Source organism: Scyliorhinus torazame, chromosome 22 (assembly GCF_047496885.1).
Source record: "Scyliorhinus torazame isolate Kashiwa2021f chromosome 22, sScyTor2.1, whole genome shotgun sequence".
In the NCBI taxonomy this organism is placed as follows: Eukaryota; Metazoa; Chordata; class Chondrichthyes; order Carcharhiniformes; family Scyliorhinidae; genus Scyliorhinus; species Scyliorhinus torazame.
Window position 1 is genome coordinate 10758003 of NC_092728.1, and position 70934 is coordinate 10828936.

Genomic DNA, 70934 nt, shown 5'->3' on the forward strand with positions numbered 1-70934 from the left:
ATCACCGAGTGTGCCAGGATGAAATTGTCATGCACAGTGCCCGGGTATTGGCCACAGACGTGCATGATGGGCACATATCAGCTGCATGCCCATCAAGTGGAACCCCTTTCAGTTGGTGTAGAGCGGCCTATCACCTGCACGTGTTTGTAAGGGGATATGCATCCCATCGATCACCCCCTGGACCCAGGCATCCCGTCGATGGCGGCAAACCCTGCTGCCCAGGCATCCTGGTCAGCTCAGTCCACATTGAAGTGGATGTATTGAGCCGCCTGGGCATATATGGCTTCCTTGACAGTGCGTATTCACCTGTGCGCCATGGTCTGTGAGATCCCGGACAGATACCCACGTTGGTGTCTGGAAGGACACTACCGCGTAAACATTCAGAGCGACAGTCACCTTGACAACCACTGGGAGTGGGTGTCCTTCCCCATTTCCCCACTTTGCCCGGTGTGCCATGATCTGGCAGATGTGTCGCACTATCTTCCTGCTGAGCTGAAGTCTTCGATTGATAGGTGGTGCAGGTACCCATCCTTGGTACCACCTCCTCCTTGGTCTGTTGGGCAACTGGCTCTCCATCCTGGCCGGTTGCCTCCTGTTCCTCTGGGGCACCCTCCGCTGCTGCAGCTTCCTCCTCCTCGAGCAGCGCCAGCTCGTACAGCTGCAGGGCATCCCCAAGGTCTGCGGCGACCAGCAGGAAGGCCACCATTGCTGGTTGAATTCCAAGATCCCTTGTCTGCAGGGGGTGAAAGCCAACATGTTAGCATGGGCTACATGGTGGCCCCTGTTGGAACTGCGGGCTCTGCCATCGCATGTCCCCCCTCCCATCCCTGCACCCCTGGCCCGTCGATGGCCGGCACTCTGGGGGCCTCTGGAACTGGCGCCTGTCCCTGATGCCAGGGATAACACCAGCTGGCTTTTTCCTTGACAGCGGTATGCTCCGCGGCCCCGCTCGACATCCCCGTAGTGGCTGCAGTGGCCCTTGCCCTTGGCGGGCTGCCTGATGCCTAGCCAGCGGGTGGCAACCGGTTGGGGGGGTCAGGGGTTATAGCGGAGGGTGGGGGGAGTTGGAGCACCAATACGGCCGGTGCCAACCGGTGTCATTCTTCAGATCCATGGGGGAAGGTGGGTGGTCAGCGGTGTGCACAACAAGGTGGCTGCCTTGAAGGCCGCAGCAATCGCGGTCCATGCCTGGATACCGCCCCATCCCATGGGGGGTCCCACCGGCCACTTGGCCTAGTTCCCCCATCACCCCCCAGTCCCGTCCGCCCACCCCAGCCAGCCCCCGGCCAGTGTCGGCCCGGCTGCCTACAATCGTGCCTCTCTGTGTCCTACCTCCTCTCTCTTCCTCATCAAGGACAGCGCTGCTTTCACGATTTTTAAAAGCGCAAGTGAACCGCGCTGTCGGGAACCCGGCTCATTGAAGAATCACGGAGACCCCGGAGAATTCTGGGGGGCTCGCTAATGACATGCAAACATATGTGAGTTCCGGATCGCATTGTCGCCGCTATCGAGGTGACGGAGAATTGCGATTTGGCGTCAAATCGGCGTGATTTTGGTGTCAGAACCTATACCCTGCCCAATTGCGTTTTGCGATTTTGGCATCAGCCAACAGAGAATCCCGCCCTCTGACCATCCACTCTGTCCATGCCCCTCATAATTTTGTAGACCTCTACCAGGTCGCCCCTCAACCTCTATCGTTCCAGTGAGAACAAACCGAGTATACCCAAGTTCTCCTCAGGGCTAATGCCCTCCGTACCAGGCAACATCCCGGTAAACCTCTTCTGTACCCTCTCCAAAGCCTCCACATCCTTCAGGTAGTGTGGTGATCAGAATTGAACACTATACTCCAAGTGTGGAGTTTGGAGGCTCTCATCACTGTTGCCTCCACGTTGCTGGAATCCGCTTGGGGTTGGGGTCGGGGGGACGCCAGAAGGGCCCACCTCATCGGCAGGTGATCCTGCAAGACGCAAGCCATGATGCATGATTGGATCGTGGGTTGGGGAGGTGGGTGGTGGTGAGGGGTGGTGTGGGGGGTTGCTTGGAGGTCGGGGTACGCATGGGAAAGCGCAACACAGCGGGTCTTACTTGGTTGCCGAATGCCGATCTCTGCCTCGGCAACTGCCTTCTCTCCAGGCCCTCTGACAGGTCAGTACCCACCAATCTGCTGTGGTGAAGGGCCGCTGGTCTGGTGGTCCCCTCCGGTTTTCTCTCGCTCCCCTGGTGGTTATGTGCTGCCTTCTCCTGGGGTGGGGGTTGGGAGAGACAGAAAGTGCACAGTGTTAGGCAGTTGGACGTGGGCAGCACAGGGAGTGGGCGGCTTGAGGCCTTCGTGGCCCAGGCACCCGGCCATGGCAGGAGGTATGGGTGTTGGCATGTGGTTCAGGGTGGGGAGTGCGCACACTGCCAGCGGGTGGGGTCCGATCACCCTCTGGGCGTGTTGGACAGGGGTTGGCGCAATGTGCACAGTGCTGCCCACTCACCCTGGCCACCCTGAGGAGGCCTTTCATCTTTTGGCACTGCTGACCGTTCCTGGCGTTCCATGGCACTCACGGCCTCTGCCACCTGCACACAGGCCAGTTGTATGGCGGGAAGTGGCAGCCTCCTTTCTACCCTGGGGAACATAGTGGCCCACCTATCCTCCACGGCGTCCAGCAGCGTCTCCAGCCCGGTGTTCGCAAACCAGGGTGCTGCTCTCTGTGCTGCCATCTTGTTGGCTGGGATGAGTGTGTGTGTGTGTGCGTGTGTGTGTGGGGGGGGGGGGGGGGGGGGGGGGGGGGAGTGCTAATATGCAGCTGTTTCAATCTGGACCCTCCCAGGTGAATCGGACCCTGTATTTCATTGGAATCAATTGTGTTCCATGTGGTGCCGGTGCTAGATCATTGATGGATGATGAACTTCTCCGGAAATTCTGAGGAAAGCTGCGCTGAGGGTGCACTTACATTCATTTCTCCTCAGTGCATGAAGGGAATGGGGCGCCATTTTTAAATTATGTCTCCATTCCCCACCACGGCCTCTGGACGACCCCCAAACATCGCATATTACATGTTATTATTATTACATTGAGTATCTTGGGTTACAGGAAGATATAAACGGGATGGTCAAATGGGCAGAAAGGTGGCAGGTGGTTTTTAACCTGAATCGTGCGAGGTGGTACACTTTGGAAGGGGTTATGTGACAAGAAAGTATTCGATAAATGGCCTGTCACTGGGAAGTTCAAAGAAGCAAAGGGACCTTGGCGTGTTCATCCATAGACCTCTGAAGGCAGAAGGCTAGGTTAATAGGGACACTTGGGTTACTGTCTTTGCGGAGACTGCATGGACATTCTGAATTCTCCCTCAGTGTATCCGAATAGCCGCCGGAATATGGCGACTGGGTGATTTCCACAGTAACTTCATTACAGTGTTAATGTAAGCCTACTTGTGACACGAATAAAGATTATTATTATATTATTATTTAATATAATATAATAGGGGCAGCGCAGTAGCATTGTGGATAGCACAATTGCTTCACAGCTCCAGGGTCCCATCAAACACAGCATGGTAGCACAAGTGGCCTAGCACTGTGGTTTCACAGCGCCAGGGTCCCAGGTTCGATTCCCCGCAGGGTCACTATCTGTGTCGGAGTCTGCACGTTCTCCCCGTGTCTGCGTGGGTTTCCTCCGGGTGCTCCGGTTTCCTCCCACAGTCCAAAGATGTGCAGGTTAGGTGGATTGGCCATGATAAATTGCCCTTAGTGTCCAAAATTGCCCTTAGTGTTGGGTGGGGTTACTGGGTTATGGGGATAGGGTTGAGGTGTTGACCTTGAGTAGGGTGCTCTTTCCAAGAGCTGGTGCAGACTCGATGGGCCGAATGGCCTCCTTCTGCACTGTAAATTCTATGTAAATTCTGTGATTTAAGTGAAGCATGTATGTGCTTTTCCTTTGTCCTTTTCACTGAGCCAGTAATTTCACTTGCAGCCTGTGTGTGCTTTTATTTTGTCCTTTTTGGCAGTAGCTTTTTTGCAGATTTGTACTTTCTGTGTGCCGTGAGCTGTGTTTCACTGGTAGCCTTTCAGTCATCATCTGTTTCCCTTTACCTTTTCCTGTAGCCTTGTTGTTGTTGCAGTTTGCTGTGTTCCTGGGTCCTCAATGTCTTCTCTGAACCAATTCCTGTGTTCTATTTTTCTTCACTTCCATACTCCATGTTTCATATATATGGATAGCAGTCTTCTTGCTGGCAGGACCTTCTGGTCCCGCATTGGGTTCGCCGGTGAGGGGACGAGCAAGACACCGAAAACACGGTAGATATCGACTGGACTGGGAGAGCTCGCCGCAGCCAATGGCAAGCTGCCTCCACCATCAGAAAACATGTTGCGATGCAGGGCTGGAAAAATCCCAGCCACAGAATGGAAACAGCACCTGGAAAGATGTCTTCCTATCCATCATGGTGTCCCTCACTCCTGATCATAGAATCTACGACACGGAGACAGGCCCTTCGGTCCAAACTGGTCCATGCCAACCAAAAAGCCCATCTAAGCTAACCCCATTTTCCTGCGTTTTGCCCATACCCTCCCTCTAAATATTTCCTATCCATGTATCTGTCCAAAAGCTTTTTAAATGTTGTCAATGTCCCTGTCTCAACCACTTCCTCCGGCAGCTCATTCCACATACGTACCACCCTATGTGTAAAAAAGTTGCTCCTCAGGTTCCCATTCATTTTTTCCCCTTTTATTGATAAGAAACAAATTCACTAAAGGAAGTCATGCTACAGGGGAATGAAACAATGAACCATTATGAGCAGGAAGGTTTACCGTAACTAAGTGGACCAAGTCAAGCAACACTAACTTGTTTGATATAAGTGATATCCACCTGCGTTGTTCTGATTTTCACAGGAATTTTCCACAGCTTGCAAAGCTATTTGGCTTCCAAAGCCTGTTCATCAAACCAACAAAGCATGTCTGTCATCGCAGCGAAACTAAAGTGATATAACAATGCTCGTTTTGAAAACAGAGCGTGCTGGAAATACTCAGCAGGTCAGCTCTGATGAAAGGTCTTCAAACTGAAACATTGGGCAGAATCTTGTGTCCTTCCCTGTGGTACGTTTGGTGGCAGGAGTGGGGCAATGGTTCCTCAGGTGGGAACCCTGATTAATTAATGGCCACATAAAGGCATCATGCCACCATTGCTGGTACTAACCAAGCGATGGACGGGGAGCACAAGTCTCAAAGGCCCCTGTCACCTTCATGATTCTGTCCATTTCCTCTGTGTCCCTCCACAGATATTGGACTGGATTCGCCACTGTCGGGATTCTCCGTTGCACCGGCAGTCCGGAGATTTCCCAACGGCGTAGGGATGCCCACAATAGGAAACCCCATTGGCCGGCTGGCGAGGCGGAGAATCCTGGGGGGCTCACCGCCGCAGAATTCTGGTGCTGAGGGATGGAGAATCCCTCCCATTACCTGACTTTGCTGAATAGTTCCAGTATTTTCTGATCTTGGGCGAAATTCTCCGTAATCGGTGCGATGACCGCCGACCGGCGCCAAAAACGGCGCAAATCAGTCCGGCATCGCGCCGCCCCAAAGGTGCGGAATCCTCCTCATCTTGACCGGCCGAGCCCTAACCTTGAGGGGCTAGTCCCGCGCCGGACTGATTTCCGCCCCGCCAGCTGGCGGGAAAGGCCTTTGGTGCCCCGCCAGCTGGCGCGGAAATTACATTGCCGGGTGGCGCATGCGCGCGAGCGTCAGCGGCTGCTTACGGCATCCCCGCGCATGCGCTGTGGAGGGAGTCTCTTCCGCCTCCGCCATGGTGGAGACGGTTGCGAAGGCGAAAGGAAAAGAGTGCCCCCACGGCACAGGCCCGCCCGCGGATCGGTGGGCCCCGATCGCAGGCCAGGCCACCGTGGGGGCACCCCCCGGGGCCAGATCGCCCCGCACCCCCTCCAGGACCCCGGAGCCCGCCCGCACCGCCTTGTCCCGCCGGTAAGAGAGGTGGTTTAATCCACGTCGGCGGGACAGGCATTCTAGCAGCGGGACTTTGGCCCATCCGGGCTGGAGAATCACCGGGGGGGGCCCGCCAACCGGCGCGGCGCGATTCCCGCCCCGCCGAACCTCTGGTGCCGGAGAATCCGGCAACCGGCGGGGGCGGGATTCACACCAGCCCCCGGCGATTCACCGACCCGGCGGGGGGGTCGGAGAATCTCACCGGTTTACAATTTCTGGCACAATATTGTTTTTGTAGCAAATCTTGTTGTGACTGGATGGAGGTTTTGGGATAAGGGGGTTAGGGGATTGGTGTTCATAAACAGGCAATGCCAAATGCCTCAATAGGCCATGCTGAGGATGCCAAGGGAGGCATATTGGGAAGCTGTAGGCTTATCTCAGAGGACATCAACCCTGTGACAGTGAGGAGGGAGATTGAGGAGTGCTAGAGAAATTTGGGGTTGGGATTTGGAAAGGCCTAGTACCCGAGATGGGAGAAATGATGACAGGAGAGCAGGGTCTGGGAGGGGATAAAGCGAAAAGAAAATGAATGGCTGTTACTCCCTGCATTCCCTCTCCCTTATTCCTTGAATACAGGTGCTAGGTTCACTGGCACCCTTCCAGAATCAAGTGATGTGTAAAGAATCGATAAAGCCTAACCCTCCCTCCGAAGGAATACATTCCATGATAATTTTATGCCAATTCTGAATTGAGGGATACTTATTATTAATCCACAATCAAAGAATGTTCTTCCGTGCCGCAAGGGTTAACCTATTACACACCCTTTTTATTAACGTCAATGATTCTCCTTCCTGGGAGCTGCAGACGTAAGAATAAAGGATCAAATTCTAAGACTGTGCCAAATATCTTCTCAAGCTCTTTCAGTATACCAGACCAGTAGGATTGAATTTTGACACAGGACCACACATTGTGTAGGTAGTCACTCTCAACTATCTGGCACTTTCGGTATATTGGGCAGCACGGTAGCATAGTGGTTGGCACAATTGTTTCACAGCTCCAGAGTCCCAGGTTCGATTCCCGGCTTGGGTCACTGTCTGTGCGGAGTCTGCACATCCTCCCCGTGTCTGCGTGGGTTTCCTCCGGGTGCTCCGGTTTCCCCCCACAGTCCAAAGATGTGCCGGTTAGGTGGATTGGCCATGATAAATTGCCCTCAGTGTCCAAAATTGCCCTTAGTGTTGGGTGGGGTTACTGGCTTATGGGGATAGGGTGGAGGTGTGGGCTTGGGTAGGATGCTTTTTCCAAGAGCCGGTGCAGACTCTGTGTCTGAACCTTTCTGTTATATGCAGATGGTGCAATATTTTGAACTGAGTCTCCTTCATTCTATTGCAGCCTGAAATTTTATTTTCTTATCCCCATATATTACCCCAGGCCTCCTCATCAGTATTGTCTGCAAGGTCTCTTTTCCAAGGCTGCAGTGTTTCAATTATACTCACAAAATCTCCAGAATACAAAGTATCATGAACCGTGCCAATTAACTGCGTAGGCTCTTCAGAAATGAAGTTTTTCCCACAGGGGGACTGAAACGTCAAATGCACAATTGTCTTATGAAGGATCTTGGGCGTCATTCTCCGCCGGCGGGAGTCTCCGTTTTGCCGGCGCCCGGGGGTTTCCCGACGGCGTGGGGCTGCCCCACAATGGGAAACCCCATTGACCGGCCGGTGTTACGGAGACTCCCGCCGGCCGGTCGGAGCAGAAATGTGGCGGGGCGGGTAGGAGAATTTCGCCCAATGTCTCCAAGTTGAAGATTTTTTTTAAAAAGTGTCTGTCTTGGGATGTCAAATTGTTTGCAAGCTTCTGAAAAATGCCAAGGGAGGTTAATTGATGCATCTCAATTTTTGACATCCCTAACCCGTGCCTTGAACTGGGAAGTTGCAGTTTGGCTAAATTGAAACAAGGGTCGCGATTCTCCGCTCCGGCGACTAAGTGCCCTCGCCGTCGTGAACGCCGTCGTGACGGCCCCAATCTCGACCGATTCAGGGTCCGAAAATGGTCTAGGATTGGGGCCGCGAGAAACTCGGGGGGCGTGTCGCGAAAGCAGCGTCGTCAGCGCGCGCCGGGCGGCGCCGCTTAAATGACGCGGCCGGCGCTGCGTAACTGGCGTCACCCGCGCATGCGTGGTTGCCGTCCTCCCCGAGGCCGCCCCGCAAGAAGATGTTGGATGGATCTTGCGGGGCGCGGAGGAAAGGAGATCCTCCTTCGGAGAGGCCGGCCCACCGATCGGTGGGCACCGACCGCGGGCCAGACCCCATTTGAGTGCAGCCCCGGTGAAAGAACCCCCTTCGCCCCCCATAGGCCGCCCCCCCCCCCCAGTGTTCCCACGCTGTTCCTGCCGGCAGCGACCAGGTGTGGATGGCGCCGGCGGGAAGCCGTCGTTTTGGGCAGGCCGCTCAGCCCATCTGGGCCGGAGAATAGCGGGTGTAGTGGAGAATCGCTATTTTGGGTGTCCCGGGCGATTCTTCAGCCTGCGCCGCGCAGAACCCAACGGGGCCGTTCTCGCCGCTTGGGTGCATCATAGAACATAGAAAATACAGCACAGAACAGGCCCTTCGGCCCACGATGTTGTGCCGAACCTTTGTCCTAGATTAATCATAGATTATCATTGAATTTACAGTGCAGAAGGAGGCCATTCTGCCCTTTGAGTCTGCACCGGCTCTTGGAAAGAGCACCCTACCCAAAGCCAACACCTCCACCCAACACCAAGGGCAATTTGGACATTAAGGGCAATTTATCATTGGCCAATTCACCTAACCCGCACATCTTTGGACTGTGGGAGGAAACCGGAGCACCCGGAGGAAACCCACGCAGACACGGGGAGGACGTGCAGACTCCGCACAGACAGTGACCCAAGCCGGAATCGAACCTGGGACCCTGGAGCTGTGAAGCAATTGTGCTATCCACAATGCTACCGTGCTGCCCTTAAGAACAAATAAATCTACACTATATCATTTTACCGTAATCCATGTACCTATCCAATAGCTGCTTGAAGGTCCCTAATGTTTCCGACTCAACTACTTCCACAGGCAGTGCATTCCATGCCCCCACTACTCTCTGGGTAAAGAACCTACCTCTGATATCCCTCCTATATCTTCCACCTTTCACCTTAAATTTATGTCCCCTTGTAATGGTTTGTTCCACCCGGGGAAAAAGTCTCTGACTGTCTACTCTATCTATTCCCCTGATCATCTTATAAACCTCTATCAAGTCGCCCCTCATCCTTCTCCGTTCTAATGAGAAAAGGCCTAGCACCCTCAACCTTTCCTCGTAAGACGTACTCTCCATTCCAGGTAACATCCTGGTAAATCTTCTTTGCACCTTTTCCAAAGCTTCCACATCCTTCCTAAAATGAGGTGACCAGAACTGTACACAGTACTCCAAATGTGGCCTTACCAAAGTTTTGTACAGCTGCATCATCACCTCACGGCTCTTAAATTCAATCCCTCTGTTAATGAACGCGAGCACACCATAGGCCTTCTTCACAGCTCTATCCACTTGAGTGGCAACTTTCAAAGATGTATGAACATAGACCCCAAGATCTCTCTGCTCCTCCACATTGCCAAGAACTCTACCGTTAACCCTGTATTCCGCATTCATATTTGTCTTTCCAAAATGGACAACCTCACACTTTTCAGGGTTAAACTCCATCTGCCAATTCTCAGCCCAGCTCTGCATCCTATCTATGTCTCTTTGCAGCCGACAACAGCCCTCCTTACTATCCACAACTCCACCAATCTTCGTATCGTCTGCAAATTTACTGACCCACCCTTCAACTCCCTCATCCAAGTCATTAATGAAAATCACAAACAGCAGAGGACCCAGAACTGATCCCCGCGGTACGCCACTGGTAACTGGGATCCAGGCTGAATATTTGCCATCCACCACCACTCTCCGACTTCTATCGGTTAGCCAGTTCGTTATCCAACTGGCCAAATTTCCCACTATCCCATGCCTCCTTACTTTCTGCATAAGCCTACCATCGCGGGAGGGCGTCGGACCGGCGTCGCGGGGAAAAATGGCACGACAGGCGATTCTCCAAACCGGCACGGGAGCGGAGAATCGCACCCAAGGTTTTTTCTTGTTCCAGTATCATAGGTTTCCTTTTTAATCTAAGGCAAACTCTCCTCAATATCCCCAAATAGACCTCCTTTGCCTTGACTACCTGTGGATTTCTCATTTTCCCAACTTGTAATGTAGTTCATTCAGTTGGGCTTGCAGTTCATTTATACTTGCTCGAAGTGACAAACATTCATACACAGGGACCCAACTGCAAACAAAAGGAATATATTCAAGTCTTGCAGCTTTTTGAATTACCTGGGAGCTCAAAGAGCCAATGGTACAGCTTGACCAATCAGAGTCTACTGGCCAAACAATAAGCACCTTTTTCTCTTGGGATATAAATTGTTGTGATGGTTTGAAATTTGGCAATCTAGTGTTTGGCCTGGTGAGTGATAGATGAAAAGCTTCAACAACTCTCTTTTCAGCAATATGCAAATGTTGGGTGGTGTTTGAGGGAAGAATGTTGGCCAGGATATTCGGAGAGTTCCCTTTCCCAAAGCTCTTCTACAAAGAGTGACACAGGCTCCTGACTGTCCACCTCAATCTAGCATTGAAGCAATCCTTAGCACTGAAAGATATTGTCTGCCCAGATTACTTATTTAAGTCGTGGTGTTTGGATATAATGATGACCCCTCTGATCTGCGCGCGAGACTGTGACCACTGGACTAACAGCCTGGCTCTCTGCTAGTCGCTGCTGAGAGACACTGCAGGAGCTGTGCATAGTTTCCCCTTCCGGGCCGTACTGAGGGGGTGAACTGCTGTTTGCCCAATGAGACATCAACTTGTTCAGGCGAATGTTAAAGATGGTGTGACACTGTCGGAGGAAGAGGAGGGACTTCTCTCCAGAACCTCGTCCAACACCAAAAGAAACAGATGATTTAATTCATGCTGAAACTTCCCCTTGTGTGACAATCAGTGTAACACAGAGAGTAGAGGGGTGGAATGAGTTGGCTAGAGAGGTAGAGCATTGTGTAATTGACATATTTCACCATTAGTTATCTCAACAGGTATCTCACATTGGCCAACAAATCACAAGCATGATACAATTCAGTATATTGATCATTTTTAATAGATTTCCACAGTTCCTTTACATTGACTGCAATATACAAACACTCCTTGAACAATTAATGAAACTTGATTAATATTTGATATGACATTCTGATAAACAAAATAAACCAAAAACATCCTGCAGGTGAAGACGGCTGCTCTCCCTCCTCCCAATATCGTCTAATCTAGAGTAAAAGACAGGAAAAGTATTCATTATATCAAATATCAAAATTGCTTGAAAAATATTACAAAGAAGATCAGTGTTTGATGTTACTGTTATTTCTTGGAATGGAACACTTTCAAGGTCAGATATAGAATAAAACTCCCTCTATGCTGTCCCCATAAAACACTCCCAGGGCAGGTACAGCACGGGGTTAGATACAGAGTAAAGCTCCCTCTACACTGTCCCCATCAAACACTCCCAGGACAGGTACAGCACGGGGTTAGATACAGAGTAAAGCTCCCTCTACACTGTCGCCATCAAACACTCCCAGGACAGGTACAACACGGGGTTAGATACAGAGTAAAGCTCCCTCTACACTGTCCCCATCAAACACTCCCAGGACAGGTACAGCACGGGGTTAGATACAGAGTAAAGCTCCCTCTACACTGTCCCCATCAAACACTCCCAGGACAGGTACAGCACGGGGTTAGATACAGAGTAAAGCTCCCTCTACACTGTCGCCATCAAACACTCCCAGGACAGGTACAGCACGGGGTTAGATACAGAGTAATGCTCCCTCTACACTGTCCCCATCAAACACTCCCAGGACAGGTACAGCACAGGGTTAGATACAGAGTAAAGCTCCCTCTACACTGTCCCCATCAAACACTCCCAGGACAGGTACAGCACGGGGTTAGATACAGAGTAAAGCTCCCCCCGACACTGTCTGCATCAAACACTCCCAGGACAGGTACAGCACAGGGTTAGATACAGAGTAAAGCTCCCTCTACACTGTCCCCATCAAACACTCCCAGGACAGGTACAGCACGGGGTTAGATACAGAGTAAAGCTCCCTCTACACTGTCCACATCAAACACTCCCAGGACAGGTACAGCACGGGGTTAGATACAGAGTAAAGCTCCCTCTACACTGTCCCGATCAAGCACTCCCAGGACAGGTACAGAATGGGGTTAGATACAGAGTAAAGCTCCCTCTACACTGTCCCCATCAAACGCTCCCAGGACAGGTACAGCACGGGGTTAGATACAGAGTAAAGCTCCCTCTACACTGTCCCCATCAAACACTATCAGGACAGGTACAGCACGGGGTTAGATACAGAGTAAAGCTCCCTCTACACTGCCCCCATCAAACACTACCAGGACAGGTACAGCACGGGGTTAGATACAGAGTAAAGCTCCCGCTACACTGTCCCCATCAAACACTCCCAGGACAGGTACAGCACAGGGTTAGTTACAGAGTAAAACTTCCTCTATACTCTCCTGATCACTGATTTTTGGCCATCTTGATCAGCTCCTGGTGCCATTGTTCAATTTTGAATTCCCGAACCAAAATATTTTATGGGCTATTTCCGTGCGAGTGACAATTCAATACCAATTTGTGTTGGGGTTTCGACAGTATGTTGCTCTGGACTTGTCTCTATCAGGCACTGTATTTTTGTGTCATATTATTGGGCTGCTTGGGAACACCACTACCTGGAGGTTCCCCTCCGAGCCACACACCATCTTGACATGGAAATATATCGGCTGTTCTTTCACTGTCACTCGGTCAAAATCCTGGAACTCCTTCCTTAACAGCCCTGTGCGTGTACCTGTACCAGGTATTTTGTTTTTTAAAATAAATTTAGAGTACTCAATTATTTTTTCCAATTAAGGGCAATTTAGCGTGGCCAATCCACCAATCCTGCACATCTTTGGATTGTGGGACTGAAACCCACGCAGACACGGTAGAGAATGTGCAAACTCCACACGGACACTGACCCAGAGCCGGGATTCGAACCCGGGTCCTCAGCGCCGTGAGGCAGCAATGCTAACCACTGCACCACCGTGCTGCCTTATGGGCTGCAGTGTTTTATGGAGGCAGCCCACTACTACCTACTTGAGAGGCAGTTAGGGATGGACAATAAATACTGGCTCACATCCCAGGAAAGGCCTAAGGAAAATCTGCAACACATTAATTACTGGAATGAGGATAGTTGAACATGGTCTTACACTGCTTGAGGGACCAATATCTGGGGCGTCATTCTCCGCCGGCGGGAGTCTCCGTTTTGCCGGCGCCCGGGGGTTTCCCGACGGCGTGGGGCTGCCCCACAATGGGAAACCCCATTGACCGGCCGGTGTTACGGAGACTCCCGCCGGCCGGTCGGGGCAGAAATGTGGCGGGGCGGGTAGGAGAATTTCGCCCATGATCCCACTTGACTCTGACTGACAGTAATACGTTGGCTAAAATGAAGAGAGTATCAGTGGGATTAATGATACAAACCTTAATCAGAGATATTTCCATCCTTGATCACAAAGTTATTGTTTGCAGACCTGCCTGGAACAAGGTTTTCCCTGTCTGTAAATGAATTTATAAACATGTTGAAGCTGTCACTTTATAAATCCCAACAGAAACTAAAGCATTTGGTGAATGTGGGAACGGAAACAGCCACAATAAAGAGAAGAGACTCACCTGCTGCATAGCTTTGTAACCAGGTACAGACCTACCATCAACCCAAGAGCACCAGCAATAACTCCAACAGCACAGACAATGGTCCCAGTGTGGGGCTGTGGAGGAGACTGATCTGTTTAAAATATCGAAAAACAGCAGGTTAAATCTTTGTTTATGTTCACTGATCATCAGAATTAGGGGTGTCAGTATTTACTGATGATCTCCGGGGAGTGTGTCAGTATTTATAGGGTGTCCCGGGGGAATGTGCCAGTATTTACAGGGGGGTCCTCAGAAAGTGGGTCCGTATTTACAGGGGGTCCCAAAGGAGCATGTCAGTATTGACAGGGGGTCCCGGGGAGTGTCAGTATTTACAGAGAGTCTCCAATGAGTGTGTCAGTATTGACAGTGGGTCCCCGGGGAGTGTGTCAGTATTTACAGTGTCCCCGGGGAGTGTGTCAGTATTTACAGGGGGTCCCCGGGGAGTGTGTCAGTATTTACAGGGGGTCCCCGGGGAGTGTGTCAGTATTTACAGGGGGTTCCCCGGGGAGTGTGTCAGTATTTACAGGGGGTCACCGGGGAGTGTGTCAGTATTTACAGGGGGTCCCCGGGGAGTGTGTCAGTATTTACAGGGGGACCCCGGGGAGTGTGTCAGTATTTACAGGGGGTCCCCGGGGGAGTGTGTCAGTATTTACAGGGAGTGCCCAGGGAGTGTGTCAGTATTTACAGGGGGTCCCCGGGGAGTGTGTCAGTATTTACAGGGGGTCCCCGGGGAGTGTGTCAGTATTTACAGGGGGTCCCCGGGTTGTGTGTCAGTATTTACAGGGGGGACTTCCAGGGAGTGTGTCAGTAATTACAGGGGGTTCCCCGGGGAGTGTGTCAGTATTTATAGGGGGTCCCCGGGGAGTGTGTCAGTATTTACAGGGGGGACCCGGGGAGTGTGTCATTATTTACCGGGGGTCCCCGGGGAGTGTGTCAGTATTTACAGGGAGTCCCCGAGGGAGTGTGTCAGTATTTACAGGGAGTCCCCGGGGAGTGTGTCAGTGTTTACAGGGGGTCCTGGGGAGTGTGTCAGTATTTACAGGGGGTCTCCGGGGAGTGTGTCAGTATTTACAGGGAGTCCCCGGGGAGTGTGTCAGTATTTACAGGGGGTCCCCGGGGAGTGTGTCAGTATTTACAGGGGGGTTCCCGGGTGAGTGTGTCAGTATTTATAGGGGGTCCCCGGGGAGTGTGTCAGTATTTACAGGGGGTCCCCGGGGGAGTGTGTCAGTATTTACAGGGGGTCACCGGGGGAGTGTGTCAGTATTTACAGGGAGTCCCCGGGCAGTGTGTCAGTATTTACAGGGGGTCCCGGGGAGTGTGTCAGTATTTACAGGGAGTCCCCGAAGGAGTGTGTCAGTATTTACAGGGGGTCACCGGGGAGTGTGTCAGTATTTACAGGGGGTCCCCGGGGGAGTGTGTCAGTATTTACAGGGGGGTCCCCGGGGAGTGTGTCAGTATTTACAGGGGGTCCCGGGGAGTGTGTCAGTATTTACAGGGGGGTTCTCGGGGGAGTGTGTCAGTATTTATAGGGGGTCCCCGGGGAGTGTGTCAGTATTTACAGGGGGTCCCCGGGGGAGTGTGTCAGTATTTACAGGGGGTCACCGGGGGAGTGTGTCAGTATTTACAGGGAGTCCCCGGGGGAGTGTGTCAGTATTTACAGGGGGTCCCCGGGGGAGTGTGTCAGTATTTACAGGGGGTCACCGGGGGAGTGTGTCAGTATTTACAGGGAGTCCCCGGGGGAGTGTGTCAGTATTTACAGTGGGTCCCCGGGGAGTGTGTCAGTATTTACAGGGGGTTCCCCGGGGAGTGTGTCAGTATTTACAGGGGGTCCCCGGGGGAGTGTGTCAGTATTTACAGGGGGTCCCCGGGGAGTGTGTCAGTATTTACAGGGGGTCCCCGGGGAGTGTGTCAGTATTTACAGGGGGTCACCGGGGGAGTGTGTCAGTATTTACAGGGAGTCCCCGGGGAGCGTGTCAGTATTTACAGGAGGTCCCCGGGGAGTGTGTCAGTATTTACAGGGAGTCCCCGGGGAGCGTGTCAGTATTTACAGGAGGTCCCCGGGGAGTGTGTCAGTATTTACAGGGAGTCCCCGGGGAGCGTGTCAGTATTTACAGGAGGTCCCCGGGGGAGTGTGTCAGTATCTACAGGAAGTCTCCGGGGAGTGTGTCAGCATTTACAGGGGGTCCCCGGGGAGTGTGTCAGTATTTACAAGGGGGTCCCCGGGGAGTGTGTCAGTATTTACAGGGGGTCACCGGGGGAGTGTGTCAGTATTTACAGGGAGTCCCCGGGGAGTGTGTCAGTATTTACAGAGGCTCCCCGGGGAGTGTGTCAGTATTTACAGGGGGTCCCCGGGGAGTTTGTCAGTATTTGAAGGGGACTTCCAGGGAGTGTGTCAGTATTTACAGGGGGTCCCCGGGGAGTTTGTCAGTATTTGAAGGGGACTTCCAGGGAGTGTGTCAGTATTTACAGGGGGTCCCCGGGGAGTGTGTCAGTATTTACAGGGGGTCCCCGGGGAGTGTGTCAGTATTTACAGGGGGTTCCCGGGGAGTGTGCCAGTATTTCCAGGGCGTCCCCGGGGAGTGTGTCAGTATTTACAGGGGGTTCCCGGGGAGTGTGTCAGTATTTACAGGGGGTCCCCGGGGAGTGTGTCAGTATTTACAGGGGGTCCCCGGGGAGTGTGTCAGTATTTACAGGGGGTCCCCGGGGAGTGTGTCAGTATTTACAGGGGGTTCCCGGGGAGTGTGCCAGTATTTCCAGGGCGTCTCCGGGGGAGTGTGTCAGTATTTACAGGGAGTCCCCGGGGAGTGTGTCAGTATTTACAGGGAGTCCCCGGGGAGTGTGTCAGTATTTACAGGGAGTCCCTGGGGAGTGTGTCAGTATTTACAGGGGGTTCCCGGGGAGTGTGTCAGTATTTACAGGGGGTTCCCGGGGAGTGTGCCAGTATTTCCAGGGCGTCCCCGGGGAGTGTGTCAGTATTTACAGGGGGTTCCCCGGGGGAGTGTGTCAGTATTTACAGGGGGTCACCGGGGGAGTGTGTCAGTATTTACAGGGAGTCCCCGGGGAGTGTGTCAGTATTTACAGGGAGTCCCCGGGGAGTGTGTCAGTATTTACAGGGGGTTTCCAGGAAGTGTGTCAGTATTTACAGGGAGTGTGTCAGTATTTACAGGGAGTCCCGGGGAGTGTGTCAGTATTTACAGGGAGTCCCCGGGGAGTGTGTCAGTATTTACAGGGAGTGTGTCAGTATTTACAGGATGTCCCGGAGAAGCAGGTCTGTATTTACAGTGGGGGCTCTGGGGAGTGTTTCAGTAATTACTTGGGTTCCCGGGGAGTGTGTCAGTATTTACAGGGGGTCTCCAGTGAGTATGAATTTAGGAAATATTCAGAGGAGTTTCCACACAGTGAAGTTTGCAAACCTCTAGTGTAAACAGGTGACTCTGGGTCTGAATGGGAGCGTGACCCGGTCGGTTAGATGCCGTGATCTACCCAGATCTCGCAATCGGGATTTTGCCCACAATGGACAGCACCAAGCTGTTTGCAGGTAAGTAGGTTTTTAGACCCCCTTTGACGTGCTGACCCAGGATCTTTTTTTTTTTTTTTTTTTTTTGCTAGAAATTTAGAATGCCCAATTCATTTTTTCCAATTAAGGGGCAATTTAGCGTGGCCAATCCACCTACCCTGCACATCTTTGGGTTGTGGGGGCAAAAAACCAACACGGTGAGAATGTGCAAACTCCACACGGACAGTGACCCAGAGCCGGGATCGAAACTGGGACCTCGGCGCAATGAGGCACTGCACTACCATGCTGCCCCTTCTGACCCAGGATCTATGGGGCCCCGTCATCTACCCAGGGACTCCCGTTCAGCACTGGTCCACACATGTGGACCTGACGGAACGGCACCTGGGATGTGTCTCCCGGGCCATCGGAGGCCCCTGGGTAGTCAGCGACAGGGCAGCACGGTAGCATTGTGGGCAGCACGGTAGCATTGTGGATAGCACAAATGCTTCACAGCTCCAGGGTCCCAGGTTCGATTCCGGCTTGGGTCACTGTCTGTGCGGAGTCTGCACATCCTCCCCGTGTGTGCGTGGGTTTCCTCCGGGTGCTCCGGTTTCCTCCCACAGTCCAAAGATGTGCGGGTTAGGTGGATTGGCTATGCTAAATTGCCCATAGTGTCCAAAATTGCCCTTAGTCTTGGGTGGGGTTACTGGGTTGTGGGGATAGGGTGGAGGTATGGACCTTGGGTGGGGTGCTCTTTCCAAGAGCCGGTGCAGACTCGATGGGCCGAATGGCCTCCTTCTGCACTGTAAATTCTATGATTCTATGATTCTATGAGGGCATGGTGGCCCCCTGGCCTTTTTCCTTGGACCTTGGCACCTTGGCATTGTATCCCTGGCACTTCCAGTGCCAGGGTGAGTCTGCCAAGAGTCAGGGCCTGTGGGGGACATGGCCATAAAAGGAGGGTGGAGGGGGGCATGAAGGGGTTTCTGGGAGGTGAGGGGGGGTTGATGGGTGGGCACTCTGGATGGGGGTTGAAAGGGGGCATGGGAAGGCCTGAAAAGGGTGGCTCCTCAGCGACCCAATATCGGGGTGTCATCACTTGGGGGGTATGGGGTAATGCCCATATGTGTGAGGGGTAATATTGCCCATGGGTGGGGGGGCCCCACAAACTGACTTAGAAAGCGGTGCACGCTTTCAAAATGGTGGCCTGATTTCTGAGGAACCTGTCTGACCAGTGAGTTCAACTCCCCAATGATGAAAATAATTCTATGTGGGGTGGGCTCTAAACCAGTGAGAAACTCCCCAGGCCAAAAAAAGTGACTAAGCATGGTTAGATAGCAATGGGGAAGTCGCTGACAGAGCGGGGGTGAAACTTCAGGCAAACCCCACCTCCAATGACACTTAGAAACATTTCCATTTGATCACGCACTCTGTATAGTTCAGGGCATTCTTGAAATGCAATCACAGTAAGAATATCTAACGTACCCATGAAAACAGTCAGCGGACTTTTGAGACTCATATGATTTACTTGACAGCTGTAGGTGTCTCTATCCTGTGGATCAAGGCTGATGTATTTTAAGATGTTAAATGTCCAGTCCGCCTCAACCACCAATTGTGACGAATTAACCAGCCCAGTGAATGGCCTCCCATTGATCAGGAAGGTGATGTCAATTTCGAAAGGGTAGAATTTCTCTGCGTAACAGTACAGGGTGTTCGGCTGACTTGTGGTGTAGGTTTCTTCGGTGTACATGTGCACAACGGGCTTTTCTGTAACAGAAATAAGATTAAAAAACTGTAACAACAAGTTATACCCTCTTCCTCAACACTCTCTTCCTCTTGTTTTACCGAGTCCCAACACCTGAATAGGAAAGGGGAGAGTAGTTAGGAAGAGCGAGTAGTATATTTACAATGGACATTTGAAAATGGAGAGTGAGAGGGTTTTGGGATTAGAATATGCTAGTACGGGGTTTGGATGGGGACTACACTTCCACGGAGATCGTTTGAGGGAGATGGTGACAATCCCACTGGACTAGCAATCCTTCAGGAGCACAGGTTCAAATCCCACCGCGTCAGCTCGTGGAATTTGAATTCAATTAATAAAATCTGGAATTGAAAGCTAATCTCAGTAATGGTTACCCTGAAACTATCATCGATTGTCACAAAAAAACATCTTATTCACTAATGGCCTTTATGGAGGAAAATCTGCCATCCCTACCTCTTCTGACCCTCAGCACTGACCCTCTGACAGTGCAGCACTCCCTCAGTACTGACCCTCTGACAGTGCGGCACTCCCTCAATACTGACCCTCTGACAGTGCAGCACTCCCTCAGTACTGACCCTCTGACAGTGCGGCACTCCCTCAGTACTGACCCTCTGACAGTGCAGCACTCCCTCAGTACTGACCCTCTGACAGTGCGGCACTCCCTCAATACTGACCCTCTGACAGTGCAGCACTCCCTCAATACTGACCCTCTGACAGTGCGGCACTCCCTCAGTACTGACCCTCTGACAGTGCAGCACTCCCTCAGTACTGACCCTCTGACAGTGCAGCACTCCCTCAATACTGACCCTCTGACAGTGCGGCACTCCCTCAGTACTGACCCTTTGACAGTGCGGCACTCCCTCAGTACTGACTCTCTGACAGTGCGGCGCTCCCTCAGTACTGACCCTCTGAGAGTGCGGCACTCCCTCAGTACTGACCCTCTGATAGTGCTGCACTCTCTCAGTACTGACCCTCTGACAGTGGGGCACTCCCTCAGTGCTGACCCTCTGACAGTGCAGTGCTCCCTCAGTACTGACCCTCTGACAGTGTGGCACTCCCTCAGTACTGACCCTCTGACAGTGCGGCGCTCCCTCAGTACTGACCCTCTGAGAGTGCGGCGCTCCATTAGTACTGACCCTCTGACAGTGCGGCACTCCCTCAGTACTGACCCTCTGACAGTGCGGCGCTCCCTCAGTACTGACCCTCTGAGAGTGCGGCATTCCCTCAGTACTGACCCTATGACAGTGCGGCACTCCTTCAGTACTGACCCTCTGACAGTGCGGCGCTCTCTCAGTACTGACCGTCTGAGAGTGCAGTGCTCCCTCAGTACTGACCCTCTGACAGTGCGGCACTCCCTCAGTACTGACCCTCTGACTGTGCGGTGCTCCCTCAATACTGACCCTCTGACAGTGCAGCACCCCCTCAGTACTGACCCTCTGACAGTGTGGCACTCCCTCAGTACTGACCCTTTGACTGTGCGGCACTCCCTCAGTACTGACCATCTGACAGTGTAGTACTCCCTCAGCACTGACCCTCTGACAGTGCGTTGCTCCCTCAGCACTGACCCTCTGACAGTGCAGCACTCCCCCAGCACTGACCCTCTGACGGTGCGGCACTCCCTCAGTACCGACCCTCTGACAGTGCAGCACTCCCTCAGTACTGACCCTCCAACAGTATGGTACTCCCTCAGTACTGACCCTCTGATAGTGTGGCACTCCCTCAGCACTGACCCTCTGACAGTGCGGCACTCCCTCAGTACTGACCCTCTGACAGTGCGGCACTCCCTCAGTATTGACCCTCTGACAATGCGGCACTCCCTCAGTACTGACCCTCCGACAGTGCAGCACTCCCTCTGTACTGACCCTCTGACAGTGCGACGCTCCCTCAGTACTGACCCTCTGAGAGTGCGGCACTCCCTCAGTACTGATCCTCTGACAGTGCGACGCTCCCTCAGTACTGACCCTCTGACAGTGCGGCATCCCTCAGTACTGAACCTCTGACAGTGCGGCACTCCCTCAGCACTGACCCTCTGACAGTGCGACGCTCCCTCAGTACTGACCCTCTGACAGTGCGGCCCTCCCTCAGTACTGACCCTCTGACAGTGCGGCACTCCCTCAGTACTGACCCTCTGACAGTGCGGCACTCCCTCAGTATTGACCCTCTGACAGTGCAGCACTCCCTCAGTACCGACCCTCTGACAGTGCGACACTACCTCAGTACTGACCCTCTGACAGTGCGACACTCCCTCAGTACTGACCCTCTGACAGTGCGGCACTCCCTCAGTACTGACCCTCTGACAGTGCGGCACTCCCTCAGTATTGACCCTCTGACAGTGCAGCACTCCCTCAGTACCGACCCTCTGACAGTGCGACACTCCCTCAGTACTGACCCTCTGACAGTGCGGCACTCCCTCAGTACTGATCCTCTGACAGTGCAGCACTCCCTCAGTACTGACCCTCTGACAGTGCGACGCTCCTTCAATGCTCCCAGGGAGTGTGGGCATATAAGGGCCTACTTGTCTAGAGTGCATATTTGAACCCGTGACCTTCTGCCAGAGAGACGTGAGCCTTATCCCCTGGGACAACAGCTTCAAACCAGGAGCAGTTTCCACATATTTAAAATGGAGGACTCACTTTTGAGGACACTTGAACCATTTGTCAATTTTGTCATTTCTTTGGCGATGCCTTGCAGCCCAGCTTCGATCCCACTTGCCCTCTCTTTAAAATGAGTGACCTCTTCCTGCCCCAGTTCCTTGATGCCGTTTGTCTCTTGTCCATGTATTACAAATGACTGCTTCTTATAGTCGTAGAAGAGGAAGGGAAAGGCATTTGTCGCGAAGATGTGACCATTGGTTTCTGCATCCTTGGTGTAACTGTAGTACAGCCTCTCTGATACACTTTTATATTCTACAGAGGGAAAAACAGCAGAGGAATTAAGGAATCAAATAGTTCCATTTACATTGCATCGTACTGCCTTGCTGTTGGCCTTAACACCGTAGGAATTACTCTCTCCCTTGCAGCAGAGCCACAGAATCTCATGAATTAAAAATGAAAATCGCTTATTGTCACGAGTAGGCTTCAATGGAGCTACTGTGAAAAGCCCCTAGTCGCCACATTCCGCCGTCTGTTCAGGGGGGCTGGTACGGGGATCGAACCGTGCTGCTGGCCTGCCTTGGTCTGCTTTAAAAGCCAGCGATTTAGCCCAGTGTGCTAAACCAGCCCCTGAACAAGTCAGTGGGACCTTGGTTTAACTGGCGACACTGACACGGCAGCAGGCTCCCGTCAGGCAGCGAGGTTCAAACCCAAAGGGCAGGGTTTACCGACCAACCTGCTGCGTGTTTCCATGCGCTGGAGGTGGCCTGCCAGCAGGATTTACCAACCCTGCCATTGTCAACAAGAATTCCCGGTGACTGGCAACCCTCGTCGCCGGAAACAGCCGGAAGATTGCGCCCAAAATCTCTGACTGAGGTGAATGGAGCTGAAAACATGGCATTAAATAATCCCACCTCACAGGAGGTCATTCAACACATTGGGTCTATGCTGATCAATCTAATTAATCCCAGTCTCCCCGCCCTTTGCTCTTTCCCCCATAGCCAGAATAATTTGTTTCCCTTTCAAGTATTTATCCAATTCCTCCTTTTGAGCATTCCGATTGAATCCGCTTCGATATCCCATCAGACAGGCAGCACCTTCCAGATCACAGCAATTCACTGTGTAAAAACAAATTCCAATCATCTCTCCCACCTTTAGTTCTTTCACCGATTCTCTTCAATCTGTATCCCCTCTGGTTACTGATGCTCCTGCTGCTGGAAATGTTTTCTCCTTATTTATTTGATCAAAAACCCCCTTGTGATTGGGAAGGCCTCAATGAAATCTCCCTTCAACCTTCCCCGCTCTAAGTGAACAAATCCAGCTTCTCCCAGTCTCCCTGTGAAGATGGGGTAAAGCTGGGCCACAGATCAACTAGACAGGCTTGAGATGGGCTGAATGGGCCTCCCCCTGTCTCTGTGTAACAGGCTGGAGAGGGGCTGAATGGCCTCCTGTTCCTGTGTAACAGGTTGGAGAGGGGCTGAATGGGCCTCCTCCTGTTCCTGTGTAAGAGGCTGGGGAGGGGCTGAATGGGCCTCCTCCTGTTTCTGTGTAACAGGCTGAAGAGGGGCTGAATGGGCCTCCTCCTGTTCCTGTGTAACAGTCTCGAGATGCGCTGTATAGCCTCCTCCTGTTCCTGTGTAACAGGCTGGAGAGGGGCTGAATGGGCCTCCTCCTGTTCCTGTGTAACAGGCTGGACAGGGGCTGAATGGGCCTCCTCCTGTCCCTGTGTAACAGACTCAAGCAGGGGCTGAATGGGCCTCCTCCTGTCCCTGTGTAACAGGCTCGAGGGGGGCTGAATGGCCTCCTCCTGTCCCTGTGTAACAGACTCGAGGAGGGGCTGAATGGCCTCCTCCTGTCCCTGTGTAACAGACTCAAGCAGGGGCTGAATGGGCCTCCTCCTGTTCCTGTGTAACAGGCTCGAGAGGGGCTGAATGGCCTCCTGTTCCTGTGTTCCTGCAAATTGTAACATTTACCCTCTAGAGCTGGGACGTAATTTACTGAATGACAGCAAGACTGACGGTGAGCAGAGAACAATTATTAAGAAGTTAAATCAGTTCAAATTTTCTAAAGCTCCTGATATTAATATCTACTCTTTAGTTTTAATAAACGATACATTACGCTTGACTTTAACCTTGTGTAAGTGAATGAGTAACTTTAAGGTCTCACCCTTGGAGGCTGAATTCAGCAGCTGCCTCACTCAGTGAGATAAAAATAGACACTGGGTTAAGGACACAAAACCTGAGTTTTCATTCCTAGCTCTCACACCCACACAAATTTCCCAATACAAAACAATTCGGAGGATCTCCGAGTGTCAGCTTCCATCCCAGGCAGAGCAGCTCAGGGACTAGAAAACTACAAGACCAATTCCACAGCCAGAGCTCAGGTCCCAAACTCCCCTCCTCCGCAGTGTGTCCCCAAAATACACTCACCAATCTCTGCCCTCGTTACTGCTGTCAGTGAGGAGATGAGTATTAGGAAGCTCCAGAATTCCATGTTGAGAAATGACCGTCTGTTTCTCCAGGCTCTCGATGTGAATGGAGACTGAGTGTAACTCGGCACATTGATCGATGTAACTGCGCTGTGATTCAATGAGGTCACTCAATCTCACCACCCAGTCTCATTATTGGAGTCTCATTTTTCTGTTGCTTGGCATCAGTTCAACTATTTGAACCAGTCGTTTCGGAGCAATAAATTAAACATGCTGTTGACGTTTTACAGAGTATAAGAGTCCCGAAAAACGTGTTGTTAGGTGAATTGGACATTCAAAAATTCTCCCTCAGTGTACCCGAACAGGCAAAGTGGCGACTAGGGGATTCTCACAGTAAATTCATTGCAGTGGTTTTTAAAATAAATTTTGTGTACCCAATTCTTTTTCTTTCAATTAGAGGGCAATTTAGCGTGGCCAATCCCCCTAACCTGCACATCTTTGGGTTGTGGGGTGAGACCCACGCAGACACGGGAAAAATGTGCAAACTCCACAGGGACAATGACCCAAGGCCGGGATCAAACCGGGGTCCTTGATGTTGTGAGGCAGCAGTGCTAACCACTGCACCAGTGTGCCGCCCCCAACTTTATTGCAGTGTTAATGTAAGCCTACTTGTGACAATAATAAAGATTAGATTAGATTAGATTAGCAGAAAAATAGACCATTTGACCCAATTGGCCTGTGATGCGGTCTGTGCCTTGCACCAGCCTCCTCATAACCTTTTTCATTGAACGAAGTGTTCCTCAGAAGAAGCTCTTTGAAATGTACAGGATTCTGAGGGGGTTTTATAAGATGGATGCTGAGGGATTGTCTCCGCTGGGTGGGGAATCTGAAAGACGGGGGAGTGGTCGGGACACAGTCTTAGACAAGGAGGAGGCCGATCGTCTAGCACTGAGAGCGGGAGAAATTCCTTCACTCAAATGGTTGTGAATTCTTGGCATTCTCAACCCGAGGGTTGTGGATGCTACATCGTTAAAGGCATTTAAGACTGTGATAGAGAGAATCGAGGGGTATGGGGAGTGGGTGGGAAAGTGGAGTTGAAGCCAATATCAGCCATGTTGGTGTTGAATGGTGGAGTTGGCTCGAAGGACCAAATGGAGACTCCTGCTCCAATTTCTTATGCTCTTACTAACCCTCAAAAGCATACACACCAATCACCTCAACCACTCCCTGTGGGAGCGAGTTCTACATTCTCGCCACTCTCTGGGTAAAGAAGTTTCTCCTGAATTTCCCCTATTAGATTTGACAGTGACAGTGGATGCACCCCTCCCCTGCCCAGTTCTGGTGTCCCTTGCAAGTTCCTGAAGCTTTGCCTGTTGTGAGCCCCTTGTGAACTGGTTTGGATGTCTTCCTGCCCAGAATGGTGCAGTGGCAAAACCACACTCACTAGTTTCCTCGCACTGTTGGAGATTGGCTGACCCCAATCTTCCATCAGCGGACAGTGGTCTGGTTCCAACTCGATCCCAACATACACCACCTGCTGGGAGTGGTTTAAATAATAGACAAGTGTGAATTTGAGCCTCTTGTTGGGTGCCATGCAAGAGCACCTCAGGATAAACATAAAAACATAGATATGAATTTACAAATCAGGAGGAGGCCACTTGGCCCTTCGAAGCTGCTCATCCCGTAAAAATGATTTTTTTAAAAAACCCTGCATATTAGTCTTTTGTGATTAATGGACAAGGACACCCAGATCCCTCTACAACTCAGAGCTCGGCAAACTCTCACCATTTGGATAATATGCTTTGTTTTTATTCATAATGGACAATATCTGGGCAGCACGATGATGTAGTGGTCAGCATAGCTGCCTCACAGCGCTGAGGACCTGGCTTCGATCCCGGCTTGGGTCACTGTCTGTGTGGAGTTTGAACATTCTCCCCGGGTCTGCGTGGATCTCACCCCAACAAACCCAAATATATGCAGGGTAGGTGGACTGGCCACGCTAAATTGCCCCTTAGAACATAGAACATTCAGTGTAGAAGGAGGCCATTCGACCCATCGAGTCTACACCGACCAACTTAAGCCCTCACTTCCACTCTACCCCCCCTAACCCAATCGCCCCTCCTGACCTTTTTGGACACCAAGGACAATTTATCATGGCCAATCCACCTAACCTGCATTTCTTTGGATTGTGGGAGGAAACCGGAACACCCAGAGGAAATCCACGCAGACAGGGGGAGAACATGCAGACTCCGCACAGACAGTGAGCCAGCAGGGGATCGAACCTGGGACCCTGGCGCTGTGAAGCCACGGGGCTAACCACTATGCTACCGTGCTGCCCTTAATTGGAAAAAAAATAATTGGGTACTCTCAATTTTTTAAAAAATGGACATTATCCCATTTTCACACATTATACTTCATTTGGCTTTTACCCATTCACTTAACCTGTCTATGTCCCGTTGTAACTTCCCTATGTCTTTTTCACAATTTACTTTCCTACCTAGCTTTGTGCCGTCAGCTAATTTAGCAACCATCCTTTCAGTCCCCACATCCAAGCCATTTATATAAATTGCAAAATGTTGAAACCCCATCACTGATCCCTGTGACATGCCACTCACCACACCCAGAAAAAGACCCAGCTGTGCCAATTCTCTTTCCTGTTCACCAGCAATCTTCTATCCGTGACAATATGTTATCCCCTACACAATGAGCTTTTATTTTTTGCAATAACCTCTGATGTGGAATCTCATCAAACGCCTCGAGCCTGGAGAGCAACTTAATTAATCCTGACATATGTCCCAGGATTGGCGCACACACCCATCTCATCAAATGGTTTCCGCCAGTCGGTGTTTACGATGAGACTGTGCCTTTCAGGGAAACTATCCCTTTAATGGATTTTTTTGTGACAAGGCACAAGGAAGATAATTAATTGTCTATCAAAGTGATGTCAGACAACCTGTAGGTGTAATTGGAGTATGTGTTTTAGTGGGAGGATTTCACAATTGCACGTTACAAGTTTTTGTGTCTGAGGAACTTAAACAAATCCTAGTGAACTGCTGAGGTTAATCAGTGTTAACTTTACTTCAGCCTTGCTCAGAAATCCATCTTTCAAGATGCTACTTTTCCACAGATGGGTCTTCACAGCTGTTGCTGCTACTGTAATTTCTATTCTGGATACGGTGGATGGTTCAAGTGGTAAGTGGGTTTATTTACCCTCCCTCACTTTAATGTTTTACTGGGAGAATTGATAATGTACATTGTAGAGAAACTGGGCTGGATTCTCCCATTACCCAGCTGCGTGTTTCTCGCAGTGCGCCGTTTGCTGGTGACAAGATTCTCTCTTCCCACCGCTTCTTTTGCATTGAAGCTACCCAATGCCACTGGGAAAACTGGAGGCGGGGGATTCTCTGCCGACAGGAAGAGTGAATGGCAATGGCTGGAGAGTACTAGTCACGAAACGTGCAGTGATTCAGTCCTTGGAGAGAGTTGTCAGGATATAGCATGCTACACTAGAGACAGTGACAGAGGCAGAACGCAAATAAGATTTTAAAATGGGAAATGAGTTCAATTTGAAGTAGGAAAAGACAGCATGAGGGAAAAGGGCAGGGGACTGAGGATAGAGACAGTTCAGAGATCCAGCATTAGTGAGAGGGGCCGAATGGCTTCTCAGGTTGCAGAAAACTGTGAATCTAAAAGTCAAGAAATAGCGGTTCCATCATTGTTCGCGATAGCAAGATAGATTTTTTTAAGTAGCTAACCTTCACGGGAGGAGTGAACAGACTGAGATTATGACTACACACATTCTAACTCAGAGGCAGCTAATGGATCTAACATCCTGGAGTAAGCACCAGGAGACCTGCTCACAGCTACATAATCTGTGCAAAATACTGCAGAGCTTCAGAAAGTTTGAAAGGGTCAGGGTTAAAGTTGAGTGGGACGGAAAATCACAAAGGTTCAGACAACACACTGGAAAAGAGCAATTTCTGTGAAAATATGGATGGACTTAAAGACAGTCGTGACACAGTGGTTAACATTCCGTCTCTGAGTCAGCATGTTGCAGTTCAGATCCAAAACCAGCAATCTCAAGCACAAAAATACAACGTTGTGCAACATTTAGAGGATCGTTAATGAGGGAGCACTGCACTGTCAGAGAGTCAGTATTGAGGGAGTACTGCGCTGTCAGAGGGTCAGTACTGAGGGAGTGCTGCACTGTCAGAGAGTCAGTATTGAGGGAGTACTGCGCTGTCAGAGGGTCAGTACTGAGGGAGCGCTGCACTGTCAGAGAGTCAATATTGAGGGAGCACTGCACTGTCAGAGAGTCAGTATTGAGGGAGCACTGCACTGTCAGAGGGTCAGTACTGAGGGAGTGCTGCACTGTCAGAGGGTCAGTACTGAGGGAGTACTGCGCTGTCAGAGGGTCAGTACTGAGGGAGCGCTGCACTGTCAGAGAGTCAATATTGAGGGAGCACTGCACTGTCAGAGAGTCAGTATTGAGGGAGCACTGCACTGTCAGAGGGTTAGTACTGAGGGAGTACTGCGCTGTCAGAGGGTCAGTACTGAGGGAGTGCTGCACTGTCAGAGAGTCAATATTGAGGGAGCACTGCACTGTCAGAGGGTTAGTACTGAGGGAGCACTGCACTGTCAGAGGGTTAGTACTGAGGGAGTACTGCGCTGTCAGAGGGTCAGTACTGAGGGAGTGCTGCACTGTCAGAGGGTCAGTACTGAGGGAGTGCTGCGCTGTCAGAGAGTCAATATTGAGGGAGTGCTGCACTGTCAGAGGGTTAGTACTGAGGGAGCACTGCACTGTCAGAGGGTTAGTACTGAGGGAGTACTGCGCTGTCAGAGGGTCAGTACTGAGGGAGTGCCGCACTGTCAGAGGGTCAGTACTGAGGGAGTGCCGCACTGTCAGAGGGTCAGTACTGAGGGAGTGCCGCACTGTCAGAGGGTCAGTACTGAGGGAGTGCTGCACTGTCAGAGGGTCAGTACTGAGGTGGCACTGCTTTGTCGGAGGGTCAGTACTGAGGGAGTGCCGCACTGTCAGAGGGTCAGTACTGAGGGAGTGCCGCACTGTCAGAGGGTCAGTACTGAGGGAGTGCCGCACTGTCAGAGGGTCAGTACTGAGGGAGTGCCGCACTGTCAGAGGGTCAGTACTGAGGGAGTGCTGCACTGTCAGAGGGTCAGTACTGAGGGAGTGCCGCACTGTCAAAAGGTCAGTACTGAGGGAGTGCTGCACTGTCAGAAGGTCAGTTCTGAGGGAGCGCCGCACTGTCAGAGGGTCAGTATTAAGGGGGTGCCGCACTGTCAGAGGGTCAGTATTAAGAGGGTGCCGCACTGTCAGACGGTCAGTATTAAGTGAGTATGGAGTGAGTGCAGCACTGTTGGAGGGTCAGTACTGAAGGAGAGCTGCACTTTCTGAGGGTCAATATTGAGGGAGTGCCGCACTGTCAGAGGGTCAGTACTGAGGGAGTGCTGCACTGTCAGAGGGTCAGTACTGAGGGAGTGCCGCACTGTCAGAGGGTCAGTACTGAGGGACCCCCGCACTGTCAGAGGGTCAGTACTGAGGGAGCGCCACACTGTCAGAGGGTCAGTATTAAGGGGGTGCCGCACTGTCAGAGGGTCAGTATTAAGGGGGTGCCGCACTGTCAGAGGGTTAGTACTGAGGGAGAGCCGCACTGTCAGAGGGTCAGTACTGAGGGAGTGCCGCACTGTCAGAGGGTCAGTACTGAGGGAGTGCCGCACTGTCAGAGGGTCAGTACTGAGGGAGTGCAGCACTGTTGGAGGGTCAGTACTGAAGGAGAGCTGCACTTTCTGAGGGTCAATATTGAGGGAGTGCCGCACTGTCAGAGGGTCAGTACTGAGGGAGTGCTGCACTGTCAGAGGGTCAGTACTGAGGGAGTGCCGCACTGTCAGAGGGTCAGTACTGAGGGACCCCCGCACTGTCAGAGGGTCAGTACTGAGGGAGCGCCACACTGTCAGAGGGTCAGTATTAAGGGGGTGCCGCACTGTCAGAGGGTCAGTATTAAGGGGGTGCCGCACTGTCAGAGGGTTAGTACTGAGGGAGTGCCGCACTGTTAGAGGGTCAGTATTAAGGGGGTGCCGCACTGTCAGAGGTTCAGTATTAAGGGGGTGCCGCACTGTTATGTTAGCCGTTCAGCTGCTGTTGTATAAAGAGTCAGAAGTTCTACTCCTTCTCACAAACACCTTTATTTTCCTTTAACACAACTCTGTACAAAATCTCTATCATCACATCACTTGCCCCAAAGGCCACCTGACGCTTCTTTACATATTAGTGTCAATTACTGGATACTTAACATAAATGAGACAACTAATTGGACTGTCTCGTAACCCATTCCTTAACAGTCTCCCTTTCCTTGGAGAAAAATAATAATTTGGTGAAAACATTACAAGAAACTCAAAAACATACACAATTTCCCCCCTTCTTTCTTTTCAATTTCATTAACAATATCCAGAAGTTTCTGTGAACTAGGTCCTCTTTTCATAAAACAGTCGGACAATTGATAGCTACTGTTGACCCATTTAATGTTTTGCTATTTCCCCTCTGTCCAACATCTGCTTCAAACTTGCGATGTCTATCCTTAACCTTTTCTCATTGACACTTTTTTGTAGCGTGCACATTTTCCCACAGGGATTTATTGTCAATGTGACACTCAATGGGTATGTTACCCAAATCCCCTAATCCCAAAATTTCTGTCAATAACTGAGATATATAAAATGCCATATCGACCGCCTCTACAAGGCTTAACGTCTCAGCAGCCAAAGTGCTTTTGACCACTCTCCTTATTTTCTTTGTTTCCCACAAGAGTCACTGTCTGTGCGGAGTCTGCACATCCTCCCCGTTTGTGCGTGGGTTTCCTCCGGGTGCTCCGGTTTCCTCCCACAGTCCAAAGATGTGCGGGTCAGGTGGATTGGCCATGATAAATTGCCATTAGTGTCCAAAATTGCCCTTAGTGTTGGGTGGGGTTGCTGGGTTATGGGGATAGGGTGGCGGTGTTGACCTTGGGTAGGGTGCTCTTCCTAAGAGCCGGTGCAGACTCGATGGGCCGAATGGCCTCCTTCTGCACTGTAAATTCTAAATTCTAAAAGAGGGAAACATTTACCATTGTTCCCAAAAGGAAAGTGATAAAACCTCCTGCGCTTGAAACCCCATCACATAAATTTGCATAGGACGCATCACTATAAACTATGAGTTTCATTTGCCTAAAACCGGGAACCTCAAAACACACTCCTGCATTTTTAGTTTGACCAACGCTTTATTTGCTCTTATTATGAAATGAAATGAAAATCACTTATTATCACAAGTAGGCTTCAATGAAGTTACTGTGAAAAGCCCCTAGTCACCACATTCTGGCACCTGTTCGGGGAGGCTGTTACAAGAATTGAACCGTGCTGCTGGCCTGCCTTGGTCTGCTTTCAAAGCCAGCGATTTAGCCCCCTGTGCTGTCTTCCACTTTGGGATCATTCATTTTTGTACTCAACTCTAAGACATCAAACTAACAGCCGGTCTAGTCTGTCGACCTAACCAATTCAGTTGCCCAATTAAACATATCAGTTGCTCTTTTTCCATCTTTGAAGCCACTGCGTCTTTTTTTTTTAAAATAATTTTTATTAAAGGTTTTCATAAAATATCAATAACAAAATGAGAAAGAAAAAAGAACCCAACAGGGTTAAGTACAAAACACAATCTAAAAAAGCAACCCCCCAAACACCTCCCCCCCCCGTACCTAAATAATAAATTAACATTAACACCCCGACTTAAGACAACAGGTGTATACACCCCCTCAGACCCTTCCAGTGTAAATAACATAAACAAAAATAAAGTAAACCCCCCCCCCACACCCCCCGAGCTGCTGCTGCCATTGACCAATGTCTAGCGTTCTGCCAGAAAGTCTAAGAACGGTTGCCACCGCCTAAAGAACCCTTGTACCGACCCCCTCAAGGCGAATTTCACCCTCTCCAATTTAATGAACCCTGCCATATCGCTGATCCAGGATTCCACATTTGGGGGCCTCGTATCTTTCCACTGAAGGAGAATCCTCCGCCAGGCTACCAGGGACGCAAAGGCCAGAATTCCAGCCTCTTTCGCCTCCTGCACTCCCGGCTCCTCTGCCACCCCAAATATTGCGAGCCCCCAGCCCGGTTTGACCCTGGATCCTACCACCCTCGACACCGTCCTCGCTACGCCCTTCCAAAATTCCTCCAGTGCTGGGCATGCCCAGAACATATGGGTGTGATTTGCTGGGCTCCCTGAGCACCTAACACACCTGTCCTCACCCCCAAAGAACCGGCTCATCTTTGTCCCGGTTATGTGTGCCCTGTGCAGCACCTTAAACTGTATGAGGCTGAGCCTCGCGCATGAAGAGGAAGAGTTCACCCTCCCTAGGGCATCTGCCCACGTCCCCTCTTCGATCTCCTCTCCCAACTCCTCCTCCCACTTACCTTTCAACTCCACCACCGAGGCCTCCTCCTCCTCCTGCATCACCTGGTAAGTTTCCGAGGTCTTCCCCAATCCCACCCACCCCCACGAGAGCACCCTGACCTGTGCTGTGTGTGGCAGTAGCCGTGGGAATTCCACCACCTGCCGTCTGGCAAACGCCCTTACCTGTAAGTACCTGAAGGTGTTCCCCGGGGGGAGCCCGTACTTCTCCTCCAGCTCACCCAAGCTCGCGAACTTCCCGTCCACAAACAGGTCCCCTAACTTTCGCATGCCTGCCCTGTGCCACCCCGAAAACCCTCCACCTGTTCTTCCTGGGGCGAACCGGTGGTTCCGCCGTAATGGGGTCCACGCCGAGGCCCTAACTTCCCCCCGATGCCGCCTCCTCTGCCCCCAAATTTTGAGGGCCGCCACCACCACCGGGCTCGTGGTATACCTCCTTGGAGGGAGCGGCAGCGGCGCCGTTGCCAGCGCCCCCAGACTCGTACCCACACAGGACGCCGTCTCCAGCCTCTTCCATGCAGCCCCCTCCCCCTCCATCACCCACTTGCGCACCATTGTCGCATTGGCGGCACAGTAGTACCCACAGAGGTTGGGCAGCGCAGCCCCCCCTATCTCTACTCCGCTCCAGGAACACCCTTCTCACCCTCGGAGTCCCTTGCGCACACACAAACCCCATTATACTCCTGTTAACCCGCCTGAAAAAAGCCTTCGGGATAAACACGGGGAGGCACTGGAACAGGAACAAAAACCTTGGGAGCACCGTCATTTTGATTGACTGCACCCTCCCCGCCAAGGACAGCGGCAACGCGTCCCACCTCTTGAACTCCGCCTCCATTTGCTCCACCAGCCTTGTAAAGTTAAGCCTATGCAGGGCCCCCCAGCTCCTGGCCACCTGGACCCCCAAATATCTGAAACTTCTCTCCGCACTTTTTAGTGGGAGTTCGCCAATCCCCCTCTCCTGGTCCCCTAGCTGAACTACGAACAGCTCGCTCTTCCCCATATTGAGCTTGTACCCTGAAAAGTCCCCGAATTCCCTAAGCATCCTCATTACCTCTGACATTCCTCCCACCGGGTCCGCCACATACAGCAGCAGGTCGTCCGCATAAAGCGACACCCTATGCTCCTCCCCACCCCGCACCAACCCCCTCCAGTTCCTCGACTCTCTCAGTGCCATAGCCAGGGGTTCAATCGCCAGTGCGAAGAGCAGGGGGGACAGGGGACACCCCTGTCTCGTCCCTCGGTGCAACCGAAAGTACTCGGATCTCCTCCTATTTGTGGCCATACTCACCATCGGGACCTCGTACAACAGCCGAACCCACCTGATAAAACCCTCCCCAAACCCGAACCTCTTCAGCACCTCCCACAGGTACCCCCACTCTACCCTATCGAAGGCTTTCTCAGCGTCCATCGCCACCACTATCTCTGCCTCGCCTTCCCTCGCCGGCATCATGATAACGTTCAAAAGCCTCCGCACATTCGCGTTCAACTGTCTCCCCTTCACAAACCCCGTCTGGTCTTCATGGATGATCTGCGGCACACAATCCTCAATCCTCGTGGCTAAGACCTTCGCCAGCACCTTGGCATCTACATTTAGCAAGGAAATCGGTCTGTAAGACCCACATTGCAGGGGATCCTTGTCCCGCTTCAGGATCAAGGAGATCAGTGCCCGGGACATCGTCGGGGGTAAAGCCCCCCCCTCCCTTGCCTCATTAAAGGTCCTAACTAACAGCGGGCCCAACAGGTCCATATATTTTTTATAGAACTCGACCAGGAAACCGTCCGGCCCTGGTGCCTTCCCAGCCTGCCTGCTTCCTATCCCTTTGATCAGCTCCTCCAGCCCAATCGGGGCCCCCAGTCCCGTCACCAGTCCCTCTTCCACCTTTGGAAACCTCAATTGGTCCAGGAAACGGCCCATCCCTCCCTCCTCCCGTGGGGGCTCAGATCGGTACAATTCCTCGTAAAAGTCCCTGAAGACCCCATTGATGCCAACCCCACTCCGCACCACGCTCCCTCCCCTGTCCTTAACTCCCCCGATCTCCCTAGCTGCGTCCCACTTCCGAAGCTGATGCGCCAGCATCCGGCTTGCCTTTTCCCCATACTCGTAGACCGCACCCTGGGCCTTCCTCCACTGCACCTCCGCCTTCCTGGTGGTCACCAGGTCGAATTCGGCCTGGAGGCTGCGCCTCTTCCTCAACAATCCTTCCTCAGGTTCTTCCGCATACCTCCTGTCTACCCTCACCATCTCCCCCACCAGCCTCTCCCTCTCCCCCCGCTCCCTCCGCTCCTTGTGGGCCCTGATGGAGATCAGCTCTCCCCTCACCACCGCCTTCAGTGCCTCCCATACCATCCCCACTCGGACTGCCCCGTTGTCGTTGGTCTCCAAGTACCTCTCTATACTTCCTCGGACCCACTCGCTCACCTCCTCGTCCACCAACAGCCCCACCTCAAAGCGCCACAGCTGGTCCCTCTCCTCCCCCATCTCCAAGTCCACCCAATGCGGGGCGTGGTCCGAAATGGCTATTGCTGAATACTCGGTATCCTCTACTCTCGCTATCAGCGCCCTACTCAAAATGAAAAAGTCGATTCGAGAATAAGCCTTATGGACATGTGAGAAGAATGAAAATTTCCTAGCCCCCGGCCTTGCAAATCTCCAAGGGTCCACCCCTCCCATTTGGTCCATAAATCCCCTCAACACCCTAGCCGCCGCCGGCTTCCTACCCGTCCTAGACCTGGAGCGATCCAGTGCAGGATCCAACACCGTGTTAAATTCTCCCCCCATTATCAGGCCCCCCACTTCCAAGTCTGGGATCCGACCCAACATACGCCGCGTAAAACCCGCATTGTCCCAGTTCGGAGCATACACATTGACCAGTACCACCCTCTCTCCCTCCACTTACCATTATGTACCTACCGCCATTATCTGCCACAATGCTCGACGCCTCGAATACCACCTTCTTTCCCACCAAGATCGCCACCCCTCGATTTTTGGCATCTAGCCCCGAGTGAAACACCTGACCTACCCACCCTTTCCTCAGTCTTACCTGGTCTGCCACCTTCAGGTGTGTCTCCTGGAGCATAACCACATCCGCCTTGAGCCCCTTCAGGTGCGCGAACACGCGGGCCCGCTTGACCGGCCCATTCAGTCCCCTTACATTCCAGGTTATCAGCCGGATCGGGGGGCTACCCGCCCCCTCCCCCGCCGACTAGCCATGACCCCTCCTCGGCCAGCCACGCACCCGCACCCCACACCCGGCCCGTTCCCCACAGCGGCATACCCCCGTCTCGACCCACCCCACTCGCTCCAGCTCCTCCTTGATCTTAGCAGCAGCAACTCGATTCCCCCCCCCGGCTAGGACCCATCCTAGCTGGTTTACTCCCCCATTGCACGTCCGCAAGTCAGCTGACTCCTGCTAACCCCGGCCACTCCCGCCTCCCCTTCGACTCCTCCCATTGTGTGGCACACCCTCCTCTCCCGCTCCCCATTCACAGGCTCTCCCCCTCCCCCCTCTGTTCTAAGCGCGGGAAACAATCCTCGCTTCCCCGCCCCGGTCCCGTCCCCCCCAGTCTTCGGCGCGGGAAAACCTACCAGGCCCCGCCACCAACCAAAACAGTGCCCAACCCGCCCCATCCACCCTCCCCAACCCGAAAGAGAAAAACACAGAGAAAACGAAACCCAAAACAGTGTAAAGGCCCCCCCCACCGAACCAAAAATAGGCATAACATATCCACCGCAGTCCCCAATCGCCCATCCCGACCCTCAGTCTGTGTCCAGCTTCTCGGCCTGAACAAAGGCCCACGCCTCCTCCGGAGACTCAAAATAATGGTGCCGGTCCTTGTAGGTGACCCACAGTCGCGCCGGCTGCAACATGCCAAACATCACCCCCTTCCTGTGCAGCACCGCCTTCGCTCGATTGTACCCGGCCCTCCTCTTCGCCACCTCCGCACTCCAGTCGTGATATATCCGAACCTCCGCGTTCTCCCACCTGCTGCTCCTCTCCTTCTTGGCCCACCTGAGCACACACTCCCGATCGACGAACCGATGGAACCGCCCGCGGCGGCTCGTTAGCCTTGGGCCTCCTCGCCAACACTCTATGGGCCCCTTCCAGCTCCAGGGGCCCCTGGAAGGACCCCGCTCCCATCAGCGAGTTTAACATGGTGACCACATAGGCCCCCACGTCCGGCCCCTCCGAGAGGCCCAGAATCCGCAGATTCTTCCGCCTCGACCGATTCTCCATCTCCTCGAACCACTCCTGCCATTTCTTGTGGAGAGCCTCTTGCGCCTCCACCTTCACCGCCAGGACTAAGATCTCGTCCTCATTGACAGAGATCTTTGGTTGAGCCTCTCGGATCGCCACCCCCTGGGCCGTCTGTGTCTCCAGCAGCTTATCAATAGAAGCCTTCATCGGCTCTAGCAGGTCCTTTTTAATCTCTCTGAGGCAGCGCTGGACACCCTCCTATTGCTCCTCCGCCCACTGCCTCCACGCTGCCTGGTCTCCGCCCGCCGCCATTTTGTCCTTCTTCCCTCCCTTCTTCTGGTCCACCACCACCTTTTTTGTCACCCCGCTCCTAGTTAAAGCCATATACTGATGGGGAACTATTATTGACTCCTTCCCACACCGGGAAACGTCGAAAAAGTGCCCTTGTGGGCCCTGAAAAGAACCCAAAAGTCTCGAGAGGGAATCCTTTTGGCAGTGTTCGCTTCATCAATCTGCCCCAAAATGGCCGTGGAAACTCCTGAAAAAGGTCTAAGTGTCCGTTCCAGACGGGAGCTGCCGAATGCGTGACCTACTCCTCCATGGCCGCCACTGGAAGCCTCGTCCCCGCTTCTTCAGTGGCCCTGGTGAGATCTTTTCACAGTTGTTCCCTCTGCTGTTAGAATTCACTTTTGATAAAGGTCCTCAGGACTGTTTGCAGCTTTAAGCTTGCCCTTCCCCCACTTGCATGCTGCAAACTGCTGCAAATGCTGTTTATCCTGTTGCAGCCAAATCTTCCACTGCTTCTGCCGGGCCTGGCAGCCAAAAGACACAACACTCCTGGGGGACACCGTCAGGGGAGTGTTGCAGTCCTCTTGCCACACCGGGAAATGTCAAACAAATGCCGTGGGGGCCCTGCAAAAGAGCCCAAAAGTCCGTTCCAAGCGGGAGCTATCGAATATGCGACCTAGCTCTGCATAGCCGCACCCGGAAGTTCGCCACTGCGTCTTTTTGTGAAACCCGGCCATGTCTAATTGCTATTGGGCTGATGCTCTCCAAATAAAATTGCTGATGTAAAGTTGCCCCTAACTTAATCTGTCTGATTTCAGGTCCAATATATTTAAGTGCATCGGAAGCCTGACTCCCAACCCTGAATTCTTTCCTCAGACCAGAGATTACAATAGCTTTGAAATCACTAGTCCCACCCCACAAAAAATCATCGACATGCATCATAAAGATGCCAGAAAGATTTCCTTTATAGTGCCTTTTGTGAGGGCCACGAAGAACCCAGCACGAGTTTGTAGAGTAGAAAGAAATCACTTTATTTACAATTACATACACATATATACACAACAGCAGCAGTAACTCCCTTGCTGCTTGCTCCTTCCTAGCCGGATCCACACTGGCCAGCTCTATTTATGCAGGGACTCTGCTAATGATTTCTCCACGCCCCTCCTTGGGGAAGCTCATACTCCCTAGGATTTTGGGATTGCCATCAGTCCCCAGCCGGTGGTAAGCAGGCACGTTATAACAGGCTTTCGGAAAAATGGCCTGTTTTAATTCATCAGAAGTATTGTGTGACAGAAACCCTGTCTATATCAGTTAACTGGTCCTCATAGTTCTGTAACGCTTGCGTACCAGGGGCGGGATTCTCCGCAATCGGCGCGATGTCCACCGACCGGCGCCAAAAACGACGCCATTCAGTCTGGCATCGCGCTGCCCCAAAGGTGCGGAAGTCTCCGCATCCTGAGGGGCCGAGCCCTCACCTTGAGGGGCTAGGCCCGCGTCGGACTGATTTCCGCCCCGCCAGCTGGCAGGAAAGGCCTTTGGTGCCCCGCCAGCTGGCGCAAAACTGACTTTGCCGGGCGGCGCATGCGCGTCAGCGGCCGCTCACGGCATCCCCGCGCATGTGCAGTGGAGGGGGTCTCTTCCGCCTCCGCCATGGTGGAGGCCATGGCGAAGGCGGAAGGAAAAGAGTGCCCCCAAGGCACAGGCCAGTCCACGGATCGGTGGGCCCCGATCGCGGGCCAGGCCACCGTGGGGGCACCCCCCGGAGCCGGATCGCACCGCTCCCGCCCCCCCCCCCCCCAGGACCCCGGAGCCTGCCTGCGCCGCCTTGTCCCGCCGGTAAGAGAGGTGGTTTGATTCTCACTGGCGGGACAGGCATTCCAGCAGTGGGACTTTGGCCCATCCGGGCCGGAGAATCGCCAGGGGGGGCCCGCCAACCAGCGCGGCGCGATTCCCGCCCCCGCCGAATATCCGGTACCGGGGAATTCGGCAACCGGCGGGGGCGGGATTTACGCCAGCCCCCGCCGATTCTCCGACCCGGCGGGGGTCAGAGAATCCCGCCCCTGGTTCCTCGTCATGTCTGTCTGCTCTGTCTAAATTTGAAAATTTGTAATCTGTACCCATTATCCTTGATGAATGTACCCTAACAGTTTGATTGCCATGTTGCAAAATAATTGTTTTGCCATCTATGCCTAAAATTCATTAAAATTGTCTCTGTTATAATATACTATGACTCCTTGCTGAAAAACGGTATTTGATGGCCGTACATTATTCCTTAAAGCTCTGTGAATTCTTTCAGAGACTTCTGCTTCCAAAAAAGCTTTTCTACTGCTATGTAATGCATTTAAATGTCCAGCAAAACCAGAGCTAATTGTAGTCCCCTCCCAAGCTGGAGGCTGGTCATCCAAAATGGACGGAATTTTAGGATTTCTACCAAACACTAATTGATGGGGACTATAGCCCCCAACCATCTACAATGAATTATTTGCATGTACCGCCCATGCTAAAGCTGAATTTAACTTGCGGTTTGGTCTATCTGCCAAAATTTTCCAGAGCATGTCATCTATTACGGCATGTTTCTTTCACACACACCATTACTAAATGGGCTTTCCGCAGCCGTATTCATAACTGTGATATTCACGTTTTCACACATACCCCGAAACTCATCATTAGCAAATTCTCCCCCATTGTCCGTAAGGAATTTAGCCGGTGGACCCAATCCTGTCCCTATCCATTTTTCCACGATTTGATCCAGAATTACTCTCTTTTCTTTACTTCGTACAATAGTTGATTGACTAAATTTGGTTGCTAAATCTACAAAATGCAAAATAAATATATTGTTAGCTTTATCCCAGATCTTAAGGTCCATGGCCACAATGTCGGTAAAGCATTACTTAGTGTTGTATTCTTTGGGGGTTATATTTGAATTGATGGTTACTAAGAAATTCACTGTATGTTTTAAAAAGGTTAACTTGAGTTCATAGAATAAACATTGTTTTGCTTTTAAAAAAAATTCTTTTCCATTTCTGCTGTCCCACACCTGTAGAGTGGGCCGTGTGCTCCCCATACTACAATCTATTAAAAGTTGTTGATCAGGTGAACTCCATGATACACTTTGGGGTTCTCTGAACCCTGGCCCATAACACCTGTTCCATATCCCATTTCATGTGTGCTTTGTTCATCGACGCTCTGCTCAGAAGCAAAGGTATCTCACTTGATACAACATCCGTGCCAATGAAATGATTCACTCCGGCAATATTGCAAAGGATCACCACTCTTTTCAAAGACTTCAGAGTATTATCATCCCCAAACCTGAAACTTGTGGAACTTTCAAATTCCTTAACCTTGTTACGATTTTCAGCATTTAAAGAATCCAGGTAACATTTTAACCAGTCAATTCCACACACAGTAGATGTGCAGCCACTGTCCAGTACAGCACAGTTGAAGGATCCTGCAACCAACGCCCTCATTACCGGCGTAAAACTGCTTGTCAATAGGACAATGCCTTCTTTCTGGTCACTATCTTTTTCCTCTTCTGACTCTTCCGTGTCATGTGTCGCTTCAAACACTCTATTATAACGTGTTGGACAGTTGAAAGCATAATGGTATTGACACTCACAACGAAAACATCGATTTATCATGCCCCGTGCATTTCTGGGGTTCACCTTCCTATTTCCATTCTCCATGTCCCTCCTATTATAGGTTCTAAATGGGTTTCTGTCCTCATAATTTCCAGGTTCCGATCTCCTTCCATACTCTTGCAACCTGTTCGTAGCCGTACTATTTTGCCATCCTGTCAGTAGTGTATCTTCCATAGTCTGCTTTATTGCTGACTGTCCTAGTTGGGTCATCAGAGCCATAGGAATTGAATGTTTCCCCAGAAACTTATTTAAGGCCTCTGTCATCTGATTGAATAAGGTATCCTTATCCGCAAACTGAACTCCTGTCAAAACCAGGAGCCTATCCATGTTGCTCACTCTAGCACAGTCAAGTAATTTAAATGCCAACACAGATTGTGGAAATTTCAGGTTGTGTTTCTGCAGCCTTTTATGTAGTCTGCTAAATTCCATTATATAGTCTTCAATGGGGACATCCTCTGTTTTCTGGAATCTATCAAAATCTGACCAGGCTTCATACGCACTTAGTAAGTTATCCTTTTGATAAATTGTATCCATATAACGTAATAGAGTCTCCGAACCTTCTTATCATAGATTATCATAGAATCTACAGTGCAGAAGGAGGCCATTCCGCCCATCGAATCTGCACCGACTCTTGGAAAGAGCACCCTACCCAAGGTCAACACCTACACCCTATCCCCATAACCCAGTAACCCCACCCAACACTAAGGGCAATTTTGGACACTAAGGGCAATTTATCATGGCCAATCCACCTAACCTGCACATCTTTGGACTGTGGGAGGAAACCGGAGCACCCGGAGGAAACCCACGCAGACACGGGGAGAACGTGCAGACTCCACACAGACAGTGACCCAAGCCGGAATCGAACCTGGGACCCTGGAGCTGTGAAGCAATTGTGCTATCCACAATGCTACCGTGCTGCCATCGGTAGACTTCTGAGTCTACCTCTTCCAATTCCAGTTCAGAAAACACTTTGCTTAGGATTTTACTCTCATATGGTAGAGAAAGAGCCAATGCCACACTTGTTTCCTCTCTCCCAAGGCAGTTACCTTAGTCCACATAACTATGGCACTTCTCAATTGGTCGGACCATCCCCTTTCAGAAAATAAGGGGAGTAGTCATATTTGGCCATCTTTATCCTAGGTTCAGCCACATATATACCTTTTTTTTCTCACTCATTCCTTGGTTGGGTCTGGAAAGGTTGTATCTTTCAACACCACATTTGCACAGCAACCATCTTCTGCCACCACTGTTAGCCGTTTAGCTGCTGTTGTATAAAGAGTCAAAAGTTCTACTCCTTCTCACAAATACCTTTATTTTCCTTTAACACAACTCTGTACAAAAAATCTATCATCACATCACATGCCCCAAAGGCCACGTGAAGTGTCTTTACATATCAATGTCAATAACTGGATACTTAACATAATTTTCTTGAAATGTCAGAGGGTCAGTACTGAGGGAGTGCTACTCTGTTGGATGGTCAGTACTGAGGGAGTGCCGCACTGTCAGAGGGTCAGTGCTGAGGGAGTGCCGCACTGTCAGAGGGTCAGTACTGAGGGAGCGCCGCACTGTCAGAGGGTCAGTACTGAGGGAGTGCCGCACTGTCAGAGGGTCAGTGCTGAGGGAGTGCCGCACTGTCAGAGGGTCAGTACTGAGGGAGCGCCGCACTGTCAGAGGGTCAGTGCTGAGGGAGTGCCGCACTGTCAGAGGGTCAGTGCTGAGGGAGTGCCGCACTGTCAGAGGGTCAGTACTGAGGGAGCGCTGCACTGTTAGAGGGTCAGTGCTGAGGGAGTGCCGCACTGTAAGAGGGTCAGTACTGAGGGAGTGCCGCACTGTCAGAGGGTCAGTACTGAGGGAGTGCCGCACTGTTAGAGGGTCAGTGCTGAGGGAGTGCCGCACTGTCAGAGGGTCAGTGCTGAGGGAGTGCCGCACTGTCAGAGGGTCAGTACTGAGGGAGTGCTGCACTGTCAGAGGGTCAGTACTGAGGGAGTGCCGCACTGTCAGAGGGTCAGTACTGAGGGAGCGCCGCACTGTCCGAGGGTCAGTACTGAGGGAGTGCTACTCTGTTGGATGGTCAGTACTGAGGGAGCGCTGCACTGTTAGAGGATCAGTGCTGAGGGAGTGCCGCACTGTCAGAGGGTCAGTACTGAGAGAGTGCCGCACTGTCAGAGGGTCAGTACTGAGGGAGTGCTGCACTGTCAGAGGGTCAGTGCTGAGGGAGCGCCGCACTGTCAGAGGGTCAGTACTGAGGGAGTGCCGCACTGTCAGAGGGTCAGTACTGAGGGAGTGCCGCACTGTCAGAGGGTCAGTGCTGAGGGAGTGCCGCACTGTCAGAGGGTCAGTACTGAGGGAGTGCCGCACTGTGTTAAGGATCTAGCTCGCAGATACCAAGTCTGGGTTATGGATTAGAATTTTGGTAAAAATCCAGTATGAGAGGTATAAACTCACAAGGGGTTTCACATTGTAAAATGTCCATTCCAGTGAGGACCACCCAGCCACAGCCATCACAATACATTGTCCATTCTTGTTATTTTCTGCTTTGTATTTTTTCAGATATACATCTGCTTCATGTGCAGTGTGATTGCTTCTACCATAAGAATAATACGCTGTCCACCATTCAATTGCGTTACGGCTATGATGGTGCAACAGTTATGTATTATGACATGGCCACTCTGAAGTATGTTGCAGTACAGTCGTTCACACAAGCTGACGTGAACAGGCGGAATTCCAATCCGGATTATATCGTGACTGTCCCTCGTCGCATCGAGAGCGTCTGCGATGAGATTAAGCTAACGGCTGAATCGAGCAAACTCACCCTGGATGGAAAAGGTACAGTGATAGAACAAAGCAGCAACTGTAAATGGTAGAGCCCAGCCAAATGCCCCAGAGAGGATTACACAGAAACAGGGTGGCGTTGGTGCCAGAGTCTGGCACAGCACAGGTAATGGGCAGCAGATATGGATGAAGGTTTTGTGGCAGAGATGTAGTAAAGCAGAGAGTTTGGGATGAAGGTGCATAACGGTCACAAACTCTGGCCTGAATTTCCGCTTCCGGATCAGTCGGGATATTTCTTGTCTCAGTAAACCCGACCCTGGAAAAAGAGGTCCAGCAATTGGGATTCCCTTTCTGTTCCGGGGGGGGATGAGTGACTGGATTTACAATCAGTCCCGCTGCTCTCAGAATGAGTGTGGAGGCTGCTGGTTGCAGAGACACTGCTGGCCGGAAGTACTGCCTATGTGCATCAGCACCCATGTGAGAGATGAAAAAATAAGCAATTTTTAAAAATCCCTTCAGCCCTCAGCCAACCTCTTTGACCCTATACTGTCCATCCACCCCAAAAGCGCCCCATACTCACCATGCTAACCTTTGCCCTTAGACTCCTGGCAAGCAATTTGTGCAGGTCTTTTAAATGCCTCGACAGCTGGACAGATCCTTTTACAGTCGTTTTTGACAGATTCTCTTGACATTTCTGGCAGATCCCTTTCACAGATCTCTCTGACAATTGATGTTGACACGTCTGTTGACAGTTCCAATGAGCTTGACAGTAATCAATTTCTGCATTTTTTAACGCACATTCATGCCTACTCTTAACAATTCCAAAGGGGTACCTGACCTCCCAAAGATGTCCCTGGACCATATTCGAAATGCTGCCTTATCTCTCCAAAGTGGTACCCTGGCTATCCAAACAAATCAGTCAAGTCCAAACTAGCTCTTACCTGGTCTAATCCACATGTCCCAGGCTTAACACACCTGACCGACCAAATTCCCAGTTTTCAGGAGGCATGAGAAAGCTAATGATTGAAATGGCCAGCTGCCACCAAAATTCTTGGCCTCCGGAGGACAGGATACCCAGCAGTCGAGGCTTGAAGATATCAGCAGGGATGTGCGGCTGGAGGAGGTTCACGTGCTCAGGTGAGAAGGGGGCCTTTATAAACCGTTTCACTGTCACATCATGAAGAGCCAGACCCTCTGGGAGATTCTTGACCATGCCAACTCTAACCTGTAACCCACTGCTGTCTGCTTTCACAGCTCCTATACCCAGCAGAGTCTTTCTTCAGGAGAAAACTGGCCAGGTGAATTTGGTATGTTTGGTGAAGGACTTCTTCCCGAGGGACATTAAAATGAGCTGGCTGAGAGACGGAGCGGTCATTGGCAACGGACCTGAGACAACGAACATTGTACCACAAAGGGATGGGACCTTTCAAGCGAGAAGTCTCCTCTTAATGAATGGAGATGTGGATGGTTCCTACTCCTGTCAAGTGGAACATGAGGCCCTCACAAAGAAAGTTGTGCTAAAATTTGGTAAGGTTAGTTACTGAGCAAGTTCAGACAGGAATAGATCAATAAATGCATCCAACAGCTTTGATTCGAATCACTAGCTTTCGGAGCACTGCTCCTTCCTCAGGTGAATCACCTCCGAACGCTAGTGATTCGAAACAAACCCGTTGGACTTTAACCTGGTGTTGTAAGATTTCTTACTGTGCTCATCCCAGTCCAACGCTGGCATCTCCACATCACAGAGACAAATAGATCAATAAATGCATCCTGTTCCTCATGAAGATTAATCCTGACCATTCACTATCTCCACATACATAATCTTGTGATCCCAGCCATTCAGTCGTCTGTGATTTCCATCGCTGTAATCTCGTTCACAATTTGATGATCCTTTGAATATAATTATTCCCCTGACTTTCTAAACTTTCAGTAAGGGCTCATTGTGTTTTTCACAGTGTAAATTTACAGAAGGAGTCACAGTGGAGATTTACCAGATTGAGGCCAGGATTCCGGGTTAAATTGTGAGGTGGAGAATAAAAATAAACTAGGCCTATATCCTCTGGAATTTAGACAGTTAAGGGGATTATATGATTGAATTTTCCAACGTACTCAGGAGAACATAGTACTGTTAGAGAGAAACTGTTCCCCGCTGGTTGTCGGCAGGTGGGGGGGGGGGGGGGGGGTGGACTAGAGGGTAGATTCTAAAAATGAGAGGCCGAGATTTCAGGGGTAAAATTAGGAACATTTTGACACACAAAAAGTGGTGGAAATGTGAAACTCTTCTCTGCAAATGGTAGATCAGACTGTGGGGCTGTTTAGCACAGGGCTAAATCGTTGGCTTTGAGAGCAGACCAAGGAAGGCCAGCAGCACGGTTCAATTCCCATACCAGCCTCCCCGAACAGGTGCTGGAATATGGCGACTAGGGGCTTTTCACAGTAACTTCATTTGAAGCCTACTTGTGACAATAAGCATTTTTCATTTCATTTCATTTTAAATCTGAGATTGAGGGATTTTTGTTATCCAAAGGGTATTAAGGAATATGGTGGGAAGGTGGCTGCGTGGAGTTAGGTCACATCTGCCATGATCTCATTGAATGGGGAAACAGGCTTGAGGGGCTGAATGGCCTCCTCCTGTTCCTGTGTAATCAGTACGATCTACACTGTTGGAAGTGGTATAACTAGACTTCCAGAAGGCGTTTGACAAGGTGCCGCATAAAAGTCTGACCCAGAAGGTGAGATCGCAGGGAATTGGGGATGGAGTGCTAGATTGGATTGAGGATTGAGGATTGGCTGACTGACAGAAAGCAGAGGGTCGGGATAAATGGGCCCTTCTCTGGCTGGTGAACTGTAACTAGCGGGGTGCCGCAGGGGGCAGTCCTCCGACCTCAACTGTTCACAATCTATACAAATGATCTGCAAGCTGGGACGAGTGTAACAAAGAAAAAATTGTGGATGATACCACAATAGGTGGGAAAGCAGGCAGTGAAGAGGAGATAAAGATTTAACAGATGGCTGTAGATAGGTTAGGCGATTGGTACAAAATTTGGCAGATGGAGTTTTTTTTGGGGAAAATATTTTTATTGAGGCATTTATAAATTTTTCACAAGAATTTTCAAGTGGAAACACAACAAAGTAAATAACACCTACCCAACCAACAACCCCACCCAGCCAACGTGTCTTACATACACAGTTCCCCAGTCCCCCTCCCCGCTTTGTATCTGCTAACAGCTTAATTTTCCCCAAAGAAGTCGATAAGCGGCTGCCACCTCCGGGCGAACGCTAGCATCGATCCTCTCAGACACACTTGATCTTCTCAAGCCTGAGAAACTCGGATTTTGGGGGTTCCAAGTCCCTCCACGCCAATAAGATCCATCTCCGGGCTATCAGGGAGGCAAAGGCCAGAACATTAGCTTCTCTCGCCCCCTGGACTCCCGGGTCTTCCGACACACCACAAACCACCACCTCTAGACTCGGCACCACCCGTACCTTCAATACCGTGGGCATGACATCGGCAAATCCTTGCCATAATCCCCTAAGCATCGGACATGCTCAAAACATATGGACATGATTTGCGGGCCCTCCTGCACACTGCCCACACCTATCCTCCACCCCTTCAAAGAACCTGTACATACGTGCCACCGTCATATGCGCCCTGTGGATCACTCTGAATTGTATTACGCTGAGCCTGGCACACAACGAGGATACGTTAACCCTACTCAAGGCATCCTCCCACAATCCCGCCTCGATGGGCCGAATGGCCTCCTTCGGCACTGTAAATTCTATGAAAATCTAATTCCTTGCCCAACTATGCCTCCCTTTTTCGCTTTATCTCCCTGTGGTGAACGTATTGCATTAACCATTCACCATGTATATAACTGCATCACGCTGGTGCCCATGTGGGCTCCACCTATGGACCATTGTAAGGTATTACCTGGAATGTATCATGTTGGTGCCTTTGTGGGCTCCGCACCTTGCTCCACCCCTTGAGGGGAGGTATAAAGAGCAGTAGCCCTGTAGGCGGCTCTCACTAGCAGAGCAGTCACAGGCAGGCACTGTTCTAGTCTATTAGAGCCACAGTTTACTTCTACTCTTGATTTTGCGTGAATTGATGGTCGCATCACTCCCCTATCGGGGTTCCCTCCAATTCCATGAGCTCTTTATAAATTTCCAAGACCTTCCACTCCCCCACTACCGTTTTCAACACTACCTCGTCCTGTGTCCCCTGAGACAGTAGGTGCAGAAGGGCCGAAACCTGCCTCTGTGCAAAATCCCTCCCCTGCAAGTAGCAGAACCCATTCCCACCGGGCTGCTCAAACTGCTCCTCCAAATCCTCCAAGCACAGAAAGCTGCCGTCAATAAACAGGTCCCCTAACCGCTCGATCCCAGCTCACTGCCACCTCCGAAACCCCCCATCCAGGCCCCGCCAGCCTCGGTGCAAACCGGTGATTGCCACAAATTGGAGCCCACACCGATGCTCCCTCCACTCCCATGTGCTTCTGCAACTGCCCCACACCCTCAAAGCCGCCACTACCAGCGAGAACAGCAGAGGTGCCATTACCAGTGCCCTTAAACTTGTGCCCCTACATATGATGCCACCTCCACCCGCTCCCAAACCAACCCGCCCCCTCAATACCTACTTGCTGATCATTGCTATGTTCGCCGCCCAATAGTATTTCCTAAAATTCGGTAGGGCCAGCCCAACCCCCACCCCTCTCAACTCCGCTCCGGCAGCACCTTCTTTACACGCGGGTTTTATCCGCCCATACGAACACAGAGATCACCGTGTTCACCCTCCTTAAAAAAGCCTTTGGGATAAAAATAGGCAGGCACTGAAATACAAACAAAAACCTCGGGAGAACTGTCACCTTTACCGTCTGCACCCTCCCCACCAGTGACAACGGGAGTGTATCTCACTTTCTAAAGTCCCCCTTCATCTGCTCCACAAACCAAGCTAAATTCCGCTTGTGTAGCTGTTCCCACTCCCGCACCATCTGGATTCCCAAATACCGAAAATTCCCTCCCACCACCTTGAACAGCATCTCGCCCAATCTCCTTGCCTGAATCGCAAAAACCTCGCTTTTGCCCATATTTAATTTGTACCCTGAAAACTCGCCGAATTCTCTTCAATCCCCACCAGCGGGTCAGAAATATACAAATGTAGGTCGTCCGCATATAACCTGTGAGACCCTGTGCTCCACCACCACCCACCCCCCACCTCCCGTACTATCCCCTGCCAGTTCCTTTGACATTCTTAGTGCCATCGCCAGTGGCTATATAGCCAAGGCAAACAACAGTGGGGAGAGGGGACATCCCTGCCTCGTCTCCCGGTGCAGCCTAAAATAATCCAAGCTCACTCGGTTCGTCCGCATGCTCACCACTGGTGCCTGGTACAGCAACCGGACCCAGTCCACAAAACTCTGCCCAAACCCAAACCGTCCCAGGAGCTCCCACAGATTCTCCCACTCCACCCGGTCAAAGGCCTTCTTCACATCCATGGTGAACACCACCTCCACCTCCCTTCCCTCGGAGGGCATCATAATCATGTTTAGCAGCCTTCTGATGTTACCCGCTAACTGCCTCCCTTTCACAAACCCCGTCTGGTCCTCCCTTATCACCCCTGGCACACAATCCTCTAATCTCGAGGCCAAGATCTGGTGTGCTAGCATCCTACTATCCTTCTCCCCGTATTCATGCACCGCCCCTCTCGCCTTTGTCAACTTCCCCAGCGCCTTCTCTGTAGATAGCAACCCAAACTCCATCTGCAGCTTCTGCCGCTCCTTCAACAACCCCTCCTCCAGGGCCTCCGAATACCTCCTATCTACCTGGAGGATCTCCCTCACTAATCTATCCATCTCCGCCCGCTCCACCTTCTCCCTGTGTGCCCGTATTGAGATAAACTCCCCCCTCACCACTGCCTTCAATGCCTCCCATACCATAGCTGCCAAAACATCCCCTGTATTGTTTTTTTCCACTAATCTCCGAGTGGCCTCCCTCACCCGCACACACACCTCCTCCTCCGCTAATAGTCCTACATCTAACCTCCAGTGCGGGTGCTGGCCCCCCTCCTTGCTCACCCGTAAATCCACCCAGTGTGGGGCATGATCCGACACGACTATCGCCGAGTACTCAGCATTCACCACCCATGCCAGCAACGTCCTATCCATGACGAAAACGTCAATCCGGGAGGACACTTTGCGTACATGGGGAAAGAAAAGAGTACTCCTTCATTCTCGGCCGCCCAAACCTCCACGGACCTACCCCTCCCATCTGTTCCATAAACTCCTTTAGTTCCTTTGCAGCCGCTAACACCCTCCCAGTTTTCAAACTCGACCGATCCAGCCTTGGATCCATGACCGTATTAAAGTCCCCCCCCATAATCAGCTGATCCGAGTTCAGATCTGGAATCTTCCCCAATACCCACCTCATAAACTCTACATCGTCTCAGTTTGGTGCATAAATATTCACCAGCACTACCGGCATCCCATCCAACTTCCCGCTCACCATAACATATCTGCCCCCTGAGTCCACCACTATATGTCCCACTTCAAATGCCACTCGCTTATTAATCAGAATCGCCACTCCCCTTGCTTTGGAATCTAGCCCCAAATGGAATACATGCTCTACCCACCCCTTCCTCAGCCTAGTCTGATCCACCACCCTCAGGTGCGTCTCCTGTATCATTGCCACCTCCGCCTTTAAGCTTTTCAGATGCGCGAACACATGGGCCCCCTTGACTGGCCCATTCGGCCCTCTCACATTCTATGTGATCAGCCTGGTCGGGGGCCTCCCTCTCCTCCCCCGCCGATCTCAACTATAGCCCTTCCCAGGCCAGCCCATGTCCCGCACCTCCTCAGACCCGCCCTCGGGCAACCACCATCATTGACCCTCACTTTGTCACCTTTCGTCAGTCCCTCCCCTGCTAGCAGACTTCTAACCCCTCCCTCTCTCTCTCCCCCCCCATCCCATAACAAAATAAGAGTCCCAACCCCCATCAACACACTTACCACCTGCTCACCCCCCACTGTGTTTTGTGATGTAGCCCACCCAGCTATCCTGGTAGCCCCTGCCCATGGCGCCAAGCATCCTACCCCCGACTGACCCCCCCCCACCCCCCCACCCCCCGCTCGACCATCCTCCCAGTGCAAACTTTACAATCCACACCATACTGAAAGAAAAGAGCAAACCGCCATCACCCATCAAGAACGAAACAAACCCAAAACAGAGCAAGCGCCCCAAACATAGTGCAAACATGGTTCATACAAACCAGAAGAAAACCAAAATATGAACACCCTCTCCAGAGTTCAATGTCCTCATTCTCCTGCCATTCCATTGTCTCTAATAAATTCCATCGCCTTCTCTCGCAACCCAAAGTAGAATTCCCGGCCTTCTTACGTTACCCACGGAGGCTCTGGGTATAACATTGCCGAACTTCACCCCCTTCTTAAAGACGGCCGACTTCACCTTGTTGAAGCTCGCCCTCTTTTTGGCCATCTCCGCACCCAGGTCCTGGTAGACGCACAGCTCACAGACTTCCCATGTGCAGCACCTCGTCTGCCTGCCCCACCTCAAAATCCGTTCCTTAGCCAGGAACCGGTGCAATCGCACCATCGCCCTCAGTGGCTCGTTTCTGTGGCTTCCTCATAAGCGCCATATGCGCCCTGTCCACCTCCAAGGGCCGAGCAAATGCTCCTTCACCCAACAGCTTCTCGAGCATCCACGCCACATATGCACTGGCGTCCACTCCCTCAATGCCCTCCGGCAGGCCCAGGTTCCTTAAGTTCTGCCTGCGCGACCTATTCTCCAGGTCCTCTACTTTCTCCTGCAGCCTCTTCTGTTGATCTCTCATCAGCCCCATCTCCGCAGTCATCGAGGCAAGCTGCTCCTTGTGCTCCCCCACCGCCTCCTCCATCTTACGGACCGCCTGGCCCTGGGCCTCCAACCTCATTTCCATGTGGTTGATCCGCGCCTTTTTAGGATCCACCACCCTGGCCAGGTCCTCCAAGTTCTTCTTCCTCTGCAGGGCAAACTTCTCGGGGAGGAAGGTCACTAACTGCTCAATCAGCCACTGGGCCGGTAGGCTCGGACCCTAACCCTCCGCCATCTTCCCCTGTGTCGCAGGCTCCACACCAGCTTTCAACAGTTGTTCCCTCCTTTTTCGACCACTTCTGGTCCACAAATCCATAAACTGGTGGGATACTCTCTTCTTCCACCTCTCCTGTACCTTATACCAACACTCAGCTCCGCCACTAGCCGGGGGAAAGGTCCAAAATGTCCACCATGAGCGGGAGCCACCAAATGTGCGACCGCTCACTCCATAGTCGCCACCGGAAGTCCGGTAGATGGAGTTTAATGGGGATAAGTGTGAGGTTATCCATTTTGGCTAAAAAAATAGAAAGGCAAATTATTATCTAAATGAAAGGCAGATTTAAAATGCATCTGGGCAGAGGGATCTGGATTTCTTTGTTCGTGAATCGCAGAAAGTCGGTCTGCAGGAGCAGCATGTGATAAAACAGGCAAGTGGAATTTTAGCTTTCCTTGCAAAAGGACTGGAGTGTAAAAGTAGAGAAGTGTTGTTGCAATTGTATAGGGTGTCGGTGTGACCACATCTGGAGTATTGTGCCCAGTTTTGGTCTCTTTATTTGAGGAAGGATGTGGTGGCATTGGAGGCAGTTCAGAGGAGGATCACCAGATTGATTCCGGGGATGAAAGGGTTGACGTATGAGGGGAGATTAAACAGCTTGGGCTTATACTCGCTGGAGTTTAGAAGGATGAGAGGGGATCTGATCAAGGTATATAAATACTAAGAGTGATTGATAAAGTAAATGTAGACCAAATTTTTCCCCTTGTGGGGCAAACTAGAACGGGAGGTCACAGATATAGGTTGAGAGGCTGATTTAAAACTGAGATGAGGAGGAACTACTCGCAGAGGGTGGTGAATTTGTGGAACTCGCTGCCCCACAGTGCGGTAGAGTCTGAGTCATTAAATGCTTTCACGAAGGAGATAGATATATTTCTGATTTTAAAAAATTGGTGAAAGGGATATGGGGAACAGGTAGCGAGGCGGATTTGAGACCAGGGAGAAATCAGCCATGATCTGATTGAATGGCTGAGCAGGTTAGAAGGGCTGAATGGCCCACTTCTGCTCCTAATATCTATGTTCCTATATGTAAGTTCAAGATCTGTTTTTTATATAAATTTCGAGTACCCAATTCATTTTTTTTCCAATTAAGGGGCAATTTAGTGTGGCCAATCCACCTACCCTGCACATCTTTGGGTTGTGGGGGTGAAACCCACGCAAACACGGGGAGAATGTGCAAACTCCATTCGGACAGAGCCGGGATTCGAACTTGGGATCTCGACGCCGTGAGGCAGCAGTGCTAACCACTGTGGAGGCATCTCTTGATCAGTAATGGAGAGTGGCCTCTGTTTCCTTCATTCAATCTACTACCAACTCATCCATCTGCCACCATTGTCACAGGCCACTTACAACAAGGAGTGACATTCTCAGGGAGGTTTTTTTGTGTGGGGTGGATTGTGTGAGGATTGTCCGGGTGTTCAGATTACAAACACGAGATAAACTGTTCCCCAACTGTCCTTTTCCTCAGAACACGACAGCATCACAAAAAATGAAGCTTTGATCATCATCGGAGCAGTGCTGGGACTACTAGGAATCAGCTTTGCTGTGGTGACTGGAATTCTGTATTACTGCAACTTAAATCGTAAGCAACAACACAGATTATAAACTCTCATTAATCGCACAGGTTACATTGGGAGACAGAACTGTCAATATTCTTCTCACAGACTTTATTTGGAATTAATCTGCACATTTTATGTGTTTAACCCATGGGTTTCAATATGTAAAGAGAACTGTGAATATGAGAGATCTTTACAGCATTAGGAATGTGTTAAACTAAAGGAAATGGTCAGATTTCGATGTGTCCCAGGTTATATCAGAGTCTCTCGAGTTCTCTGTGTTAACCAGAGCAACGGAGAAAGTAACAGGAACTGGTAAAGAGAGAAATTCTGAAATGAGTGTTTGAAATATAACGGTGGGAAAACATAACCAGCCTTTATGATCCTTGTTCACTGACCGTGTGTTTGTGTGAGAGAGGGAGAAGCAGAGAGATAGAAACCCCAGTGAAATAAAATAGAAAGTAGGACAGTCTGTTTAGAGATACATCACTCCCATAGGTTGATGTCAAACTGTTAACCTTCCTGTTTCTCATGCAGGTTCTGACCAGCTCAACTTGAACACAACAGGTAAGAGAAGCTGCTTTTTACTCTGAATCATTTTGGGTGCATGAGAATATTTTGGGGGTCGGGGATATATTTATCACAGCAGTACAACTGACTGGTTTTGTTCCCAGCTAAGTTCACTAAGCGGCCAGGACCATGTGGAAGGAATCCATGCAGTTCCAGTGTGCGATCCAGTAGCTCAGAAAACTCCAATTCCTCCAACATCAGCTGCTCTTCAGGTAACAGTGTCCTGTTTATCTGTCAACTTCTTTTCACTCATGTTTGCAACCCCGAACTTTCAGAAACTTTGAATAAATTAACCTGACATCATGTCTTTCTTTTACAGCTGATGATTTGACTAAAACCCACGCCTAAGGTAAACAGCTCTGTGGAATATATTCAATATTACCACAGTAACTGGGGGATGTGACTCTGTTGTCCATGAGGGGTGCACCTGTCTCCAGAACGGACAGCTCGTTTCTGCCCAACAAACCATTCGTTAAATAAAATCTCAGAATGATTTTGTGGAAAACCCTTCCTGTACAAAATAAAGATTTACTATATTGATGCAACAATCCAATTTAGACTTATTTTGTCTGGAATTTTCTATCGGAATGTTACTGTGCTGACAGCTCAGCTGATAACTTTCCACCTCTGATTTAAGAGGCTGTTTCTTCAGGACTTAAGAACGTAAACTCGGCTGACGATTTAATGTCGTGTTGAGCGAGTGCTTCGCTGTTACAGGTGCTGTTTTTTGGATGAGACGTTAAACTGAGGCCTCCGTCCTTCTCTTCATATTGATGTTAAAGATCCCATGCTGTTGTTCAAAGGGTCAGAGAGTTCCTCTGGTGTCTGAGACAACTTTGCACCCTCATTGGCAGATTAATTATACTAATAAAGTGAAGGATATTCAGGGGAAGGGATTCATTGATTAGATACCTTGAGCATATATAAAGAAAGATCTCTGGCCATGATAACCATTAACAGGACCAGGCGGCAGATTCAGAGGCTATCTGATCCTACTGACTGCTCCTCTAGCATGACTGCATTGCGGCCAGCTAATAATGATAATAATAATCGCTTATTGTCACAAGTAGGCTTCAATGAAGTTACTGTGAAAAGCCCCTAGTCGCCACATTCCGGCGCCTGTTCGGGGAGGCCGGTACGGGAATTGAACCCGCGCTGCTGGCCTTATTCTGCATTACAAACCAGCTGTCTAGTCCAACGTGCTAAACTAGTCCCTGGTGGCGTTGGAGAGGGAGCACATGGTATCTGCAAGTACACTCCGGACCTTCCATCAGCGGTGGGCACCGCAGCGGCTGGGGTTCATCATCAGCCTCGGGAATGATATTTTCATTTGATTTTGGAAGTCACTTTTGAAGTTATTTTGTTAGAGTGCTCCACAAGGGCCACCCCCTCCCGTTAGTTTCTTTTTGTTTATAGAATCATGGAATTATACAATTCCTCCAGTGTAGAAGGAGGCCATTCGGCCCATCGAGTCTTCACCAACCTTTTGAAAGAGCACCCGACATGGGCCCACATGCCCGCCCTACCCCCATAACCCCACCTAACCTGCACATCCAGGGACACTAATGGGAAATTTAGCATGGCAAATCACCTAACCTGCACACTTTTGAACTGTGGGAGGAAACCGGAGCACCCGGAGGAAACCCACGGAGACACGGGAGAATGTACAGGCTCCGCACAGACAGTCACCCAAGGCTGGAATCGAACCCGGGTCTCTGTGAGGCAGCCGTGCGAACCACTGTGTCAGCGTGCCGCCATTTAATTTATTGAATATTAATTTTAGTCAAAGGAAAATGTCAAGAGAGACTTCTATTACACTGGGTGTTGGTGAGGTATCAGGGAGGCAGGCATTATGCTGCATTATGTAAATAATCTAGTACTAACTGATGCACAATCAATTACTCGTGAGACAAGGAGAGTCATACTAATCGGCTTTAATCAGCTAGAACTGTATCCAGCAGCTTCGATACAGAAAGTGAAGGCTGCTGGGACGGCATGGGTTCTTATACCCCGCCTCTCAGGGCGGAGCTATGTGCGTTAGCCAATGGTAGATTCCTAGGTCTAGCCAATGGGCATCCACCTCTCAGGTACTGCAATACCTGGTATTACCACACTAACTAAAAAGATGGGCTTCGATTTCCTAATTCACCACCTGGCTCCTGAATCGGTTACCGTCTAATTCACACCGGGAGATTTTGTGAAATACTAAATGGCTTCAATTTGCTTCCACACGTCACTTTCAATGAATTTGTTATCGAGTTCTTTGAGCTATTTCTCAGAAAGATGATCAGAATGATATATGAACCCCGGCTTTTCCCCCATAATCTCATGTCTACAAGGCAAGTTTGAAGAGTTTGAAGTCTGAAGAGTTTTAATTCCATGTGTCTATCTGTATTCGCTGTAGTTTGCTGATCAATGGTGATGCTGTCATTGTCACTCAGCCTCTGAGTGCCTTGTTTGTATGCGGGATTTCGCTGGGATTTATCATCCCTGTGCCCGCTGGGAAATGTCAGTGGATTTACTGACCACTCTCACCATTTCCCAAGGAAGTGTCCAGTAAACATCGAGGTCCGCTTATTCGCTGCATTGAAATTCATAAGGGGCGGGATTCTCCGACCCCCCCCCCCCCCCCCCCCCACAAGATCGAAGAGTCAGCGGGTGGCGGCGTGAATCCTGTCCCCGCATTCCCCCCGTATTCTCCGGCGCCGGGGTTTTTGCGGGGGCGGGAATTGCGCAGCGCCGATCGGCGGCAGCTGGCAGAGGCCCCCCCGGCGATTCTCCGGCCGGCGATGGGCCAAGTGGCCACCCGTTTTCGCCGGGTCCCGCCGGCGTAAATCAGAACAGGTCCTTACCGGCGGGACCTGGCTCCACGGGTGGCCTGCAGAGTCCTTGGGGTGGCGCGGGGGGATCTGGCCCCGGGGGCTGCCCCCAAGGTGGCCTGGCCCGCGATCGGGGCCCACCAATCCGCGGGCGAGCCTGTGCCGTGGGGAGGTTGACAACGGCCGGTACGGAGAAAAACCCCGCTGCGCATGCGCTGGGATGACGCCAGCACATACTGGCGCTCCCGCGCATGCGCCAACTCGCGCCGGCTGGCGGAGGCCCTTCGGTGCCGGTAGGCGTGACGCCAAGCCCTTCCGCGCCAGCTGGCGCGGCGCCAAACACTCCGCCACCAGCCTACCCCCTGAAGGTGCGGAGGTGAATATTGAAGATGGTGGTGGGGTGTCATTTAAGCAGGGCTGGTGTGCCCTGGATGGTGTCCAATTGAATTTGTGGTGAATGGAAACTCCCAGGATATCCTTAATCCATGCTCCTCATACTTTGCTATTCTATTTATAGTTTCCTGTTGTGCCATGTCTGATGAAAGCAAGCTGGGTGCTCTGAGAAGAGTCATACGGACTCAATACGTTCATTACATTTCTCTCTCCCCAGATGCTGCCAAACCTGCTGAGTTCATCCAGCATTTTCAGCTTTTATTTGAAGTTAATGATGTGATTTCAGATTGGATCTGGGGGTAGTATGGGGATTGAGGGGGAGGGGGGGGGGGGGCAGAGGTGGGCGGGGTGCAGGGTATGAGGGGGAGGGACCAATATGAGTTAACAAAGATGTGACTGTTGTGTGAGGTGGGGGGCCTCACTCTGGGGAAGCGTACGCCTGACCGGTACTTGGACAAGTTGCAGTTTATGAGGGTAACCAACGGTGGTTCGGCCTGCGAATAGTCGAGCCTCGAGAGGAGATAAACATGGATGGTTGAGCAGGGGAGGGGAGGGCCGCGGGCTCCAGTCACGTCCAGGGTGGGGGCCTTGGTTGGGAGGTAATAGTGCAGAAGGAGGAGTGAGTGGTGTCGGTAATCGAGGTGAATGAGAGAAAAATGATAGCGGAAGCCGAGGCAGAGAAATAGAGATAATCGGGGACGTAAAGAAAGTGGAAGAGAAGGACATAGATCGGGAAAGAGAAATCAGGGAAAGAGGACATGTATTTCCGCCTTCAAATCCCACCACGGCAGCTGATGGAATTTAAATTCAATTAATAAATCGGGAATTGAAATCTAGTCTCAGTAATGGCGATCGTGAAACTATTGTCGATTGTCATTAAAATCCTCCTGGTTCACTAATGCCCTTTAGGGAAGGAAATCTGCCGTCCTTACCCGGTCTGGCCTACATGTGGCTCCAGACCTCCACAACAATGTGGTCGTCTCTTAACTGCCTCCTAAAATGGCCCAAGCGAGGCACTCAGTTCAAGAGGCAATTCGGGATGGGCAACATGCCAGCCTTGCCCAGCGGCCCCCACATCCTGGGAAATAGTTTTTTTTAACGTTTATTTATTGGGATTTTAATTTTAGAAATTGACGCAACCAAGTTATACAAATAGAAGCAAATAAACAGCTTAACATCCATGGACACAGGAGAACGCCATCATAACTAGCTCCGCACAATCCGTGGACAAAACCGAACGCCCTCATGACCCCCAACAAGAACTGGAGGAAGAAATGAAATGACTTATTGTCACAAGTAGGCTTCAAATGAAGTTACTGTGAAAAGCCCCTAGTCGCCACATTCCGGCGCCTGTTCGGGGAGGCTGGAACGGAAATTGAACCGTGCTGCTGGCCTGCCTTGGTCTGCTTTCAAAGCCAGCGATTTAGCCCTGTGCTAAACAGCCCCTAAGAATAGGATATGGTCATAAAAAACATGACAGAACAGTGCACACTCTTCCACGTTACAACCATCGGTACAGACCAACAAGTAAATCATAGAATCCCTACAGTGCAGATGGAGGCTATTCGGGCCATCAAGTCTGCCTGAACCCTCTGAAAGAGCACTCTGCCCCAGCCCACTCCCTCGCCCTATCCCTGTGACCGCACCAGAAACATCTGTATCAGCTGGACTTTTCTTCCTGGGGACGGTGAGTATATTCTCACACCCACAGAAATCCCCAATTAGTTTAGAGTGTTGGGGTTTTGGGGTGGGTGAGTGGATATATACATGTGTTTATAAAGTACATTTGTGTAAAAGTAAGAATTTTCGTTTTGCTGTTTATTCTCTCGTTTTTACAGTATAGTATTTTTATAACCGGTGTTTGTGTGTGATAGTTTGAGTTGTGGAGGGCCGAATTCTCTTGAATAAATTATTTAATTTTAAATCTACCATTGTTGTGGTCTCACCTTCCTTTCACCGTCCGCTCTGGTTGAGACACAATAAATGCCGGGACCATAATTCCGTAGTCGAGGACCCAAAGGGAATCCGAGCGCTTCGAACATGCTCACTCAAGAGAGGCTACTGGTTAGGGATAAACAGCGGTCCCTCTTTCTCTCTCTCTTGTGAAGTTGGACTAGTGGGGCGCTTCCGGGGGACATTTCACCATCAACAGGAGAGAGACTCACACAGGCGTAGGTGGCAGTCAAGGTAACTGGTGTGGCATAAGGACAACCTCACTGGTTAGGTATAAACAGTGAGACTTGTTCCCTCTCTCTTGCGAAGCTGTCCCAGTGCGACACTTCTGGGTTGTGGTTTCAATACCTGCAGGAGAGAGACACCCCCCAGTTATCTGTGACACCCAATACCAGCCTGTTGTGGAGTAACGGAAACCCTGTTACACAATACAGGAGGTCTTTTCCATCTGCAACCATTTCGCCCCCAGCTCCCCCAGCCAACCCCGCACCCCTTCTACATTCGCTGCCCAGTACTAGAACCCGAGGTTCAGGAGTGCTAAGCCCCCTGGGCAGCCACCTTGCAGACCCTGGGGTTCTTTCCCACCCACACAAAGGCTGAGATGAGTTTGTCCACCTTAGTGAAGAAGGATTTGGGGATGAAGATCAGCAGTGATCTAAATACGAAGAGAAACCTTGGCAGGATGTTCATCTGTATCATCTGCACTTTCCCCACTAGGGTGAGAGGGAGTGGGTCCCACCTCCGCCGGTCCCCTTTCACCTCCTCCACCAGGCTACATATGGTCCAGTTGTGGGCTATCTGGATTCCCAGGTATCTGACCTTGGTTTGCAGCTCTCCCAGCTCTGCCTCTCACCCTTGGGGGTTCACCTGGAAGACTTTGCTCTTGCCCAAGGCAAGTTTGTATCCCGAGAAGGCTCTGAACTCCATCAGGAGTTCCATTATCGGGATGGCTAGGGGGGTTTGAGAAATGGAGCATCATAGAAAGAGAGATTCTGTGCTCCCTGTCTCCTTTCTGGATGGTCTCCACCCTTCGCTGATCTGAGAGCGATAGCCAGTAGCTCAATAACCAGAGCAAATAGCAGCAGTTCACCCATAAGGTGAACCGTGGCCCAATCCCAAATCATTGCAGGTACTTCCACTTCCCCAGGCCTTCTCTGCATCCAGGGAGATGATCACCTCTTGTGTCTCCTCCCTGTGTGGGGACATGACCAGGTCCAGCAAGCGCCTGATGTTCACCGTCAGCTGTCTTCCCCTGACGAACCCGGTCAGATCCTCCGCGGTTGCTTCTGGCAAACGGCTCTCCAGCCATCTTGCCAGAGCTTTTGCTGGGACTTTGGCGTAAGTGTTCAGGAGTGAGATGGGTGTGAATGACCCACACTTGGCCGGGTATTTGTCTTTCTTTAGGATCGGTGAGATCGAAGCGCCTGATCGAGGGCTGCACGGTAGCATTGTGGATAGCACAATTGCTTCACAGCTCCAGGGTCCCAGGTTCGATTTCTGGCATGGGTCACTGTCTGTGCGGAGTCTGCGCGTTCTCCCCGTGTGTGCGTGGGTTTCCTCCGGGTGCTCCGGTTTCCTCCCACAGTCCAAAGATGTGCAGGTTAGGTGGATTGGCCGTGATAAATTGCCCTTAGTGTCCAAAATTGCCTTTAGTGTTAGGTGGGTTTACTGGGTTGTGAGGACAGGGTGGAGGTGTGGGCTTGGGTAGGGTGCTCTTTCCAAGAGCTGGTGCAGACTCGATGGGCCGAATGGCCTCCTTCTGCTCTGTAAATTCTATGAAATCCCCCCTGGCCCTGAGACTTTACCTTCCCTATTTAGTGTCGCCCTGTCTGGGACCTGCGGAGGGTCAAGGTGGGGTACCAGACCCCTCCTCACCCCAAATTCCCGGCCCCACTGCGTGTAGGATCTCGCCCAGTGACCCACGAACTCTGTGTGACAGTTCACAGCGACAATGCCTTTAATGCTTTCCCATTCAACAATCGTGGACCGAAGTACAGGCCGGTCACCTGCTAACCGGGACACAAGATCGCAGAGAGAGAAACAAACAAACATAGAAAAGCGAAGCAACACCGCAAACAAACAAACAAACAAACAAAACTCACAAACAACAAAGAAAAAACATTTCCATCTCCAATGTGTCACTCCCCCCCCACTGTTCATCGGGGTCTGTAGTTTTGCGTCATCCCGTTCAGCTTTTTCCTCGTCCATTCCTTTGCACAAAATCATTTGCCTCTTTGGGCCTGTTGGAAAAATGGGCTCTGCCTTTGTCTATGACCCAGAATCATCCGTCTCTCCCCACCCACCCCCACCCCTGCCACACCAAATGGACAGGTGAGTTGCATGGTCCTCCTCCTGTTCCTGTGTAACAGGCTCGAGAGGCTGAATGGACCTCCTCCTGTTCCTGTGTAACAGGCTGGAGAGGGACTGAATGGGCCTCCTCCTGTTCCTGTGTAACAGGCTGGAGAGGGTCTGAATGGACCTCCTCCTGTTCCTGTGTAACAGGCTGGAGAGGGGCTGAATGGGCCACCTCCTGTTCCTGTGTAACAGGCTCGAGAGGCTGAATGGGCCTCCTCCTGTTCCTGTGTAACAGGCAGGAGAGGGGCTGAATGGACCTCCTCCTGTTCCTGTGTAACAGGCTGGAGAGGGGCTGAATGGGCCACCTCCTGTTCCTGTGTAACAGGCTCGAGAGGCTGAATGGGCCTCCTCCTGTTCCTGTGTAACAGGCAGGAGAGGGGCTGAATGGACCTCCACCTGGTCCTGTGTAACAGGCTGGAGAGGGGCTGAATGGACCTCCTCCTGTTCCTATGTAACAGGCTCGCGAGCAGCTGAATGGGCCTAATTCTGTTCCTGTGTAACAGCCTCGCTTGAGAGGGGCTGAATGGGCCTCCTCCTGTTCCTCTGTGACAGGCTGGAGAGGGGGTGAATGGGCCTCCTCCTGTTCCTGTCTAACAGGCTCGAGAGGGGCTGAATGGGCCTGCTCCTGTTCCTGTGTAACAGGCTCGAGAGGCTGAATGGGCCTCCTCCTGTTCCTGTGTAACAGGCTGGAGAGGGGCTGAATGGGCCTCCTCCTGTTCCTGTGTAACAGGCTGGAGAGGGGCTGAATGGGCTCCTCCTGTTCCTGTGTAACAGGCTGGAGAGGGGCTGAATGGGCCTCCTCCTGTTCCTGTGTAACAGGCTGGAGAGGGGATGAATGGGCCTCCTCCTGTTCCTGTGTAACAGGCTGGAGAGGGGCTGAATGGGCCTCCTCCTGTTCCTGTGTAACAGGCTGGAGAGGGGCTGAATGGGCCGCCTCCTGTTCCTGTGTAACAGGCTGGAGAGGGGGTAAATGGACCTCCTCCTGTTCCTGTGTAACAGGCTGGAGAGGGGCTGAATGGGCCTCCTCCTGTTCCTGTGTAACAGGCTGGCGAGGGGGTGAATGGACCTCCTCCTGTTCCTGTGTAACAGGCTGGAGAGGGACTGAATGGGCCTCCTCCTGTTCCTGTGTAACAGGCTGGAGAGGGGCTGAATGGGGCCTCCTCCTGTTCCTGTGTAACAGGCTGGAGAGGGACTGAATGGGCCTCCTGTTCCTGTGTAACAGGCTGGAGAGGGGCAGGTTGACCTTCTCCTGTCCCTCTCTAACCTCACTCTGTGTCCATTCAGACCACTTCCTCGCAAGTCTGTCCCTGTATATCTTACAGGAACAGAACAGGTTATCTTAAGGAAATGTCGCAGTTGAACTTTTCAGCTGTGAACTAGTTTAACCAGTTCGCACGGAGATCAGATGGTGTGCAAAAAACCCCCACAGGTATGCAGGATAGGAATACAGGGAAGTTGGCTGTCTCTCCTGGAATTACTGCATCATATCATGTTCCTTCAAACAACTAGCGTCACTGAATAAGAGGTACGAGGAATTTCAAACAAGCATAACTGGAAACACTTAGGTCCATGAGCAATGCATCGAACTCATAAATCAAATCAATTGTCAGTGATGGTGATGGTATTTACTGTATAATTCACTTTGTGATTTGTTATGTTGTCGGTGTAACATAAGCGGCTTCCTTGTGGCGCACTTGACAAAGGAAGGTTCAGACGTGGAGATAACTTCAACACGTTTATTAAACTATTTACACTTCTATTACTCGGGTTCGACACTACTGCTAATCTTACTATAGCTACCCAGACTGACTAACCAGTTGCTGCAATCCACGTGGTGGGTGTAATATTGAATCAACCCTGTGTCTGTTCTCACTGACTGTCTCCACTGGAAAGAGGCAGATCATGTGTGTGGTGTCCTTTATATATGGGTTGGTGTAATGCCCCCCTGTGGTCGTGTCACCCCTGTGTGTATCGTGAATGTCCATTGGTCGTGTCCTATCCAACTGATCTATTGGTTGAGTGTGTGTGTGATGTTTCTAGTGCTCCATCTAGTGTCTAGCTAGCCTACATGTATTTACATTAATGCACATCACCATACTATGCTCAGCAATCTCTCAGCCCCAGTGTGGGGGGTTGGGGGCATTCCGTTCGCAAAGACCCGCAGCTCTCACTGCTGCCTGGGGGAGAGAATGCCTCAGACTAACTACCCGGGGAGAAGAAATTCCTCCTCATCGCCATCTTCGATGTAAGACCCTATTATTCTCAAACTCTGCCCCCTCTAGTTCCCTCCATGAGGGAGCAATGTCCTCTCAATATCCATGCTGCCGAGGCCCCCCACGTCGGATGGTGAGTGACTCAGAGGGAAATCTCCAGTTGGTGATGTTTCCAGGTGTCTGCTGTCTTCAAGATGGTAGAGGTCGTGGGTTTGGAAGGTGTTGTCTCAGGAGCCTTGTTGAGATGCCGCAGTACATCTTGCAGATGGTACACACGGTTGCCACTGTGCGTCGGGTGGTGGAGGGCGTGAATGTTTGTGGAAGGGGTGCCAATCAAGGGTGGCATGATGGCACAGTCGTTAGCACTGCTGCCTCACAGTGCCAGGAACCCAGGTGCAATTCCGGCCTCGGGTGACTGTCTGTGTCTGGAATTTACATGGTTTCACCGTGTCTGCTTGCGTTTCCTCCAGGTGCTCCAGTGTCCTCCAAAGATGTGCAGGTTATGTGGATTGGCCATGTTAAATTGTCCCTTAGTGTCCACCGATGTGGGGTTATGGGAACAGGCAGGGGATGGGCCCTTTCAGAGGTCGGTGTCGACTGAATGGGCTGAATGGCCTCCTCCTGCATGGTTCTATGGGGCTGTTTCCTCTTGGATGGTGTTGAGCTTCTTGAGTGTTGTCGGAGCTGCGCTCATCCAGGTGAGTGGGAGAGTCCATCACACTCCTGCCTTGTGCCTTGTAGGTGGTTTACAAGCTTTGGGGGGGGAGTCAGGAGGTGAGTTACTCACCACTCCCGGGATCGCTCTGACCAGAAACCTACTTCCTGGACCCGTGCCTTTTGCTCATTGGTCGGGGTTCGCGCACTCCTTCACGATTGGCCCCCAAGCCAGTCACATGGGTCACGAAGGCATGCCCTTAAAGGGGCTTTACTATCACAGTGAAATCCTGTCTTGCAGAAGTTGGTCATTGCAAGAGTGTTACTTGCCCCTTGTCAGCCCAAAGCCTGTATATTATCCAGGTCTTGCTGCATTTGCACTGTTTCAGTGTCTGACGAGTCGCAAATGGTGCTCAACATAATACTAATCTTTATTAGTGTCACAAGTAGGCTTACATTAACAAATGAAGTTACTGTGAAAATCCCCTAGTTGCCACACTCTGGCGCCTGTTCGGGTACACAGAGGGAGAATTCAGAATGCCCAATTCACCTCACGAGCACGTCTTTCGGGTCTTGTGGGAGGAAACCAGAGCACCCGGAGGAAACCCACACAGACACGTGGAGAACGTGCAGACTCCCCACAGACAGTGACCCAAGCCGGGAATCGAACCTGGGACCCTGGAGCTGTGAAGCAACTGTGTTAACCACCGTGCTAATGTGCCGCCCCATTGTGTCGTCATCAGGGAACATTCAAGAGGGCGCCTCACCACCACCTTCTCACCTCCTTGGCTGCCACCTTTGGCCCAAATGGCTGCCACCTTTGCCCATAACGCAGACGGCGACCCTAACTCATGAGATAACAGTGAGGCAGACTTTCTTTGAGCCTACAGCACACCCTGTGGACGTGGGATGAAATTCAGGTTCAAAGCAGAATTATTTGTTGTGTCCTTGAGGTGAGTTTTGTACTTCCTGTATTTGATTTACCTCAGAGAAGAAGATGACGCATGACTCTGAAGTGTGCGACGGTTTAATTTCCAGTCATTAACATAGCTTTACACACATACAATATTTTCAGCTCAGCTCTGAGTCAGCACCCAGGCCTAACCAATCGAGCACAGTGAGCATGGATCAGTTGCCAGACTCATGCAATCGAATGCAGGACAATCGAACCGTTGAATACGACAAGATGCCATGGGAGAAACCTGCAGGAGAAAAAGGATCATTGCAGAAATCCAATTGGTAATCCAGGATCTCAATCTCAGAGGCAGATTTATTGTACGTACACGGTAAGTGCCGTTTGTTAAATTGCCATTTTCTATCACTTGTGACCTTTATTGTTCATTTGTTCATTGTTTTTCTTTCACATTTGGAAGACACGATCAGATTTTACTTCTTCAAACAGAATTCACCCAGCTGGTGCAGTGACTCTTACGGTCACGCTGGGAGAAGATCTGATTCATGATTTGACGGGGGCAGCAACCTCTGGAAGCGCTCACCGAGAGGCCGGTGTGGGGTTGGCAATTTCAGGTCACATGGTCAGACTCCCCCAAACGTGCCACGCCCTTACAGCAACGTCTGATTGTGTTGTCACCCCAGGCGATCTAATTGATTGTTTCAACGTGTGCGACAGTTTGAAAGGCACTTTTTTGTTAAGAACACAGCTGACAGGTTATTCCAAATCCCATGGGAACATAAGAACTAGGAGTAGGTGCAGGAAAATCAGACACTCGGGCCTGATCCACCATTCGAGGCCACAGTGGCCAATCTCACCTCAGCCTCATCTCCACCTGCTCCAACCCACTCCCCACAGACCTTCACCCTGCTCCCCTTAATCCTCACCCCGCTCCCCATCACCCTTCACCACGCTCCCCATAACCCTTCACCCCGCTCCCCATAACCCTTCACCCCGTTCCCCATAACCCTTCACCCCCCTCCCCATAACCCTTCACCCTGTTCCCCATAACCCTTCACCCCGCTCCCCATAACCCTTCACCCCGCTCCCCATAACCCTTCACCCCGCTCCCCATAACCCTTCACCCCGCTCCCCATCACCCTTCACCCCGCTCCCCATAACCCTTCACCCCTCTCCCCATAACCCTTCACCCTGCTCCCCATAACCCTTCACCCCGCTCCCCATAACCCTTCACCCTGTTCCCCATAACCCTTCACCCCGCTCCCCATAACCCTTCACCCCGCTCCCCATAACCCTTCACCCCGCTCCCCATAACCCTTCACCCTGTTCCCCATAACCCTTCACCCCGCTCCCCATAACCCTTCACCCCGCTCCCCATAACCCTTCACCCTGTTCCCCATAACCCTTCACCCCGCTCCCCATAACCCTTCACCCCGCTCCCCATAACCCTTCACCCCGCTCCCCATCACCTTTCACCCCGCTCCCCATAACACTTCACCCTACTCCCCATAACCCTTCACCCCGCTCCCCATAACCTTTCACCCCACTCCGCATAACCTTCACCCCGCTCCCCATAACCCTTCACCCCGCTCCCCAAAACCCTTCACCCCGCTCCCCATAACCCTTCACCCCACTCCCCATAACCCTTCACCCCACTCCCCATAACCATTCACCCCGCTCCCCATAACCATTCACCCCGCTCCCCATAACCCTTCACCCCGCTTCCCTTAACCCTTCACCCCTGTCTTCATAACCCTTCACCCCACTCCCCATAACCCTTCACCCCGCTCCCCATAACCCTTCACCCCGCTCCCCATAACCCTTCACCCTGTTCCCCATAACCCTTCACCCCGCTCCCCATAACCCTTCACCCCGCTCCCCATAACCCTTCACCCCGCTCCCCATCACCTTTCACCCCGCGCCCCATAACACTTCACCCTACTCCCCATAACCCTTCACCCCGCTCCCCACAACCTTTCACCCCACTCCGCATAACCTTCACCCCGCTCCCCATAACCCTTCACCCCGCTCCCCAAAACCCTTCACCCAGCTCCCCATAACCCTTCATCCCACTCCCCATAACCCTTCACCCCACTCCCCATAACCCTTCACCCCGCTCCCCAAAACCCTTCACCCAGCTCCCCATAACCCTTCACCCCGCTCCCCATAACCCTTCACCCCGCTCCCCAAAACCCTTCACCCAGCTCCCCATAACCCTTCACCCCGCTCCCCATAACCCTTCACCCCACTCCCCATAACCATTCACCCCGCTCCCCATAACCATTCACCCCGCTCCCCATAACCCTTCACCCCTCTTCCCTTAACCCTTCACCCCTGTCTACATAACCCTTCACCCCGCTCCCCATAACCATTCACCCCACTCCCCATAACCCTTCACCCCACTCCCCATAACCATTCACCCCGCTCCCCATAACCCTTCACCCTGTTCCCCATAACCCTTCACCCCGCTTCCCTTAACCCTTCACCCCTGTCTTCATAACCCTTCACCCCACTCCCCATAACCCTTCACCCCGCTCCCCATAACCCTTCACCCCGCTCCCCATAACCCTTCACCCTGTTCCCCATAACCCTTCACCCCGCTCCCCATAACCCTTCACCCCGCTCCCCATAACCCTTCACCCCGCTCCCCATCACCTTTCACCCCGCGCCCCATAACACTTCACCCTACTCCCCATAACCCTTCACCCCGCTCCCCACAACCTTTCACCCCACTCCGCATAACCTTCACCCCGCTCCCCATAACCCTTCACCCCGCTCCCCAAAACCCTTCACCCAGCTCCCCATAACCCTTCATCCCACTCCCCATAACCCTTCACCCCACTCCCCATAACCCTTCACCCCGCTCCCCAAAACCCTTCACCCAGCTCCCCATAACCCTTCACCCCGCTCCCCATAACCCTTCACCCCGCTCCCCAAAACCCTTCACCCAGCTCCCCATAACCCTTCACCCCGCTCCCCATAACCCTTCACCCCACTCCCCATAACCATTCACCCCGCTCCCCATAACCATTCACCCCGCTCCCCATAACCCTTCACCCCTCTTCCCTTAACCCTTCACCCCTGTCTACATAACCCTTCACCCCGCTCCCCATAACCATTCACCCCACTCCCCATAACCCTTCACCCCGCTCCCCATAACCCTTCACCCCGCTCCCCATAACCCTTCACCCTGTTCCCCATAACCCTTCACCCCGCTCACCATAACCCTTCACCCCGCTCCCCATAACCCTTCACCCCGCTCCCCATCATCTTTCACCCCGCGCCCCATAACACTTCACCCTACTCCCCATAACCCTTCACCCCGCTCCCCACAACCTTTCACCCCACTCCGCATAACCTTCACCCCGCTCCCCATAACCCTTCACCCCGCTCCCCAAAACCCTTCACCCAGCTCCCCATAACCCTTCACCCCGCTCCCCAAAACCCTTCACCCCGCTCCCCATAACCCTTCATCCCACTCCCCATAACCCTTCACCCCACTCCCCATAACCATTCACCCCGCTCCCCATAACCATTCACCCCGCTCCCCATAACCCTTCACCCCACTTCCCTTAACCCTTCACCCCTGTCTTCATAACCCTTCACTCCACTCCCCATAACCCTTCACCCCGCTCCCCATAATCCTTCACCCTGCTCTCTATAACCCTTCACCTCACCCCCCATAACCCTTCACCCCGCTCCCCATAACCATTCACACCGCTCCCCATAATCCTTCACCCCACTCCCCATAACCCTTCACCCCGCTCCCCATAACCCTTCACCCCGCTCCCCATAATCCTTCACCCCACTCCCCATAACCCTTCACCCCGCTCCCCATAACCCTTCACCCAGCTCCCCATAATCCTTCACCCCACTCCCCATTACCCTTCACCCTGCTCCCCATAACCCTTCACCCCGCTCCCCATAACCCTTCACCCCGCTCCCCATAACCTTTCACCCCACTCCGCATAACCCTTCACCCTGCTCCCCATAACCCTTCACCCCGCTCCCCATAACCCTTCACCCCGCTCCCCATAACCTTTCACCCCACTCCGCATAACCCTTCAGCCCGCTCCCCATAACCCTTCACCCCGCTCTCCATAACCCTTCACCCCGCTCCCCATAACCCTTCACCCCGCTCCACATAACCCTTCACCCCTCTCCCCATAACCTTTCACCCCACTCTGTATAACCCTTCAACCCACTCCCCATAACCTTTCACCCCACTCTGCATAACCCTTCACCCCGCTCCCCATATACCTTCACCCCGCTCCCCATAACCCTTCACTCCGCTCCACATAACCCTTCACCCCTCTCCCCATAACCTTTCACCCCACTCTGTATAACCCTTCAACCCACTCCCCATAACCTTTCACCCCACTCCGCATAACCCTTCACCCTGCTCCCCATAACCTTCTAGAATATCTAACAAGGGGAAACATCTGTTCTCTAATGCACCGACTGATTGAGATATAGAAGAGTAAGAGGGGTTTGGGCAGGGTGCAAGGGAAGCAGCTGTTCCCCTTTGTGGAGGGGGTCAATCACAAGGGGGCATTGTTTTAAGGTGAGGGGCAGGAGATTCCGAGGGGATTTGAGTGAAAGAAGATTCACTCAGAGGGTGGTGAGTACCTGGAAAGCACGGCCTGGGAAGGTCGTGGAGGCTGGAAACCTCACAACCTTTTAAAATGCACTTGGATAAGCTCTGGAAACACCCTCACATCCAAGGATGTGGGACAAGTGCTGGTGAGTGGGATTTGTGGTAGTTATTATCGGTGCAGACTCAATGGGCCTTTTCTGCACTGTACAAGTCTACGCCTTCCCTGTCAATCCCCTTTGGCATCTTCTCCACCTCAATTAGATCGCCTCTCATTCTTTCTAAACTTGAGACAACTGCCCTCAACTTCGTTTTGCAATTTAGTACAAAGTGAGGGAAGGTTTGAAATCCAGAGAATGATGACCCAGACGTTTTGTGATGATTTTAGACAAACTAAATCTTTATTAAACGCTAAAACAATCAGCAATAAAGTCAAAAGGAAGTACACTGAACTAAAACAATTGCTATATACAGTGTCACTAACTTTACCCAGTTTTAACGAACAAAGAAGAATACAGCACAGGAACAGGCCCTTCGGCCCTCCAAGCTTGTACCAGTTATGATACCAACCTAGGCCAAAACCCAAAAGAAATATTTTCAAACCTTTTTATTTCACTAGGTTCAGAGCTAATTCTCCCCAAACATCAAAAGCCTCTTGTAGGTTATAAGGGAATAAAGAGGAAGGACCCTTACAAAGTACGATAAACCAAATCCAGAGTTAAAATAGCTATTCCCATTGTTGGCAGAGGTCTCAAAACAGTTAGCTTGAATGCTTCTGATATACAGTTTTCCCTTTTGATCATTCCTTATTTCAACAAACCTGTTCAAACCTTAATTGTTTTGTGAATCTACCGTTTAGAATGCAAACATAAATGTCACGCCTTGTCTCCTCCTTTGAACTGCGAGAACCTCACCCCAACCCTTTATGTTCCATTCCCCATTATTACCAGCTTGCCTTAGGTAAACCATCTGTTTGCAGTGTTGCTAGGTCCATTAACATATTAGTTCCATTAGCCTCAACAAACAGTCCCTGTCTTCAAGCACTTCCGTTTTCCAATGGTTTAAAAAAATATATATAACCAGCACAAAATGTTCCAATTTAATGGATTTCCCTGATGTTTCCATGCCGTCGTAATTTTTCCTGCCGCAATGTCTCAGGAACACACTGGTCAGGAAAGTGTAGAGGGCTCAGAGGAAGGTATTTAAGAGCAGAGAGGCTTGTGGCACTGCAGAGAGATAGAGAGAGCGAGATAGGAGATGAGAGATCTGGGAGGAGGGGGGGGCACTGCAAAGTGGCAAAGGAAAAGGTGGGGTGGATGGGACTGTGGTAAACACCACTAGTAACACATTGCATGTATTACGATACTGCTACTGTATTACAGGTATAACAGTAAATCCCAGCCTGCTGGCTCCACCCAGCAGGCGGTG

At 51.5% G+C, this 70934-nt stretch overlaps 3 protein-coding genes across 3 annotated transcripts in view; 1 reads left to right on the plus strand and 2 right to left on the minus strand.

The window, feature by feature from the left end:
- Positions 1-11080: 11080 nt before the first annotated feature.
- On the minus strand, positions 11081-24191 carry LOC140399475 (RLA class II histocompatibility antigen, DP alpha-1 chain-like). The gene is made up of 6 exons (XM_072489051.1): positions 24005-24191; positions 21618-21890; positions 18708-18989; positions 13709-13820; positions 13520-13594; positions 11081-11261 (listed from the first exon to the last, which is right to left on the minus strand). The coding sequence occupies exons 1-5, from the start codon at positions 24066-24068 to the stop codon at positions 13555-13557; spliced, it is 771 nt and encodes a 256-aa protein (XP_072345152.1). The 5' UTR covers positions 24069-24191; the 3' UTR covers positions 11081-11261; positions 13520-13554.
- A 2750-nt stretch (positions 24192-26941) lies between these two features.
- On the plus strand, positions 26942-54160 carry LOC140398906 (H-2 class II histocompatibility antigen, A-D beta chain-like). Its single transcript, XM_072487874.1, has 7 exons — positions 26942-27195; positions 43128-43403; positions 44604-44876; positions 52955-53068; positions 53580-53609; positions 53717-53824; positions 53932-54160. Exons 1-7 carry the CDS (start codon positions 27114-27116, stop codon positions 53958-53960), a joined length of 912 nt encoding a protein of 303 aa, XP_072343975.1. The 5' UTR covers positions 26942-27113; the 3' UTR covers positions 53961-54160.
- A 15728-nt stretch (positions 54161-69888) lies between these two features.
- LOC140398908 (H-2 class II histocompatibility antigen, A-U alpha chain-like) overlaps positions 69889-70934 on the minus strand; it is an 11960-nt gene continuing 10914 nt past the window's right edge. Inside the window, exon 4 of the mRNA XM_072487876.1 lies at positions 69889-70934. This exon is cut by the window's right edge and continues 1817 nt beyond it. The gene's annotated coding sequence lies outside the window, so the exon portion shown is untranslated.

Excerpts from the sequence above, each read along its gene's own strand:
- LOC140399475 (XM_072489051.1), bottom strand. The coding sequence starts at position 24,068 with ATGGAATTCTGGAGCTTCCTAATACTCATCTCCTCACTGACAGCAGTA. Across the intron at positions 21,891-24,004 it reads AGTAACGAGGGCAGAGATTG|AATATAAAAGTGTATCAGAG; the intron begins GTGAGTGTATTT and ends TTCCCTCTGTAG. Across the intron at positions 13,821-18,707 it reads TCCGCTGACTGTTTTCATGG|ATCAGTCTCCTCCACAGCCC; the intron begins GTACGTTAGATA and ends TATTTTAAACAG.
- LOC140398906 (XM_072487874.1), top strand. The coding sequence starts at position 27,114 with ATGCTACTTTTCCACAGATGGGTCTTCACAGCTGTTGCTGCTACTGTA. Across the intron at positions 53,610-53,716 it reads GCTCAACTTGAACACAACAG|CTAAGTTCACTAAGCGGCCA; the intron begins GTAAGAGAAGCT and ends TTTTGTTCCCAG. Across the intron at positions 53,825-53,931 it reads CAACATCAGCTGCTCTTCAG|CTGATGATTTGACTAAAACC; the intron begins GTAACAGTGTCC and ends TTTCTTTTACAG.